A 72,089-nucleotide genomic window follows, 5' to 3' on the forward strand; every position below is an offset into this window, starting at 1 on the left:
AGGCAGAGAGAGATAGAGAGAAGCAGAGAGAGATAGAGAGAAGCAGAGAGACACAGAGAGAGAGAGAAAGACGCAGAGAGAAAGAGACTGAGATAGACAGAGAGACAGAGAGAGAGACAGAGAGATAGAGAGAGATAGAGAGAGAGACAGAGAGAGGCAGAGAGAGATAGAGAGAGTGAGACAGAGAGAGAGAGTGAAACGGAGAGAGAGGCAGAGAGATAGAGAGAGACAGAGAGAGGCAGAGAGAGAGAGAGTGAGACAGAGAGAGAGGCAGAGAGACAGAGAGAGACAGATAGAGACAGAGAGAGGCAGATAGAGACTGAGAGAGGCAGAGAGAGATAGAGAGAGTGAGACAGAGAGAGAGAGTGAGACGGAGAGATAGGCAGAGAGACAGAGAGAGGCAGAGAGAGAGAGAGAGTGAGACAGAGAGAGAGGCAGAGAGACGGAGAGAGACAGAGAGGCAGAGAGACAGAGAGAGACAGATGGAGACAGACAGAGGCAGAGAGAGATAGAGAGAGTGAGACAGAGAGAGAGTGAGACAGAGAGAGAGGCAGAGAGTCAGAGAGAGGAAGAGAGAGGCAGAGAGAGAGAGAGAGACAGAGAGAGTGAGACAGAGAGAGAGTGAGACAGAGAGAGCGGCAGAGAGTCAGAGAAAGACAGAGAGAGGCAGGAGACTCAAAGAGAGCGACAAAGAGAGGCAGAGAGAGATAGAGAGATGCAGAGAGACAGAGACAGAGATAGACAGAGAGAGAGAGAGACAGAGAGAGAGAGAGAAACAGAGAGAGATACAGAGAGACAGAGAGAGAGAAACAGAGAGAGAGAGAGAGACAGAGAGACAGAGAGAGACAGAGAGACGCAGAGAGAGAGACAGAGAGACGCAGAGAGAGAGACAAAGGCAGAGAGAGGCAGAGAGACAGAGAGAGAGACAGAAAGAGAGACATGGAGAGAGAGACAGAGAGAGAGACAGAAAGAGACAGATAGAGAGAGAGAGAGACAGTGCAACAATAGAGAGAGAAAGTGAGACAGAGAGAGTGAGGCAGGGAGAGAGAGAGAGAGAGTGAGGGAGAGAGGGAGCTGGAGGGAGAGAGATAGAGAGACGGAGACTGAGATAGGGAGAGGAAGAGGCAGAGAGAGAGAGACAGAGAGACGCAATGAGAGAGACAGAGAGAGAGACAGATAGAGAGAGAGACACAGTGCAACAATATAGAGAGAAAGTGAGACAGAGAGAGTGAGGCAGGGAGAGAGAGAGAGAGAGTGAGGGAGAGAGGGAGCAGGAGGGAGAGAGATAGAGAGACGGAGACTGAGATAGGGAGAGGAAGAGGCAGAGAGAGAGAGACAGAGAGACGCAATGAGAGAGACAGAGAGAGAGAGAGAGAGAGACAGAGAGACTCAGAGAGACGCAGAGAGAGACTGAGGCAGAGACAGAGGGAGACAGAGAGAGGCAGAGAGAGGAATGGGGAGAAGCAGAGAGACACAGAGAGAGAGAGAAAGACGCAGAGAGAAAGAGACTGAGATAGACAGAGAGAGAGACAGAGAGATAGAGAGAGATAGAGAGAGAGACAGAGAGAGGCAGAGAGAGATAGAGAGAGTGAGACAGAGAGAGAGAGTGAGATGGAGAGAGAGGCAGAGAGATAGAGAGAGACAGAGAGAGGCAGAGAGAGAGAGTGAGACAGAGAGAGAGGCAGAGAGACAGAGAGAGACAAAGAGAGGCAGAGAGAGAGAGTGAGACAGAGAGAGAGGCAGAGAGACAGAGAGAGACAGATAGAGACAGAGAGAGGCAGAGAGAGATAGAGAGAGTGAGACAGAGAGAGAGAGTGAGACAGAGAGAGAGTGAGACAGAGAGAGAGAGACAGAGAGAGAGGCAGAGAGTCAGAGAGAGGCAGAGAAAGGCAGGAGACTCAAAGAGAGCGACAAAGAGAGGCAGAGAGAGATAGAGAGATGCAGAGAGACGGAGATAGACAGAGAGAGAGAGAGACAGAGAGAGAGAAACAGAGAGAGAGAGTGAGACAGAGAGAGAGGCAGAGAGACAGAAAGACAGAGAGAGAGACAGAGAGAGAGAGAGATAGAGAGAGAGAGAGACAGAGAGAGAGACAGAAAGAGAGACATGGAGAGAGAGACAGAGAGAGCGACAGAAAGAGACAGATAGAGAGAGAGACACAGTGCAACAATAGAGAGAGAAAGTGAGACTGAGAGAGTGAGGCAGGGAGAGGGAGAGAGTGAGAGAGAGAGAGAGGGAGCAGGAGGGAGAGAGATAGAGAGACGGAGACTGAGATAGGGAGAAGGAGATGCAGAGAGAGAGACAGAGAGAGAGAGACAGAGAGAGAGAGGCAGAGAGACGCAGAGAGACAGAGAGATGCAATGAAAGAGACAGAGAGAGGCAGAGAGAGAGAGAGAGAGAGAGACAGAGAGAGACAGAGAGACTCAGAGAGACGCAGAGAGAGACTGAGGCAGAGACAGAGGGAGACAGAGAGAGAGAGAAAGACGCAGAGAGAAAGAGACTGAGATAGACAGAGAAAGACAGAGAGAGAGACAGAGAGATAGAGAGAAATAGAGAGAGAGACAGAGAGAGGCAGAGAGAGATAGAGAGAGTGAGACAGAGAGAGAGAGTGAGACGGAGAGAGAGGCAGAGAGATAGAGAGAGACAGAGAGAGGCAGAGAGAGAGAGTGAGACAGAGAGACAGAGAGATACAGAGAGAGGTAGAGAGAGATAGGCAGAGAGAGACAGAGACAGTGAGAGACAGAGACAGAGAGAGAGACACACACACAGAGAGAGTGAGAGACAGAGAGAGAGACAGAGAAAGAGAGAGCGAGACAGAGCGAGAGCGAGACAGAGAGAGAGACAGAGAGAGAGAGGGAAAGAGAGACAGAGAGAGAGAGACAGAGAGCGAGAGTGAGAGAGAGACAGAGAGAGAAAGAGAGACAGAGAGAGAAAGAGAGAGAGAGACAGAAAGAGAGAGAGAGTGAGACAGAGAGAGAGGCAGAGAGAGTTGGAGAGAGGCAGAGAGAGACAGAGAGATGCAAAGAGACGCAGAGAGAGATGCAGAGAGAGACAGAAAGAGAGAGAGTGAGACAGAGAGAGAGGCAGAGAGACAGAGAGAGACAGAGAGAGAGGGTGAGACAGATGGAGGGGCAGAGAGACAGAGAGAGAGAGGCAGAGAGATGCAGAGAGAGAGATACAGAGAGGGAGGGAGACAGAGAGAGAGGCAGGAGATGCAAACAGATAGACAGAGAGAGGCAGAGAGAGGTAGAGAGACGCAGAGAGACACAGAGAGAGAGATGCAGAGAGAGAGAGAGATAGAGGGAGAGACAGACAGAGAGAGAGTTACAGAGAGAGAGAGAGACAGAGGGAGAGACAGACAGAGAGAGAGAAAGATAGAGAGAGAGAGAGAGACAGAGAGAGAGAGACAGAGAGAGGCAGAGAGAGGCAGAGAGAGATAGAGAGAGTGAGACAGAGAGAGAGAGTGAGACAGAGAGAGAGGCAGAGAGACAGAGAGAGACAGAGAGAGGCAGAGAGAGAGTGAGACAGACAGAGAGGCAGAGAGACAGAGAGAGACAGATAGAGACAGAGAGAGGCAGAGAGAGATAGAGAAAGTGAGACAGAGAGAGAGAGTGAGACAGAGAGAGAGAGCGAGACAGAGAGAGAGACAGAGAGACAGAGAGAGAGGCAGAGAGTCAGAGAGAGGCAGAGAGAGGCAGGAGACTCAAAGAGAGCGACAAAGAGAGGCAGAGTGAGATAGAGAGATGCAGAGAGACAGAGACAGAGATAGACAGAGAGAGAGAGAGAGACAGAGAGAGAGAAACAGAGAGAGAGAGTGAGACAGAGAGAAAGGCAGAGGGACAGAGAGACAGAGAGAGCGACAGACAGAGAGAGAGAGAGATAGAGAGAGAGTGAGACAGCGAGAGAGACAGAAAGAGAGACATGGAGAGAGAGACAGAGAGAGCGACAGAAAGAGACAGATAGAGAGAGAGACACAGTGCAACAATAGAGAGAGAAAGTGAGACTGAGAGAGTGAGGCAGGGAGAGAGAGAGAGTGAGGGAGAGAGGGAGCAGGAGGGAGAGAGATAGAGAGACGGAGACTGAGATAGGGAGAGGGAGATGCAGAGAGAGAGACCAAGAGAGGCAGAGGGAGAGAGGCAGACACAGAGAGAGAGGCAGAGAGACACAGAGAGAGACGCAGAGAGAGACAGAAAGAGAGAGTGAGACAGAGAGAGAGGGTGAGACAGATAGAGGGGCAGAGAGACAGAGAGAGAGAGGCAGAGAGACGCAAAGAGAGAGACAGAGGCAGAGAGAGACAGAGAGAGGTAGAGAGACGCAGAGAGACAGAGGGAGAGAGACACAGAGAGAGAGAGACAGAGAAAGAGAGAGCGAGACAGAGAGAGAGCGAGACATAGAAAGAGAGAAAGACAGAGAAAGAGAGAGAGAGACAGAGAGACAGAGAGAGAGAGACAGAGAGAGAGAGAGGCAGAGAGCGATAGAGCGACAGAGAGAGAGAGACAGAGAGAGAGAGTGAGGCAGAGAGCGATAGCGAGACAGAGAGAGAGAGACAGAGAGAGAGAGTGAGACAGAGAGAGATGCAGAGAGTCAGAGAGAGACAGAGAGAGGCAGGAGACTCAAAGAGAGAGACAGAGAGAGGCAGAGAGAGACAGAGAGAGGCAGAGAGAGATAGGGAGACGCAGAGAGACACAGAGAGAGAGAGATGCAGAGAGACAGAGACAGAGATAGACAGAGAAAGAGAGAGATAGAGAAACATAGAGAGTGAGACAGAGAGAGAGAGAGAGGCAGAGAGACAGAGAGAGGCAGAGGGACGCAGAGAGAGAGACAGAGAGAGGCAGAGACAGACAGAGAGACAGTGAGAGAGAGAGACAGAAAGAGAGGCAGTGAGACAGAGAGAGACAGAGAGAGGCAGAGAGAGGGTGAGACAGAGAGAGAGGCAGAGAGACAGAGAGAGACAGAGAGAGGCAGAGAGAGAGAGAGTGGGACAGAGTGAGAGGCAGAGAGACGCCGAGAGAGAGAGACAGAGGCAGAGAGATACAGAGAGACAGTGTGAGAGAACCAAAGAGAGAGAGTGAGACAAAGAGAGAAGCAGAGAGACAGAGTGAGACTGAGAGACGCAGAGAGAGAGACAGTGAGAGGCAGAAAGAGGCAGAGAGACAGAGAGATACAGAGAGAGGTAGAGAGAGATAGAGAGATGCAGAGAGACGCAGAGAGAGATAGACAGAGAGAGACAGAGACAGTGAGAGACAGAGACAGAGAGAGAGTGAGACAGATAAAGTCAGAGAAAGAGAGTGAGAGACAGAGAGAGAGAGGGAGAGACAGAGACAGAGAGTGAGAGTGAGAGAGAGACAGAGAGAGAGAGAGACAGAGATAGAGACAGAGAGAGAAAGAGAGGGAGAGACAGAAAGAGAGAGAGAGAGAGACAGAGAAAGGGAGACAGAGAGTGAACTCGAAGGGGTTTGGGATCATGTGAATTGTGCACAGTGGGAGTGAACGGGAAGGGGTTTGGGATTGGGTTTGTGTACAGTGGGAATGAACGGGAAGGGGTTTGGGTCCATTGGGATTGTGTACAGTGGGAGTGAACGGGAAGGGGTTTGGGTCCATTGGGATTGTGTACGGTGGGAGTGAACGGGAAGGGATTTGGGATTGGGATTGTGTACAGTGGGAGTGAACGGGAAGGGGTTTGGGTCCATCGGAATTGTGTAAAGTGGGAGTGAACGGGAAGGGATTTGGGATTGGGATTGTGTACAGTGGGAGTGAACGGGAAGGGGTTTGGGTTCATCGGAATTGTGTAAAGTGGGAGTGAACGGGAAGGGATTTGGGATTGGGATTGTGCACAGTGGGAGTGAACGGGAAGGGGTTTGGGTCCATTGGGATTGTGTACAGTGGGAGTGAACAGGAAGGGGTTTGGGTCCATTGGGATTGTGTACAGTGGGAGTGAACGGGAAGGGGTTTGGGATTGGGATTGTGTACAGTGGGAGTGAACGGGAAGGGGTTTGGGTTGGATGGGTTCGATCTCTATCTGATGATTTAACTGGCTGACAGTGTCGGGTGGTGTCACATGTCCATTTTCTCTTCACTCCCTGTAGGTTCAGATGGAGGGAATGGACTCACTCGAATGTTCAGCCGAAATGGTCAGTCTGTAGTTCCCTGATTGTATATATATAAGATACACTGGTGTTCTGCCTGTCACCATTTTGAATCTCTGTACGCTCTCTGGACCCACTGTATCCTTGTTCTAAGATGATGACAGGGATGATGAGAGCTCTAAGTGTATTCTAATCATGGATTAATAGCACAGATTCACATTTCATCAGTTCCCACAAATAGAAACCAACGTCAAGGGCTGGTTTAGATTCATTTCTGTCACTGCAGAGCATTTTCATACAGGGAAAGGTTTGATCCCTGTACCTGTCCTGGGAGTGTTTGATGGGACAGTGTAGAGGGAGCTTTAATCTGTATCTAACCCCGTGCTGTACCTGTCCTGGGAGTGTTTGATGGGGACGGTGTAGAGGGAGCTTTACTCTGTATCTAACCCCGTGCTGTACCTGTCCTGGGAGTGTTTGATGGGGACGGTGTAGAGGGAGCTTTACTCTGTACCTAAACCCGTGCTGTACCTGTCCTGGGAGTGTTTGATGGGGACGGTGTAGAGGGAGCTTTACTCTGTATCTAACCCCGTGCTGTACCTGTCCTGGGAGTGTTTGATGGGGACGGTGTAGAGGGAGCTTTACTCTGTATCTAACCCCGTGCTGTACCTGTCCTGGGAGTGTTTGATGGGGACAGTGTAGAGGGAGCTTTACTCTGTATCTAACCCCGTGCTGTACCTGTCCTGGGAGTGTTTGATGGGGACAGTGTAGAGGGAGCTTTACTCTATATCTAACCCCGTGCTGTACCTGTCCTGGGAGTGTTTGATGGGGACGGTGTAGAGGGAGCTTTACTCTGTATCTAACCCCGTGCTGTACCTGTCCTGGGAGTGTTTGATGGGGACGGTGTAGAGGGAGCTTTACTCTGTACCTAAACCCGTGCTGTACCTGTCCTGGGAGTGTTTGATGGGGACTGTGTAGAGGGAGCTTTACTCTGTATCTAACCCCGTGCTGTACCTGTCCTGGGAGTGTTTGATGGGGACAGTGTAGAGGGAGCTTTACTCTGTATCTAACCCCGTGCTGTACCTGTCCTGGGAGTGTTTGATGGGGATGGTGTAGAGGGAGATTTACTCTGTATCTAACCCCGTGCTGTACCTGTCCTGGGAGTGTTTGATGGGGACGGTGTAGAGGGAGCTTTACTCTGTATCTAAACCCGTGCTGTACCTGTCCTGGGAGTGTTTGATGGGGACAGTGTAGAGGGAGCTTTACTCTGTATCTAACCCCGGGCTGTACCTGTCCTGGGAGTGTTTGATGGGGACAGTGTAGAGGGAGCTTTACTCTGTATCTAACCCCGTGCTGTACCTGTCCTGGGGAGTGTTTGATGGGGAGGGTGTGAAGTTGAGCGTGTCCCTCTGATCAGCCTCCCTTGCCTTTGCAGCGTGCGATGACCCGACCTCAGCCCCGCTCTGTGCCGACGCCGACATTACCCTGAACCGTACGACCTGTGAGGAGTTGGACTGCTGCTTCTCGGAGAACCGCTGCTTTCGCAAGTCCAATATTCGTAAGTCGTGGCGTCCGCCAGCGCTGTGCCCCCCTCCTAACCCTGGGATGCCCCCTCTCTCTGCCGCTCCTGGCTCTGGGCGCACCCCTCCTTTGGGGATTTACCCCTGCCCCGAAGCGGGTGGGGATCTGCCCTAGTGCCCGGGGCTTTAGCCGGACTGAGAGGACTAGAATATAAAAGCAGGGATGTGCTGCTGAGGCTTTATAAGGCTCTGGTCAGACCACATTTAGAATATTGTGAGGAATTTTGGGCCCCGTATCTCAGGAAAGATGTGCTGGCCCTGGAGAGGGTCCAGAGGAGGTTCACGAGAACGATCCCAGGAATGAAAGGCTTAACATATGAGGAACGTTTGAGGACTCTGGGTCTATACTCGATGGAGTTTAGAAGGATGAGGGGGGGATCTGATTGAAACTTACAGAATACTGAAAGGCCTGGATGGAGTGGATGTGGGGAAGATGTTTCCATTAGTAGGAGAGACTCGGACCCGAGGGCACAGCCTCAGAGTAAAGGGAAGACCTTTTAGAACAGAGATGAGGAGAAACTTCTTTAGCCAGAGGGTGGTGAATCTATGGAATTCATTGCCACAGAAGGCTGTGGAGGCCAGGTCATTGAGTGTATTTAAGACCGAGATAGATAGGTTCTTGATTGGTAAGTGGATCAAAGGTTATGGGGAGAAGGCGGGAGAATGGGGTTGAGAAACTTATCAGCCATGATTGAATGGCGGAGCAGACTCGATGGGCCGAAGGGCCTAATTTCCGCTCCTATGTCTGATGGTCTTATGGACTGTACCAGCAGTGCCACGGCCAGATTTAGCCCCCTCTCTGAACGAGGGGTGGGGGGACTCTCGGGCCTACACCTGAGCGCCCTGAAGTGTCGCTAGGCCGATACCGGGGCGATCGGGAGGTCGGGTGGGGGTCTGTCCCCCGTGAGAGGGACAGAGCGGGACTGGGGGCCCATTTTCTCCGGAGTTTCGAGGAACGAGAGGCGATGTCGCCGGATCGGGTTCGGAGAGCTGGGGGGTGTGTGGGGGGCGTTGGTCAGGCTTTGAGGGGCTGTTACCCCACCCCCCCCCACCCACCCCTCACCCCCAGCAGGAGAGTCTAGAACGAAGTGGGGATGGGGGCGGGTGGTGGTGGGTGAGAGGGTCACAGTCCCGGGGATAAGGGCTCGGCTATTTCGGACTGAGACAAGGAGAGATTTCTCCGCTTGGGAATCTCTGGGACTCTCCCTCAGGGAGCTGGGGACGCTAAGCCAGCGAGTCTACTGGAGACACGTGTGCTTATCCGGCTTCCCCTCCCCATCCACCGATCGTAGCTGTGCTATTACCCCTCCCTGTGGGGGAAGGGGGCGAGTCCCACGTTCCCCCCACTCTCTGGGTAAAGAGGTTTCTCCTGAATTCACTCCTCTCCGATTGGATTTATCGGTCACTCTCTCATATTGACGCCCTCTCTCTCCCCCCACCGCCCCCAGTTCCACTCTCGCCCCCACTGCAAGAGGGGAACATCTTCTCTACGTCGACCCGATCGAAACCCCTTTCCTCATCTTAAAGATCTCGATCACCCCCTCAGCCTTCTCTTCTCCAGAGAAAAGAGCCCCGGCCTGTTCAGCCTTTCCCGATAGTTATAACCTCTCGGTTCCGATATCGTACCTCGTGAATATTTACGGCACCTTCTCCAGTGTCTCCATTTCCTTTTTATAATACGGAGACCGGAACTGTGCACGGTGCTCCAAGAGTGGTCTAACCGAGGGATATGGAGACCGGAACTCTGCACGGTGCTCCGAGTGTGGTCTAACCAAGGGGATGCGGAGACTGGAACTGTGCACGGTGCTCCGAGTGTGGTCTAACCGAGGGGATACGGAGACCGAAACTGTGCACGGTGCTCCAAGTGTGGTCTAACCGAGGGGGATACGGAGACCGGAACTGTGCACGGTGCTCCCAGTGTGGTCTAACCGAGGGGGATACGGAGACCGGAACTGTGCACGGTGCTCCCAGTGTGGTCTAACCGAGGGGGATACGGAGACCGGAACTGTGCACGGTGCTCCCAGTGTGGTCTAACCGAGGGGATACGGAGACCGAAACTGTGCACGGTGCTCCGAGTGTGGTCTAACCGAGGGGGATACGGAGACCGGAACTGTGCACGGTGCTCCCAGTGTGGTCTAACTGAGGGGGATACGGAGACCGGAACTGTGCACGGTGCTCCCAGTGTGGTCTAACCGAGGGGGATACGGAGACCGGAACTGTGCACGGTGCTCCGAGTGTGGTCTAACCGAGGGGGATACGGAGACCGGAACTGTGCACGGTGCTCCCAGTGTGGTCTAACCGAGGGGATACGGAGACCGGAACTGTGCACGGTGCTCCGAGTGCGGTCTAACCGAGGGGATACGGAGACCGGAACTGTGCACGGTGCTCCGAGTGTGGTCTAACCGAGGGGGGATACGGAGACCGGAACTGTGCATGGTGCTCCCAGTGTGGTCTAACCAAGGGGATACGGAGACCGGAACTGTGCACGGTGCTCCCAGTGTGGTCTAACCGAGGGATTGATGATGACCTCTCTGTTTATCAATGCCATTGCAATTAAAATGAGTCCCAGTGTTTGTTTAAATGTTTAATGCACTTATTCAGCTGTGTCCTGACTGTGTGTCTCTGTCACTCCTGGATCGCTCCCCATCTCGCTCATTCTGATTATTGCCAGATTATGTAATATTGTAAATCTTGTGCCTTGTATGGCCCATCTCAGACTAATCAGCATTTCCATGTTCTGCTCTCGTTCCGGTTGCTGTTCTGTAGAGGTCAGGGAGCAGGTCGGATATCTCATCCTGGGAGCCGTCGTTGTCACATTGATTCTCATCGTCATCCTTCTCCTGTGGTATGTACCCTGTACGCTAACAGAGAGAGAGGGGGAGAGAGAGAGAGAGAGAGAGAGCAAGGAAACGCAGGGGGATAGATAGAGAGGTAGAGAGCATTAGGGAGCATATGCTGTACTGAGGGTGTGGCGGAGATTGAGAGAGAAGGTGGGGGACAGAGAGAGAGTTAGAGGGAGAGAGAGACAGAGAGTGAGAGAGATAGATAGAGAGAGACATGAAAGAGATGGGGAGAGAGAGAGACGACAGACAGAGAGATGGGCGAGAGAGAGGGAGAGAGAGAGAGAAAGAAAGAGAGAGAGAACGAGAGAGAGAGACTGAAATAGACAGAGAGAGAGAGAGATAGAAAGAGAGAGAGAGACAGAGAGAGAGACACGACAGAAAGAGAGATGGGGAGAGAGAGAGAGATAGAGAGAGAGAGGCAGAGGGACAAAAGAGAGAGAGAGAGAGACAGAGAGACAGCCAGACAGAGATGGAGACAGAAAGAGAGAGAGATAGAGAGAGACAGAGAGAGAGACAGAGAGAGAGAAAGAAAGTGAGAGACAAAGAGAGAGAGAGAGAGAGACAGACAGACAGACAGAGTGTGACAGAGAGAGCGACAGAGTGAGAGACAGAGGGAGACAGAGAGAGAGACAGAGTGAGGGACAGAGAGAGAGAGACAGGGTGAGAGACAGAGAGAGGGACAGAGAGAGGGACAGAGAGAGAGAAAGAAAGTAAGAGACAAAGAGAGAGAGAGAGAGGGACAGAGAGAGTCAGAGAGAGAGTCAGAGAGAGAGACAGAGAGAGAGACAGAGAGAGTCAGAGAGAGAGACAAAGAGAGAGAGAGAGACAGACAGACAGACAGACAGAGTGTGACAGAGAGAGCGACAGAGTGAGAGACAGAGAGAGACAGAGACAGAGTGAGGGACAGAGAGAGAGAGACAGGGTGAGAGACAGAGTGAGACAGAGAGAGAGACAGAGTGAGGGACAGAGAGAGAGAGACAGGGTGAGAGACAGAGACAGAGTGAGAGACAGAGAAAGACAGAGAGACAGAGAGACAGAGAGAGAGACAGAGTGAGAGACAGAGTGAGACAGAGAGAGAGACAGAGAGAGAGACAGAGAGAGTCAGAGAGAGTGACAGAGAGAGACAGAGTGAGAGGCAGAGTGAGAGACAGAGAGAGAGACAGAGAGTGAGGCAGAGTGAGAGACAGAGAGAGAGACAGAGAGAGAGACAGAGTGAGGGGCAGAGAGAGAGACAGAGAGAGACAGAGTGAGAGACAGAGAGAGAGAGAGACAGAGAGAGAGACAGAGAGAGACAGAGTGAGAGACAGAGAGAGAGACAGTGAGAGAGAGAGAGAGACAGAGAGTGAGACAGAGAGAGAGACAGAGTGAGGGACAGAGTGAGAGTCAGAGAGAGAGAGAGAGAGACAGAGAGAGAGAGAGAGAGAGACAGAGAGAGAGACAGAGAGAGAGAGAGAGACAGGGACAGAGAGAGAGACAGAGAGAGAGACAGATAGAGAGAGAGACAGAGAGAGAGACAGAGAGAGGGACAGAGAGAGAGACAGAGACAGAGAGAGAGAGACAGAGAGAGTGACAGGGAGAGAGAGACAGAGAGAGAGACAGAGAGAGAGAGAGAGAGTGAGGGAGTGTTGTGTCGTGTGGGTCTGGGATTGTTGTGCGATGTGTCTGAGTTGGTTCTATAGACGGAGCCGATCAGCAGACATTTCTCAACTGGAAACATTTTGTTTATTCACAAAGTTGCTCAGCAGCAACTAACCCTGTGCTCACACCTCCAACTCTATCCCGACACCACTGACTCCCAACTGCTGAGGGAGCCCGCGCTGCTCTCCTATTGGTTACACAGCATCATGTGATCATCCAGGCTAACATTCTCCTTAAAGGGACATTACACATGAGATAAAACCCTAATTCCCACATCCCTCCCCCTCGACCCAGAAATACATTTTATATTTACAAACGCAATTTTCTCCAGAGAGCAAATTATTTCCAGCGGGAAGTAATTCCCAAATTCAGTCTTCCTGGGGGTTTCCTGGTGTGTGAGGAATGTCTCAGCCCCACAGCCTCAGATACTTCGTCAGGGACCTCCCTTTCTGGAGGTGGTTGAACATCAGCCGCTTTGGTAGCACCAACACCTGACACACCTGACACGCCCGACTCACCCCACACACCCCACACACCCCACACACCCCACACACCCAACACACCCCACACACCCCACACACACACCCCACACACGCCCCACACACACACCCCACACAAACCCCACACACCCCACACACACCCCACACACACACCCCACACACCCCACACACCCCACACACCCCACACACGCCCCACACACACCCCACACACCCCACACACCCCACACACCCAACACACCCCACACACCCCACACACCCCACACACGCCCCACACACACACCCCACACAAACCCCACACACCCCACACACACCCCACACACACACCCCACACACCCCACACACACGCCCCACACCCCACACACCCCACACACCACACACACCACACACACCACACACACCCCACACACATCCCACACACCCCACACACCCAACACACCCCACACACCCCACACCCCACACACGCCCCACACACACACCCCACACACCCCACACACACCCCACACACACACCCCACACACCCCACACACACCCCACACACACCCCACACACACACCCCACGCACCCCACACACACGCCCGACTCACCCCACACACCCCACACACACCCCACACACATCCCACACACACCCCACACACACACCCCACACACCCCACACACACGCCCCACACCCCACACACACCGCACACACCCCACACACGCTCCACACCCCACACACCCCACACACCCCACACACCCCACACACACCCCACACACACCCCACACACCCCACACACACCCCACACACACCCCACACGCCCCAAACGCCCCACACACGCCCCACACATGCCCCACACGCCCCACACGCCCCACACGCCCCACACACCCCACACACACTCCACACACCCCACACACGCTCCACACCCCACACACCCCACACACCCCACACACACCCCACACACACCCCACACACACCCCACACACACCCCACACACACCCCACACACACTCCACACACCCCACACACACCCCACACACACCCCACACACACCCCACACACACCCCACACGCCCCACACACACCCCACACCCCACACACCCCCCACACCCCACACACCCCACACCCCACACACATGCCCCACACACCCCACACACCCCACACACCCCACACACAACCCACACACACCCCACACACACTCCACACACACCCCACACCCCACACACGCCCCACACGCCCCACACGCCCCACACACCCCACACACCCCACACCCCACACACACCCCACACACCCCACACACCCCACACCCCACACACACCCCACACACCCCACACACCCCACACACACCCCACACACCACACACCCCACACACACCCCACACACACCCCACACACCCCACACACCCCACACCCCACACACCCCACACACACCCCACACACACCCCACACACACCCCACACACCCCACACACACCCCACACCCCACACGCCCCACACGCCCCACACACACCCCACACACCCCACACACACCCCACACCCCACACACCCCACACACACCCCACACCCCACACGCCCCACACGCCCCACACGCCCCACACGCCCCACACACCCCACACACTCCACACACACCCCACACCCCACACCCCACACACCCCACACACACCCCACACACACCCCACACCCCACACCCCCGACAAGCCCCACACGCCTGTACTGGGTTGAGGTCTCTCAACAGGAAACCTCGACCCGGTCATGAACGCTGGTGGATTCAATTCTTGGTGGATAGTTTCTCTCAGGACAGGATCCACGTGTCTCCGTATGACTCAGCTTTCCACCCCCATGTGGTAAGATAGAGGTCCAGTCACCGCACTCATTTCGCCCGGTAACCGTTTTGGTCCTTCCCCGAAGTTTATCCCCTATACCGGCTCTCCCACGGTCAATTCCCTCTCGCGTCTGTGCCAAGTCGTGGTCAGTTTTCTGGCTTCCCTGTCTCCTTTCCACCCTCCCCCCCTAAATTCGGCGTTATTAGGCTCAACCTCATCCTGAGTCGACGTTTCTACAGTAACTCCGCGGGTGTGGTTGTGTGAGGGGTGGCCCTGTAATGAAAAAGAGACCGTGCTAGCTTGGTTGCCAAGGGATCTCCAGTTAGCTTTTCCGATTCCATGTCTTGGATCGTTTGAACCTCCCTCTCGGCCGGCCGGTTTGAGGGAGGGCGGGTTACGGTGCAGTTTTCACATGAGCGATACCGTTGAGGCTGATAAAACGCTGAAACTCAGCGCTTGATAAACACCGCGCCATTATCGGACGCGGTAATCCCGGCTAGTCCGTGAACGGCAAAACTCTGGCGGGGTTTCTCCATTGCTACAGCGGGCGCTACACCCGACGTTGGTGGCTTCACCTCACACGCGTCCGTCCATTTCGAATGGGCACCGACAGTGAGCGGGAACATTGTCCCCAGGATAGGTCCAGCGTAGTCAACGTGTAACCGCACCCGGGGTCTACCCCGAGCCACTCCCATGGGTGTAACGGAGCTGTAGCTGGCAACTTTTTGCAGTTGCTGACATTGCACAGAGTGTGTTACTAAACTCTCTATTTCACCATCCATCCCAGGCCACCATAGATAGCTGCGTGCTATGGTCTTCATTCAGGGAAACTCCTGGGTGGGCACCATGCAGTACAATTGAAAGTGGCTCCCTTTCCTTTGGAGGATCTATCACTCGTGCTCCCCGCAATAAGATGCCCGTCCTGGGCTGGTTATTTCCTGTTGAAGTACGGGTTCCATTTAATCAGATACGGGCTCCTTGGGACCAACCGTGTGGCACTCGTCCTCGTACCTGAGGTAGGACTGAGTCCCGACTTGTCCAGTCTCCGGTCTGTCTGAGCGCCAACCGGTGAGGAACCTGAGAAATTTAACTGCGAAACAAGTGGAACTGGGACCCGGCTCATCATTTTCTTAGAAAGGCAAAGGACTCAGGGGCATTGGTGTTTGCGATTTGACCAACCAGGCCTGTGTGTGAAAGTCTACGCGTCCGCTGCCGGGGTTAAAGTCTTACTTGTGTCCCTGTGTCCTCTCTCTACTGGCCTTTCTCTTTCTAGCGCTGACTTTCACCTCGGCCCATCTCACCCACCCTCATTATTGGCCCAGGCTGATCTCAGGTCCAAGCCCAGCTCGAGTGAGCTCGGTGGTTGGGTTTCCCCAAAAATTCCCACCCTCCGTCCGCTCCTTGGAAAATTCAGCGACTCTCGTCTCCAAAGGCTCTTTGGCTTTGCCTCGCTGGTTTCCCCGGCTCTCCCGTCTCTTTCCTGGGTTTGTCCGCTGGCTCCTGGGAAATCGGGCCTTGATGTGTCTTTACTCAAAATCGCAGAATCTCACGGCATAGAAGAGGCCCTTCGGCCCATCGAGTCTGCACCTGTGAGAAACACCTGACCTACCTCCCTAATCCCATTGACCAGCACTTGGCCCCATAGCCTTGAATGTTGATGAGGTGCCAAGTGCTCATCCAGGTACTTTTTAAAGGATGTGAGGCTAACCTGCCTCCACCACCCTCCCAGGCAGCGCATTCCAGACCCTCACCACCCTCTGGGTCAAAAAAGTTTTTCCTCACATCCCCCCACCTAAACCTCCTGCCCCTCACCTTGAACTTATGTCCCCCTCGTGACTGACCCTTCAACTAAAGGGGAACAGCTGCTCCCTATCCACCCTGTCCATGCCCCTCATAATGTTGTACACCTCGATCAGGTCGCCCCTCAGTCTTCTCTGCTCCAACGAAAACAACCCAAGTCTATCCGACCTCTCTTCATAACTTAAACGTTTCATCCCAGGCAACATCCTGGTGAATCTCCTCTGCACCCCCTCCAGTGCAATCACATCCTTCCTATAATGTGGCGACCAGAACTGCACACAGTACTCCAGCTGTGGCCTCACCAAGGTTCTATACAACTCCAACATGACCTCCCTACTTTGGTAATCTATGCCTCGATTGATAAAGGCAAGTGTCCCCTGTGCCTTTTTCACCACCCCACTAAGACGCCCCTCTTTCTTCAATCTGTTCGGAGAGGGGCTGAATTCTCCCCTGTTTCTCTTCCCCAGAGGTGCAACCTCTGGCCTGAGGGTCACCTTGTCCCGCGTGAATGTCTTTCGACAGGTTCCCCTCTCTCTCCCTGCGAAGATTGCTCACCTCGTCCCCGAACTCTTGTCACTGAGCAGTCTCTCTTCCAGTTCCTCCTGCCGTCCATCCAGGCTTTGACTTGAGGTAACCTCTGCTTCTCCTCAGGTTGTTGAGTCCTGACACACTCCTTTCCTGAAAACAGGAACGCTTCCAGCTTCCTTTTTGGAATCTCGCTGGCCAATCCAGGCTGGTTTCCCTGAGCCAGTTTCGCTCTGGTAGTCTTGAGGTCCTCTTCCCCTCAATACCAACCACCAGGTAGCTTTGCCGATTGACTTCCGTAATGGACAGTCACTCCGCTTATTGCCTCTGACTTGGATGTCTATGTTTTCAGTTTGGCATCAGTTCATTGTCATTCTTTTAACATTATTCATTCACAGGATGTGGCCGGGCCCAGCATTTACTGCCCGTCCCTAATTGCCCCCTGAGAAGGTGGTGGTGAGCCGCCATCTTGAACCGCTGCAGTCCGTGTGGGGTAGGTACACCCACAGTTCACCATAATTCAGATATCTGTAGGTATGTTCCCTCTCAATTGCTGTAGTGGGAGCTCCTGTGTCCACTTCCATTTTAACAGGGCTGCCATTTACATTCACCATGACAAATATCGGTTCTGTCTTTCCAACCTTCAAACTAAACGACGAATAAATATCTGAATTGGTTGCTTCAGGTTCTCCGACCTTGTCGATCTCACTGGGACCTGTCTTTTGTTTGAAAGTTGCCTGAATCTTTCCTTGATCTGTCTCACCATGTTCAATGACAATAAAAACATTCGATTTATTTTTCCATCGTTAAAAGGCAGCTTGTTTCCACTTCTATTGAAATTGTTCCTTTGTTTTCGCTGCAAAGTCATTTCTTTTTATTTGTCCGCTAGCGCCGGGGGAGGGGGAGGGTCTGTTTCCCGCCTCTTGGCAGAGCCTTGCATCTTCGCCCCCTTTTTGGCTGGGGTTTCCCGCCCGATATGGTGGACGGCGCCATTTTGCCAGCTTCTGAATCCCTGACCGCGCTGTCCATGGCCGGTGCGATCTCTAACCCCTTCCTGAAATCCCAACTCTCTTCCAAATCATCTCCTCACTCACACCGCACGCTAACCGATCTCTGAGCACGTCGTTTAGAGATGTACCAAGCTCACAATGTTCCTCTTCCTGCTTCGAACTTGCCACATAACAGGGAACTCTCTCCCTCGCTGGGCTCTATTTCTTGAGTTAAACTTGAACCTTTGCGTCGTTACCGAGGTCTTTGGCTGGTGATGACCCTTCACGAGGTCCACCAATTCATCCAAATTTTTTCCAATCTGGGGCACTGGGTGCCGTCAAACTTCGAATCAAGCCGTTGGCTTTATTCCCATATGTAGGTAAGAGAATCGCTCACCTCTTCTCTTCCCCCCGTAATCTCATTTGCTTGGAAAATGTAATGAGGCCAGTCATCTGTGGCTGGGCCGAAATGGTCAATTGTTCTGAATTGCGGCAATTTGAGAGGGAATTACTTTGTCGATTTGAATGGAACTTTTACTCACCATCACTATGCGAAGTATAGCCCGATTTTGTTTCACTTGATTTCTTCTGTTATATTTGTTTTATCCTCGTCGCCAGTTTGTTGCATTCAATCCTGTCTTATCCTCGTCGCCAGTTTGTTGCGTTCAATCCTGTTTTATCCTCATCGCCAGTTTGTTGTGTTCAATCCTGTTTTATCCTCATCGCCAGTTTGTTGTGTTCAATCCCGTTTTATCCTCGTCGTCAGTTTGATGCGTTCAATCTTGTCTTATCCTCGTTGCCAGTTTGATGCGTTCAATCCTGTTTTATCCTCATCGCCAGTTTGTTGCGTTCAATCCCGTCTTATCCTCATCGCCAGTTTGTTGTGTTCAATCCTGTTTTATCCTCATCGCCAGTTTGTTGTGTTCAATCCTGTTTTATCCTCATCGCCAGTTTGTTGTGTTCAATCCCGTTTTATCCTCATCGCCAGTTTGTTGTGTTCAATCCTGTTTTATCCTCATCGCCAGTTTGTTGTGTTCAATCCCGTTTTATCCTCATCGCCAGTTTGTTGTGTTCAATCCTGTTTTATCCTCGTCGCCAGTTTGTTGTGTTCAATCCTGTTTTATCCTCATCGCCAGTTTGTTGTGTTCAATCCTGTTTTATCCTCGTCGCCAGTTTGTTGTGTTCAATCCTGTTTTATCCTCGTCGCCAGTTTGTTGTGTTCAATCCCGTTTTATCCTCATCGCCAGTTTGTTGTGTTCAATCCTGTTTTATCCTCGTCGCCAGTTTGTTGTGTTCAATCCTGTTTTATCCTCGTCGCCAGTTTGTTGTGTTCAATCCCGTTTTATCCTCATCGCCAGTTTGTTGTGAGTGGTGGCCGAGTCTGTACTAGTGCTAGAGTTGATCAGCAGACAGTGCTTTGGTGGAAACATTTTGTTCATTTACAAAGATATTCAGCATCAACTACACGTGTGCTTCCAACTCCAACTCTATCTCCACATTACTGATGACTAGCTACTGAGGTAGCCTGTGCCACTCTCCTATTGGGTACTAAAGGATGTGATTGTCCTTACAATCATTCTTCTTCAGGGTATATTACACACTAAATAATCCATAATTACCATGGAGAGAGAGAGAGGAAGAGAGAGAGAGAGAGCAGAAGAGACAGGGAGGGAGGCAGAGAGAGACAGAAAGAGAGACAGATGGGGAGAGGAAGAAACAGAAAAATAGAATGACAGAAAGACGTAGAGAGGGAGATGAATAGACAGAGAAAGAAACAGAGAGAGATTGAGAGAGACGGGGAGAGAGAGAGGCAGAGAAAAAGAGATTCTGAAAGATAGGCAAAGAGAGATAGAGAGAAAGAGACAGAGATAGAGAGAGACAGCGAGTGAGAGAGAGAAATGAAGAGAGAGACGGAGAGAGACAGAGGTAGAGAGAGAGACAGAGGAAAAGAGAAAGGATCAAGCAGAGAGAGTGAAAGAGAGATGGAGGGAAAGAGAGAGACAGAAAGATAGAGAGACAGAGAGAGAGAGAGCGTGGCATAGTGAGAGTGAGAGAGAAAAAGAGAGAGACAGAGAGAAAGAGCGGGAGAGAGAGAGAGAGGGATATATATATAGAGAGAGGGAGAGAGAGAGAGAAAGAGAGACAGAGAGAGAGACAGAGCCAGAGAGGCACAGAGACAGAGAGAGACAGATAGAGAGAGGGATAGAGAGAGAGACAGGGAGAGAAAGGGAGAGAGGGAGAGAGAGAGAGAGACAGAGACAGAGAGAGAGAGAGAGACAGAGAGAGAGAGACCGAGAGAGACAGAGAGACAGAGAGAAAGAGAGAGAGACAGAGACAGAGAGAGAGAGAGACAGACAGAGAGAGAGAGACAGAGAGAGAGAGACAGAGAGAGAGAGACAGAGAGAGAGAGAGAGAGAGAGAGAGAGACAGAGAGAGAGAGAGAGAGAGAGAGACAGAGAGAGAGACAGAGAGAGAGACAGAGAGAGAGAGAGAGAGAGAGAGACAGAGAGAGAGAGACAGAGAGAGAGAGAGAGAGAGACAGAGAGAGAGTCAGAGAGAGAGAGAGAGAGAGAGACAGAGAGAGAGAGAGAGAGACAGAGAGAGAGTCAGAGAGAGAGAGAGAGAGAGAGAGAGCAGAGAGAGAGAGAGAGAGAGAGACAGAGAGAGAGAGAGAGAGAGAGAGACAGAGAGAGACAGAGAGAGAGAGAGACAGAGAGAGAGTCAGAGAGAGGTTAATCTAAACAGGGACTGAGATATGAAGTGTAGTGACTGTGTTTTCTGATCCCCAGGCTGCGCAGGCGTGATCGGAGACGAGCTGGGGAATACAACAAGAAGGAAGTGAATCAGATGATGAGGCATTTAATGAAAGAAAGGCAAGGGAGTGATGTAAGTGTGAAGAAGACGCTCTTCAAACAAAACACGGAGGGAGAGGGTCGGCTGAAAAACCCCCAGAGTCACAAACCATTCACAGTGTTGGTCAGGGCGGTACTGAGGGAGTGCTGCACTGTCGGAGGGAGATGTATATACTCTAGGATTTGAGCTCCATAATCCAGGCCCACACTCCCCCCGGGTGCCAGTACTGAGGGAGTGCTGCACTGTCGGAGGGAGATGTATATACTCTAGGATTTGAGCTCCATAATCCAGGCCCACACTCCCCCCGGTGCCAGTACTGAGGGAGTGCTGGAGTGACTGGGAGGAGCTGGGCCCTCGATTCCCTTTGAGTGGAGAATTTTAAGGGTGAGATGGAATCGAGGTGTTCAAAATCAGGAAGGGTTTGCGATGGAGTGAGTGATAACAGAGCTGAGAGGTTATAACCATCGGGGAAAGCCTGAACAGACTGGGGCTCTTTTCTCTAGTAAAGAGAAGGCTGAGGGGGGGAGGGGGGAGACCGGATCGAAATCTTTAAGATTATGAAAGGGTTTCCGATCGGGTCGATGTAGAGAAGATGTTCCCTCTTGCGAGGGTGAGAGCAGAACTGGGGTTGAGGGGGACCATCGATGTGAGACAGTTACCGATAAATCTAATCAGAGGGGCCTGTTGGGAGGAATTCAGGAGAAACCTCCTTGCCCAGAGAGTGGGTGGGGGGATTGTGGAAGTCACTCCCATGGGGAGGGGCTCGAGGGGAATAGCAGAGACACGTTCGTGGTGCAGCTGGGATGGGGCTGGGGTGGGTGGGGGTGGCATTTGGATCGACATGTCAGGGGGAAAGGAACAAATCCTGCCTCGTTGATGCGAACTGGTGTTGGATGAGCACAGAGAACGATCCCAGCTTCTTCCGCCCAGCGCAACCCCAGTAGGAGCCTCGCGCTGTATGCAAAACAGCGGGGAACTTGGGGAACCCGTGGTTGCCCGTTGCTTCCTCTGCAGCGATGCCGCGAGCTGCCAACCAATCAGCCAGGGGACCTCCCCCCACCCCCAACCCCTCCACCCCGAGTCCCCTGCAGCATAAATTGCGAGCGTCTGAAGTACTGAAAGGCCAAAAGCATTGGCAATGTGCCTCCCATCCTTTGGTCTCCAGGGGATGGGTCCCTGCGTATGAATGTTTGTCGCTTCTCGCACGCCGAGATGAGCCACACGACGAGCTGGGCTGACTACCTTCAATCGGTTGTTTTGTGCAGCTATTATCGGCGAACTCAGTGTTGTTGTGCAATTGCTCCTCAGCTGCCGAATCACATTGAACGGCCGGCATTTTGAATGGGGATTTTCCACCAGGGCAAGTCCGAACGCAGCCTACCCGAGCCCAGCAGCCGGGCTGTTTGATTCGGTTGGCCGATCGCTGGCACTCACGGCTCGCACACCCCTCGCCAAGGGAGTGCGGCAAAGCCCCCTGCCAACATCGCCGCTCCTTCCGCCGAATTCCCCTCTTTGCGAGCAAGCGGATACCACCTCCTCGATGGTCACTCTCCTCACGTCCGCTCTCAATTGCAGATTATGCCTCACAAACGATGACGAACCTGGATGGAGGAAGAAACCCCCAACCCCCGATCGGCCCCTCCCTCAGGTCACGAACACCACGGGGGCCAAGACCGACTTGATCAAGATATTTATGTTCTTTGGTTAATTTAATAAAAAAATGTGTCTTTTTTTGCGAGTCTCTCCGTTTCTGACCTTAACACACCTCCCGAAAAAGGTGGGGGGAGCACTTCAATAATTCTCAACAGATCCACTGACCATCCCTTCCAAAGGTGGGGGTGAGCTGCCTTCTCGAACCGCTGCAGTCCCCGTGGGGTAGGTACACCCACGGCGCTGTTAGGGAGAGAGTTCCAGGATTTTGTCCGTGTGGTGTAGGTACACACACGGTGCTGTTAGGGAGGGAGTTCCAGGATTTTGTCCCGTGTGGTGTAGGTACACCCACGGCGCTGTTAGGGAGGCAGTTCCAGGATTTTGTCCATGTGGTGTAGGTACACCCACGGCGCTGTTAGGGAGGGAGTTCCAGGATTTTGTCCGTGTGGTGTAGGTACACCCATGGCACTGGTAGGGAGGGAGTTCCAGGATTTTGACCCAGTGACAGTGAAGGAACGGCCGATATATTTCCAAGTCAGGATGGTGAGCGGCTTGCAGGGGAATTCCCAGGTGTCTGCTGCCCTTGTCCCTAGCTGAATAAAATTGCGCGCTGCTCATACTGTGCATGGTGCTCCGAGTGTGGTCAAACCGAGGGATACGGAGACCAGAACTGTGCACGGTGTTCCCAATGTGGTCTAATTGAGGGATAGGGAGACCGGAACTGTGTACAGTGCTCCCAGTGTGGTCTAACTGAGGGATACGGAGACTGGAACTGTGCACGGTGCTCCCAGTGTGGTCTAACTGAGGGATAGGGAGTCCGGAACTGTGTACAATGCTCCGAGTGTGGTCTAAATGAGGGTTATGGAGACCAGAACTGTGCATGGTTCTCCGAGTTTGGTCTAACCGAGGGATATGGAGACCGGAACTGTGCACGGTGCTCTGAGTGTGGTCTAACCGAGGGATACAGAGACCGGAACTGTGCACAGTGCTCCGAGTGTGGTCTAACCGAGGGATACGGAGACCGGAACAGTGCACGGTGCTCTGAGTGTGCTCCAACCGAGGGATACGGAGACCAGAACAGCGCACGGTGCTCCCAGTGTGGTCCAACCGAGGGATACCGAGACCGGAACTGTGCACGGTGCTCCGAGTGTGGTCTAACCGAGGGATACAGAGACCGGAACTGTGCACGGTGCTCCGAGTGTGGTCTAACCTAGGGATACAGAGACCAGAACTGTGCACGGTGCTCCGAGTGTGGTCTAACTGAGGGATACGGAGACCAGAACTGTGCACGGTGCTCCGAGTGTGGTCTAACCGAGGGGATACGGAGACCGGAACTGTGCGCGGTGCTCCCAGTGTGGTCTAACCGAGGGGATACAGAGACCGGAACTGTGCACGGTGCTCCGAGTGTGGTCCAACCGAGGGGATACGGAGACCGGAACTGTGCATGGTGCTCCCAGTGTGGTCTAACCGAGGGGATACGGAGACCGGAACTGTGCACGGTGCTCCGAGTGTGGTCCAACCGAGGGGGATACGGAGACCAGAACTGTGCACTTTATTAATATTTAGAATGACCCCAATCACCCTTCTGGTGAGTTGTTTATTCAGGGATAAATATTGGACCCCAGTCACCAGGGAGAACTCATGACTTCCTACTTCCCTTAGAATAGCGGCTGTGTCATCGTCCAGAACCACCTGAGAGGGCTGAAGGAAAACAGTTTAATGCCTCTTCCTGAAAGACATCTCCCTCCGACAGTGCAGCACTCCCTCAGTACTGACCCTCCGACAGTGCAGCACTCCCTCAGTACTGACCCTCCGACAGTGCAGCACTCCCTCAGTACTGACCCTCCGACAGTGCAGCACTCCCTCAGTACTGACCCTCCGACAGTGCAGCACTCCCTCAGTACTGACCCTCCGACAGTGCAGCACTCCCTCAGTACTGACCCTCCGACAGTGCAGCACTCCCTCAGTACTGACCCTCCGACAGTGCAGCACTCCCTCAGTACTGGCACCGGGGGGAGTGTTGGCCTGGATTATGGAGCTGAGTCCGAGAGTTTGGGCCTGTTGGTGGTGAAGGTTTGTGTTGGCTGGGGGGGGGCTACATTGTGATCTCACTGGGCTGATGCCGCCTGTGAGGGGGGTCCAGCTCTTTGTGACCACATCGAGGCTCGGGAGGCAGAGAGAGAGTGGGGGGAGGCAGGTGCCTTGGCTGCCCAGGCAGTCACCCCCTGGAGCAGGAGAGGATGGGTCGCTCTCGGAAGGAGCTGGTTAATGGAGCCCGGGTGTCCGTCTGCTTTGTGCTGTACAACGTCTTTGGTAAGATGCCCCGGTCCCAGGGCGATGTGAGGGTATCTCTCGCCACTGCTGCCCCTTGCTATCTCCAGCCCCTCCCTCCTGCATGACCTCCCCCACCGGGTCATCAACTCAATGCGAGTTCCACACTCCATGTCAGAGCCTTGAGCTCCATAATCCAGGCCAACACTCCCCCCGGTGCCACTGCTGAGGGAGTGCTCCACTGTCGGAGGGAGATGTATATACTCTAGGATTTGAGCTCCATAATCCAGGCCGACACTCCCCCCGGTGCCAGTACTGAGGGAGTGCTGCACTGTCGGAGGGAGATGTATATACTCTAGGATTTGAGCTCCATAATCCAGGCCAACACTCCCCCCGGTGCCAGTACTGAGGGAGTGCTGCACTGTTGAAGGTGCAATCAGTCAGTAGATACAGTTATACTGAGGGCTGCGCCTACCCTCTCGGATGGGTGTAAAGGATCCCACGGACGCTAATGGAAGACTAGTCAGGGCCGTGTCTCTCCCTGGTGCCCTTAGGCCCAAATATTAATGCATCTACCAGCATCACTGAAACAAACAGATGATCTGGGTCATGATCACATTGTTGGTCATGGGATCTTGCTGTGCCAAGACTGGCTGCCGTGGTTCTAACATCACGGCTTTAAAAGGAAGAATTAAAATCATTTTTATTGAAGCCAATTGGCTGTGCAATGAATCAATTAAACATCACCTTAAACATTCACTCCCTCCACCACCGACGCACAGTAGCAGCAGTGTGTATACCATCTACAAGATGCACTGCAGCAACTCACCAAGGCTCCTTCGACAGCACCTTCCAAACCCACGACCACTACCATCTAGAAGGACAAGGGCAGCAGACACATAGGAATACCACCACCTGGAAGTTCCCCTCCAAGCCACTCACCATCCTGACTTGGAAATATATCGGCCGTTCCTTCACTGTCACTGGGTCAAAATCCTGGAGCTCCCTCCCTAACAGCACTGTGGGTGTACCTACACCACACGGGACAAAATCCTGGAACTCCCTCCCTAACAGCGCCGTGGGTGTACCTACACCACACGGACAAAATCCTGGAACTCCCTCCCTAACAGCGCCGTGGGTGTACCTACACCACACGGACAAAATCCTGGAACTCCCTCCCTAACAGCGCCGTGGGTGCACCTACACCACATGGACAAAATCCTGGAACTCCCTCCCAAACAGCACTGTGGGTGTACCTACACCACACGGACAAAATCCTGGAACTCCCTCCCTAACAGTGCCGTGGGTGTACCTACACCACACAGACAAAATCCTGGAACTCCCTCCCTAACAGCGCCGTGAGTGTACCTACACCACACGGACAAAATCCTGGAACTCCCTCCCTAACAGAACTCCAGGTGTACTTACACCGCACTGACTGCAGCGGTTCAAGAAGGCGGCTCACTCCCACCTTCTCAAGGGGCAATTAGGGATGGGCAATAAATGCCCAGCGAGAGACACTCACATCCCATGAATGGATAATATTACGGTGGGAGTGAATGGGAAGGGGTTTGGGTCCATTGGGATTGTGTACAGTGGGAGTGAACGGGAAGGGGTTTGGGATTGGGATTGTGTACAGTGGTAGTGAACGGGAAGGGGTTTGGGATTGGGATTGTGTACATTGGGAGTGAACGGGAAGGGGTTTGGGTCCATTGGGATTGTGTACAGTGGGAGTGAACAGGAAGGGGTTTGGGTCCATTGGGATTGTGTACAGTGGGAGTGAACGGGAAGGGGTTTGGGTCCATTGGGATTGTGTACAGTGGGAGTGAACAGGAAGGGGTTTGGGTCCTTTGGGATTGTGTACAGTGGGAGTGAATGGGAAGGGGTTTAGGTCCATTAGGATTGTGTACAGTGGGAGTGAACAGGAAGGGGTTTGGGATTGGGATTGTATACAGTGGGAGTGAACGGGAAGGGGTTTGGGTCCATTGGGATTGTGTACAGTGGGAGTGAACGGGAAGGGGTTTGGGTCCATTGGGATTATGGTTTGGGTCCATTGGGATTGTGTACAGTGGGTGTGAATCGGAAGGGTTTTGGGATTGGGATTGTGTACAGTGGGAGTGAACGGGAAGGGGTTTGGGTCCATTGGGATTGTGAACAGTGGGAGTGAATCGGAAGAGTTTTGGGATTGGGATTGTGTACAGTGGGAGTGAACGGGAAGGGGTTCTGGTCCATCGGGATTGTGTACAGTGGGAGTGAATGGGAAGGGGTTTGGGCCCATTGGGATTGTGGACAGTGGGATTGAACAGGATGGGGTTTGGGCCCATTGGAATTGTGGACAGTGGGATTGAACGGGAAGGGGTTTGGGTCATTGGCATTGTGTACTGTGGGAGTGAACGGGAAGAGATTTGGGTCCATTGGGATTGTGTACAGTGGGAGTGAATGGGAAGAGATTTGGGTCCATTGGGATTGTGTACAGTGGGATTGAACGGGAAGGGGTTTGGGCCCCTTGCGATTGTGGACAGTGGGATTGAACGGGAAGGGGTTTGGGTCATTGGGATTGTGGACAGTGGGAGTGAACGGGAAGGGGTTTGGGTCCATTTTGATTGTGTACAGTGGGAGTGAACGGGAAGAGATTTGGGTCCATTGGGATTGTGTACAGTGGGAGTCAACAGGAAGGTGTTTGGGTCCATTCTGATTGTGTACAATGGGAGTGAATGGGAAGGGGTTTGGGTCCATTGGGATTGTGTACAGTGGGAGTGAACGGGAAGGGGTTTGGGTCCATTGGGATTGTGTACAGTGGGAGTGAACGGGAAGGGGTTTGGGTCCATTGTGATTGTGTACAGTGGGAGTGAGCGGGAAGGGGTTTGGGTCCAATGGGATTGTGTACAGTGGGAGTGAACGGGAAGGGGTTTGGGTCCATTGGAATTGTGTACAGTGGGAGTGAACAGGAAGGGGTTTGGAATTGGGATTGTGGACAGTGGGAGTGAACGGGAAGGGTTTTGGGTCCATTGGGATAGTGTACAGTGGGAGTGAACGGGAAGAGATTTGGGTCCATTGCGATTGTGTACAGTGGGAGTGAACGGGAAGAGGTTTGGGTCCATTGGGATTGTGGATAGTGGGAATGAACGGGAAGGGGTTTGGTTCCATGGGGATTGTGTACAGTGGGAGTGAACGGGAAGGGGTTTGGGATTGGGATTGTGTACAGTGGGAGTGAACGGGATGGGGTTTGGGTCCATTGGGATTGTGTACAGTGGGAGTGAACGGGCAGGTGTTTGGGATTGGGATTGTGTACAGTGGGAGTGAACGGGAAGGGGTTTGGGTCCATTGGGATTATTTATATCGACATCCGGTTGGTGTGATTTACTCTCTTGTGGTGAAGCCTCCGCAATGTTTACTCTACTGTCTTGGCTGGATCACATTGTCTAAATTTTCACTTCTCTGATTGGTTCAAAGGTGCGGCTGTTGGATTACATTTCTTCCTGCCTTTGAGTAAGTATCCATGGCAACTGGGAAATTTCCCACCATCGGGTCAGGTCCCAATGGAAAACCTCGATGCTACCCTTCCAACAGAACTGAAGGATTTTCTCAATTCCTCCACTAAGCTCTCTCCATCCAACACTCCCAGTACAGGTACAGCACAGGGTTAGATACAGAGTAAAGCTCCCTCTACACTGTCCCCATCAAACACTCCCAGGACAGGTACAGCACGGGGTTAGATACAGAGTAAAGCTCCCTCTACACTGTCCCCATCAAACACTCCCAGGACAGGTACAGCACGGGGTTAGATACAGAGTAAAGCTCCCTCTACACTGTCCCCGTCAAACACTCCCAGGACAGGTACAGCACGGGGTTAGATACAGAGTAAAGCTCCCTCTACACTGTCCCCATCAAACACTCACAGGACAGGTACAGCACGGGGTTAGATACAAAACACTGTCAGAGCACTGTGTACAGTTCCGGTCTCCCTGTCCCTCGGTTAGACCACACTCGGAGGACCGTTCACAGTTCTGGTCTCCGTATCCCTCAGTTAGACCACACTCGGAGCACCGTGCACAGTTCCGGTCTCTGTATCCCTCGGTTAGACCACACTGGGAGCACCGTACACAGTTCCGGTCTCCGTATCCCTCGGTTAGACCGCACTCGGAGCACCGTGCGCAGTTCCGGTCTCCGTATCCCTCGGTTAGACCGCACTCGGAGCACCGTGCGCAGTTCCGGTCTCCGTATTATAAAATTTAATTCGAGACACTGGAGAAGGTGCCGTGAATGATATCAGTATTATATTAAGGATGATATCACAACCGAGAGGTTATAACTATCAGGAAAGGCTGAACAGGCCGGGGCTCTTTTCTCTGGAAAAGAGACGTCTGAGGCGGGGGTGACCCGATCGAGATGTTTAAGATGAGGAAAGGAATTTCGATCAGGTCGATGTAGAGAAGATGTTCCCCTCTTGAGAGGGCGAGAGCAGAACTGGGCCATGGGTGGAGGTCATCGATTTGAGAGAGTGACTGATAAATCAGAAAGGAGGTGGGAATGGGCTGGAGGGCCATTCAGGAGAGAACTCTTTCCCCAGAGAGTGGAGGGAATGTGGAACTTGCTCCCACATCGATGGGATGGAGGGGAATATCAGAGATACGTTTGAGGCAGGGGACAAGTTTGGGGTAGCTGGTTAAACACACGGGCAAGAGAAGGACAGATGGACATGGGGCCAGGGGTGAGGTTGAACGTGGGTTGGGAGGATGCTCATGGAGCAGATGCGCTGAATGGCCTAGACCTGCCCTTTGAACAATGAATAACTCTAGAGGTTTGTGTTTGTCACTTTACATTCTCAACCTCCTGGCTCACTCCCTCACCATCTCTGTAACCTCCTCCTGCCTCTACAATTCTCATCCTCCTGTTCAAATCCCTCCCTCACCCCCTCCCTCTCTATCTCTGTAACCTCCTCCAGCCCCTACAATTCTCATCCTCCTGTTCAAATCCCTCCCTCACCCCCTCCCTCTCTATCTCTGTAACCTCCTCCAGCCCCTACAATTCTCATCCTCCTGTTCAAATCCCTCCCTCACCTCCCTCCCTCCCTATCTCTGTAACCTCCTCCAGCCTCTACAATTCTCATCCTCCTGTTCAAATCCCTCCCTCACCCCCTCCCTCCCTATCTCTGTAACCTCCTCCAGCCCCTACAATTCCCATCCTCCTGTTCAAATCCCTCCCTCACCCCCTCCCTCCCTATCTCTGTAACCTCCTCCAGCCTCTACAATTCCCATCCTCCTGTTCAAATCCCTCCCTCACCCCCTCCCTCCCTATCTCTGTAACCTCCTCCAGCCCCTACAATTCTCCGACTACTTTCCTAATCCTTCCCTCACCCCCTCCCTCCCTATCTCTGTAACCTCCTCCGTCCCCAAAACTCCTCATCCTCCAGTCCAAATCCCTCCCTCACCCCCTCCCTAGGGGCCGGGGTTGGGGTTTCAACAGGAAGATGAGAATTGTCGGGGCTGGAGGAGGTTACAGAGATAGGGAGGGAGGGGGTGAGGGAGGGATTTGAACAGGAGGATGAGAATTGTAGGGGCTGGAGGAGATTACAGGGATAGGGAGGGAGGGGGTGAGGGAGGGATTTGAACAGGAGGATGAGAATTGTAGGGGCTGGAGGAGATTACAGAGATAGGGAGGGAGGGGGTGAGGGTGGGATTTGAACTGGAGGATGAGGATTTTCAGGGCTGGAAGAGGTTACAGAGATAGGGAGGGGTGAGGGAGGGATTTGAACTGGAGGATGAGGATTTTCGGGGGCCGGAGGATGTGATGGAGACGGTGGGAGACGGTTGAGGTGACCACTCTGGCCCGGGAGGAGAGCCGGCTGCCCATTCCTGCGCGTGCGAGCGTTCCCAGCCTCCCGCCCGCATTGTCTGCCATTGCCCCTATCTCTTCCAGAGTGTGGTAACCCCAGCGACTCCAACCCGTGCGGGGCCGGGCGCAGCGGCAACGACGAGTCTTCCTGCAGTGAACAGAACTGCTGCTTCGCCAACCTGACATGCTTCAAGAAAACGCCAGACTGTGAGTACATCGTGGCCCTTGCCCACCCGACGCCAACAAGGGGGGGTGGGGTGGGGAGGGCGAGGAAGTGCAGCGTAGTCCACGCATCTCAGCTTCCATGTGGACGCGGGACTGGTGGGAGGTGGCACGTGGTGGGGGAGGGTCAAGTTTCGACCCCTCCCTCTGCCTCATCTGCCCGGCAACGAGTGCGCGGGTGGCAAATAGGGCCTCCTACGGGCCAGCGAGGGGCCAAGGCCTCCGGGGCAAGCCGTCGCTGGTGCAGTTTGGCGGGCTTTTCAACTAAGGTGGCGGTGCGCTGGGGACCGCGGGTGCTGGGGACGGGGGACTGTTGGGGGACATGCCTGAATAGGGTTCCGCACCATTGACTGGGCTCTATGTCTGTTTTTTCCCACCCCCACCCTGGCCCACAGATAACAAGATGGCGATGAATTATGGGATTATGTCATTCATGATCCTAACGTTTATTGGAGCCTGCGTTGGATGTCTCATCTACTTCAGGTAGGGCATCACCACACCCTTTCCCCCAAAGTGAGGGAGGGCTGAGTGGTTCACGGTGGTAGACGCATAAGCTCTAGGATTTGAGCTCCATAATCCAGGCCGACACTCCCCCCGGTGCCAGTACTGAGGGAGTGCTGCACGGTCGGAGGGAGATGTATATACTCTAGGATTTGAGCTCCATAATCCAGGCCGACACTCCACCCGGTGCCAGTACTGAGGGAGTGCTGCACTGTCGGAGGTGGATGCATTAAAAAGGACATGGCCTTGGATGAATAACTTGAAATAGGGTAAAGCTCCCGCTGCACTGTCAGCTCGGACACTTGCTGTGTAATTTGGTCCAGTGTTAACGAGCGCCGAGGCTGTATTATCAGGTAGAAATTTTGGGAATCGCTCTCTCTGCAGAAGGCGTGCTAAGGATGAGAAGAACGCGAGACACGAGGAGAATCAGAAACGAAAGATGGATCGGATAATGGGCAAAGCGATGGACGACCACAGTCAACGAACGCAGGTTTGTACACAGTTTAGCAATGCTTTGAAATCCAACTGAGACTAACACAGCAGAACCACATGCACAGAAACACCAAAATATCCTGGAATAAACCCAAAAACACAGCAGTCCCACTGATAGGCAGATGGGCTGCGATTCTCTATAATATACACAGGGGCTGCTTTTCTCTATAATATACACAGGGGCTGCTATTCTCTATAATACACACAGGGACTGCTATTCTCTATAATATACACAGGGGCTGTTATTCTCTATAATACACACAGGGACTGCTATTCTCTATAATATACACAGGGGATGCTATTCTCTATACCATACACAGGGGCTGCTATTCTTTATAATATACACAGGGACTGCTATTCTCTATAATATACAAAAGGGCTGTTATTCTTTATAATATACACAGGGACTGCTATTCTCTATAATATACACAGGGGCTGCTATTCTCTATAATATACACAGGGACTGTTATTCTCTACAATATACACAGGGACTGGTATTCTCTGCAATATACACAGGGGCTGCTATTCTCTATAATATACACAGGGGCTGCTATTCTCTATAATATACACAGGGGCTGCTATTCTCTACAATATACACAGGGATTGCTATTCTCTACAATATACACAGGGACGGCTATTCTCTATAATATAGACAGGGACTGCTATTCCCTATAATATACACAGGGACTGCTATTCTCTATAATATACACAGGGACTGCTATTCTCTATAATATACACAGGGGCTGCTATTCTCTATAATATACACTGGGACTGTTATTCTCTATAATAAACACAGGGACTGCTATTCTCTATAATATAGACAGGGACTGCTATTCTCTATAATATACAAAGGGGCTGTTATTCTTTATAATATACACAGGGACTGCTATTCTCTATAATATACACAGGGACTGCTATTCTCTATAATATACAAAGGGGCTGTTATTCTTTATAATATACACAGGGACTGCTATTCTCTATAATATACAAAGGGGCTGTTATTCTTTATAATATACACAGGGGCTGCTATTCTCTATAATATACACAGGGGCTGCTATTCTCCATAATATACACAGGGACTGTTATTCTCTACAATATACACAGGGACTGCTATTCTCTGCAATATACACAGGGGCTGCTATTCTCTATAATATACACAGGGGCTGCTATTCTCTATAATATACACAGGGGCTGCTATTCTCTATAATATACACAGGGGCTGCTATTCTCTACAATATACACAGGGATTGCTATTCTCTACAATATACAGAGGGACGGCTATTCTCTATAATACAGACAGGGACTGCTATTCTCTATAATATACACCGGGACTGCTATTCTCTATAATATACACAGGGACTGCTATTCTCTATAATATACACAGGGGCTGCTATTCTCTATAATATATACAGGGACTGTTATTCTCTATAATATACACTGGGACTGCTATTCTCTATAATATACACGGGGGCTGCTATTCTCTACAATATACACAGGGGCTGCTATTCTCAATAATATACACAGGGACTGCTATTCTCTATAATATACACAGGGGCTGCTATTCTCTATAATATACACAGGGGCTGCTATTCTCTATAATATACACAGGGACTGTTATTCTCTATAATATACACAGGGACTGCTATTCTCTGCAATATACACAGGGGCTGCTATTCTCTATAATATACACAGGGGCTGCTATTCTCTATAATATACACAGGGGCTGCTATTCTCTATAATATACAAAGGGGCTGCTATTCTATACAATATACACAGGGATTGCTATTCTCTACAATATACACAGGGGCGGCTATTCTCTATAATATACACAGGGACTGCTATTCTCTATAATATACACAGGGGCTGCTATTCTCTATAATATACACAGGGGCTGCGATTCTCTATAATACACACAGGGACTGCTATTCTCTATAATATACACAGGGGCTGCTATTCTCTATAATACACACAGGGACTGCTATTCTCTATAATATACACAGGGGCTGCTATTCTCTATAATATACACAGGGGCTGCTATTCACTATAATACACACAGGGACTGCTATTCTCTATAATATACACAGGGGCTGCTATTCTCTATAATATACACAGGGGCTGCTATTCTCTATAATATACACTGGGACTGCTATTCTCTATAATATACACCGGGGCTGCTATTCTCTACAATATACACAAGGACTACTATTCTCTATAATATACACAGGGACTGTTATTCTCTATAATATACACTGGGACTGCTATTCTCTATAATATAGACAGGGACTGCTATTCTCTGTAATATACATTGGGACTGCTATTCTCTATAATATACCCAGGGGCTGCTATTCTCTATAATATACACTGGGACTGCTATTCTCTATAATATACACAGGGACTGCTATTCTCTATAATATACAAAGGGGCTGTTATTCTTTATAATATACACAGGGACTGCTATTCTCTATAATATACCAAGGGGCTGTTATTCTTTATAATATACACAGGGACTGCTATTCTCTATAATATACACAGGGGCTGCTATTCTCTATAATACACACAGGGAATGCTATTCCTTATAATATACACAGGGACTGTTATTCTCTACAATACACACAGGGAGTGCTATTCTCTATAATACACACAGGGACTGCTAGTCCCTATAATAGACAAAGGGACTGCTATTCTCTGTAATATACACAGGGACTGTTATTCTCTATAATATACACAGGGAATGCTATTCCTTATAATACACACAGGGACTGTTATTCTCTACAATATAGACAGGGACTACTATTCTCTATAATACACACAGGGACTGCTAGTCCCTATAATAGACAAAGGAAATGCTATTCTCTACAATATACACAGGGACTGTTACTCTAGATAATATACCCAGGGGCTGCTATTCTCTATAAAATACACAGGGACTGTTATTCTCATAATATACAAATGGGCTCTTTTTCTGTATAATATACACAGGGACTGCAATTCTCTATAAAACACAAAGGGGCTGCTATTCTCTACAATATACACAGGGGCTACTATTCTCTAAATATAATCATGGATTGCTATTCTCTATAATGTACATAGGGACTGCTATTCACTGTAATCTACACAGGGACAGCTATTCTCTGTAATATACATAGGGGCTGCTATTCTCTGTAATATACACAGGGACTGCTATTCTCTATAATATACACAGGGACTGCTATTCTGTAATATACAAAGGGGCTGCTAGTCTCTATAATATACACAGGGACTGCTATTCTCTATAATATACACAGGGACTGCTATTCTCCATAATATACATAGGGGCTGCTATTCTCTATAATATACACAGGGACTGCTATTCTCTATAATATACACAGGGACTGCTATTCTCTATAATATACACTGGGACTGCAATTCTCTATAATATACACAGGGACTGCTATTCTCTATAATATACATTGGGACTGGTATTCTCTATAATATACACAGGGGCTGCTATTCTCTATAATATACACTGGGACTGCTATTCTCTATAATATACACAGGGGATGCTATTCTCTATACCATACACAGGGGCTGCTATTCTCTATAATATACACAGGGGCTGCTATTCTCAATAATATACATAGGGGCTGCTATTCTCTATAATGCACACAGGGAGTGCTATTCTCTACAATATACACAGGGATTGATATTCTCTACAATATACACAGGGGCTGCTATTCTCTATAATATACACACGGGCTGCTATTCTCTATAATACACACAGGGACTGCTATTCACTACAATATACACAGGGACTGCTATTCTCTATAATATACACAGGGGCTTCTATTCTCAATAATATACACAGGGGCTGCTATTCTCTATAATACACACAGGGACTGCTATTCACTACAATATACACAGGGACTGCTATTCTCTATAATATACACAGGGACTGCTATTCTCTATAATATACACTGGGACTGCTATTCTCTATAATATACACAGGGGCTGCTATTCTCTATAATATACACAGGGACTGCTATTCTCTATAATATACACAGGGACTGCTATTCTCTATAATATACACTGGGACTGCTATTCTCTATAATATAGACTGGGACTGCTATTCTCTATAATATACATTGGGACTGCTATTCTCTATAATATCCACAGGGGCTGCTATTCTCTATAATAGACAATGGGACTACTATTCTCTATAATATGCACAGGGACTGCTATTCTCTATAATATACAAAGGGGCTGTTATTCTTTATAATATACACAGGGACTGCTATTCTCTATAATATACAAAGGGGCTGTTATTCTTTATAATATACACAGGGACTGCTATTCTCTATAATATACACAGGGGCTGCTATTCTCTATAATATACACTGGGACTGCTATACTCTATAATATACACAGGGACTGCTTTTCGCTATAATATACACAGGGGCTGTTATTCTTTATTAAATACACAGGGACTGCTATTCTCTATAATATACACAGGGACTGTTATTCTCTATAATATACACAGGGAATGCTATTCCTTATAATATACACAGGGACTGTTATTCTCTATAATATACACTGGGACTGCTATTCTCCATAATATACAAAGGGGCTGCTATTCTCTATAATATACACTGGGACTGCTATTCTCTATAATATACACAGGGGCTGCTATTCTCTATAATATACACAGGGACTGATATTCTCTATAATATACACGGGGGCTGCTATTCTCTATAATATACACTGGGACTTCTATTCTCTATAATATACACAGGGGATGCTATTCTCTATACCATACACAGGGGCTGCTATTCTCTATAATATACACAGGGACTGCTATTCTCTATAATATACAAAGGGGCTGTTATTCTTTATAATATTCACAGGGACTGCTATTCTCTATAATATACAAAGGGGCTGTTATTCTCTATAATATACACAGGGACTGTTATTCTTTGTAATATACACAGGGACTGCTATTCTCTATAATATACACAGGGCTGCTATTCTCTATAATATACACAGGGACTGCTATTCTATATAATATACAAAGGGGCTGTTATTCTTTATAATATACACAGGCACTGCTATTCTCTATAATATACACAGGGCTGCTATTCTCTATAATATACACAGGGACTGCTATTCTATATAATATACAAATGGGCTCCTTTTCTCTACAATATACACAGGGGCCGCTATTCTCTAAATATGATCATGGATTGCTATTCCCTATAATGTACACAGGGACTGCTATTCACTATAGTATACACAGGGGCTGCTATTCTCTATAATATGCACAGGGACTGCTATTCTCTGTAATATACACAGGGACTGCTATTCTCTATAATATACACAGGGACTGCTATTCTGTAATATACAAAGGGGCTGCTAATCTCTTTAATATACACAGGTGCTATTCTCTATAATATACAGAGGGGCTGATATTCTCTATAATATACACAGGGACTGCTATTCACTGTGATATACATAGGGGGCTGCTATTCGCTATAATATAATCAGGGACTACTATTCCCTATAATATACACAGGGACTGCTATTCTCTATAATATACACAGGGACTGCTATTCTCTATAATATGCACAGGGACTGCTATGCTCTGTGATATACACAGGGGGCTGCTATTCTCTATAATATAGTCAGGGACTACTATTCCCTATAATATGCACAGGGACTGCTATTCTCTATAATATACACAGGGACTGCTATTCTCTATAATATACACAGGGACTGCTATTCTCTGTAGTATACACAGGGGCTGCTATTCTCTATAATATGCACAGGGTTTGCTATTCTCTATAATATACACTGGGACTGCTATTCTCTATAATATACACAGGGACTGCTATTCTCTGTAATATACACAGGGAATGCTATTCCTTATAATATACACAGGGACTGTTATTCTCTACAATACACACAGGGAGTGCTATTCTCTATAATACACACAGGGACTGCTAGTCCCTATAATAGACAAAGGGTTTGCTATTCTCTGTAATATACACAGGGACTGTTATTCTCTATAATATACACAGGGAATGCTATCCCTTATAATATACACAGGGACTGTTATTCTCTACAATATATACAGGGAGTGCTATTCACTATAATATACGCCGGGGCTGCTATTCTCTATAATATACATAGGGGCTGCTATGCTCTATAATATACACAGAGGCTGCTATTCTCTACAATATACACAGGGATTGCTATTCTCTACAATATACACAGGGACTGCTATTCTCTAGAATATACACAGGGACTGCTATTCTCTATAATATAAACAGGGACTGCTATTCTCAATAATATACATAGGGGCTGCTATTCTCTATAATACACACAGGGAGTGCTATTCTCTACAATATACACAGGGATTGATATTCTCTACAATATACAAAGGGGCTGCTATTCTCTATAATATACACACGGGCTGCTATTCTCTATAATACACACAGGGACTGCTATTCACTACAATATACACAGGGACTGCTATTCTCTATAATATACACAGGGGCTGCTATTCTCTATAATATACACAGGGGCTGCTATTCTCTATAATACACACAGGGACTGCTATTCACTACAATATACACAGGGACTGCTATTCTCTATAATATACACAGGGGCTGCTATACTCTATAATATACAAAGGGGCTGCTATTCTCTATAATATACACAGGGGCTGCTATTCTCTATAATACACACAGGGACTGCTATTCTCTATAATATACACAGGGGCTGCTATTCTCTATAATACACACAGGGACTGCTATTCTCTATAATATACACAGGGGCTGCTATTCTCTATAATATACACAGGGGCTGCTATTCTCTATAATACACACAGGGACTGCTATTCTCTATAATATACACAGGGGCTGCTAGTCTCTATATATACACAGGGGCTGCTATTCTCTATAATATACACTGGGACTGCTATTCTCTATAACATACACCGGGGCTGCTATTCTCTACAATATACATAAGGACTACTATTCTCTATAATATACACAGGGACTGCTATTCTCTATAATATACACTGGGACTGCTATTCTCTATAATATAGACAGGGACTGCTATTCTCTATAATATACATTGGAACTGCTATTCTCTATAATATACAAAGGGGCTGTTATACTTTATAATATACACAGGGACTGCTATTCTCTATAATATACAAAGGTGCTGTTATTCTTTATAATATACACAGGGACTGCTAATCTCTATAATATACACAGGGGCTGCTATTCTCTATAATATACACTGGGACTGCTATACTCTATAATATACACAGGGACCGCTTTTCGCTATAATATACACAGGGGCTGTTATTCATTATTATATACACAGGGACTGCTATTCTCTATAATATACAAAGGGGCTGTTATTCTCTATAATATACACAGGGACTGTTATTCTTTATAATATACACAGGGACTGCTATTCTCTATAATATACACAGGGCTGCTATTCCCTATAATATACACAGGGACTGCTATTCCATATAATATACAAAGGGGCTGTTATTCTTTATAATATACACAGGCACTGCTATTCTCTATAATATACACAGGGCTGCTATTCTCTATAATATACACAGGGACTGCTATTCTATATAATATACAAATGGGCTCCTTTTCTCTACAATATACACAGGGGCTGCTATTCTCTAAATATGATCATGGATTGCTATTCCCTATAATGTACACAGGGACTGCTATTCACTATAGTATACACAGGGGCTGCTATTCTCTATAATATACACAGGTCTGCTATTCTCTATAATATACACAGGGACTGCTATTCTCTATAATATACACAGGGACTGCTATTCTGTAATATACAAAGGGGCTGCTAATCTCTTTAATATACACAGGTGCTATTCTCTATAATATACAGAGGGGCTGATATTCTCTATAATATACACAGGGACTGCTATTCACTGTGATATACATAGGGGGCTGCTATTCGCTATAATATAATCAGGGACTACTATTCCCTATAATATACACAGGGACTGCTATTCTCTATAATATACACAGGGACTGCTATTCTCTATAATATGCACAGGGACTGCTATGCTCTGTGATATACACAGGGGGCTGCTATTCTCTATAATATAGTCAGGGACTACTATTCCCTATAATATGCACAGGGACTGCTATTCTCTATAATATACACAGGGACTGCTATTCTCTATAATATACACAGGAACTGCTATTCTCTGTAGTATACACAGGGGCTGCTATTCTCTATTATATGCACAGGGTTTGCTATTCTCTATAATATACACTGGGACTGCTATTCTCTATAATATACACAGGGACTGCTATTCTCTGTAATATACACAGGGGCTGCTATTCTCTATAATATACACAGGGACTGTAATTGTCTGCGATATACACAGGGGCTGCTATTCTGTATACTATACACAGGGGCTGCTATTCTCTATAATACACACAGGGACTGCTAGTCCCTCTACTAGACAAAGGGACTGCTATTCTCTACAATATACACAGGAACTTTTATTGTCTATAATATACACAGGGACTTTTAGTCACTACAATATACACAGGGACTGCTATTCTCTATAATACACACAGGGACTGCTTGTCCCTATAATAGACAAAGGAAATGCTATTCTCTATAATATACACAGGAACTTTTATTCTCTATAATATACACAGGGACTGTTATTCTCTACAATATGCACAGGGAATGCTATACTCTATAATATACACAGGAACTGTTATTCTCTACAATATACACAGGGACTGTTACTCTAGATAATATATACAGGGGCTGCTATTCTCTATAATATAGAAAGGGACTGTTATTCTCATAATATACAAAGGGGCTCCTTTTCTGTATAATATACACAGGGACTGAAATTCTCTATAAAATACAAAGGAGCTGCTATTCTCTACAATATACACAGGGACTCTATTCTGTAATATACACTGGGACTGATATTCTCTGCAATATACACAGGGACTGCTATTCTCTATAATATCCACAGGGACTTCTATTCTATGTAATATACACAGAGACTGCTATTCTATATAATATCCACAGGGACTGCTATTCTGTAATATACACAGGGGCTTCTATTCTCTATAATATACACAGGGACTGCTATTCTCTATAATATACACAGGGACTGCTATTCTCTATCATATACACAGGGGCTGCTATTCTCTGTAATATACACAGGGGCTGCTATTCTCTATAATATACACAGGGACTGCTAATCTCTATAATATACACAGAGACTGCTATTCTCTATAATATCCACAGGGACTGCTATTCTCTATAACATATACAGGGGCTGCTATTCTCTATAAAATAAACAGGGACTGCTATTCCCTATAATATACACAGTGTCTGCTATTCTCTATACAATACACAGGGGCTGCTATTCTCTATAATATAATCAGGGACTGCTATTCTCTGTAATATACACAGGGACTGCTATTCTCTATAATATACACAGAGACTGCTATTTCCTATAATATACACAGGGAGTGATATTCTCTGTAATATACACAGAGACTGCTATTCTCTATAATATACACAGGGGCTGCAATTCTCTATAATATACACAGGGACTGCTATTCTCTATACAATACACAGGGGCTGCTATTCTCTATAATATAATCAGGGACTGCTATTCTCTAATATACACAGGGACTGCTATTCTCTATAATATACACAGAGACTGCTATTTCCTATAATATACACAGGGAGTGATATTCTCTGTAATATACACAGAGACTACTATTCTCTATAATATACACAGGGGCTGCTATACTCTATAATATACACAGGGACTGCTATTCTCTATAATATACTCAGGGACTGCTATTCTCTATAATATACACAGGGGCTTCTATTCCCTATCATATACACCGGGACTGCTATTCTCTATAATATACAGAGGGGCTTTAATTCTCTTTAATATACACAGGGTCTGCTATTCTTAACAATATACACAGCTACATTATCAGTTCCCTTTGTAGATTATAGAGAATAACAGTCCCTGTGTATATTATAGAGAATAGCAGCCCCTGTGTATATTATAGAGAATCGCAGTCCCTATAATATACACAGGGACTGCTATTCTCTGTAATATACCCAGGGGCAGCTTTTCTCTATAATACACATAGGGACTGCTATTCTCTATAATATACACAGGGGCTGCTATTCTCTATAATATACACAGGGACTGCTATTCTCTATAATATACACAGGGACTGCTATTCTCTATCATATACACAGGGACTGCTATTCTCTATAATATACAGAGGGGCTGCTATTCTCTATAATATACACAGGGACTGCTATTCTCCATAATATACACAGTGGCTGCTATTCTCTATAATATACAGAGGGGCTGCTATTCTCTTTAATATACACAGGGGCTGCTTGTCCCTATAATAGACAAAGGAAATGCTATTCTCTATAATATACACAGGAACTGTTATTCTCTATAATATACACAGGGACTGTTATTCTCTACAATATGCACAGGGAATGCTATACTCTATAATATACACAGGAACTGTTATTCTCTACAATATACACAGGGACTGTTACTCCAGATAATATATACAGGGGCTGCTATTCTCTATAATATAGACAGGGACTGTTATTCTCATAATATACAAAGGGGCTCCTTTTCTGTATAATATACACAGGGACTGAAATTCTCTATAAAATACAAAAGAGCTGCTATTCTCTACAATATACACAGGGACTGCTATTCTGTAATATACACAGGGACTGATATTCTCTGTAATATACACAGGGACTGCTATTCTCTATAATATCCACAGGGACTTCTATTCTATGTAATATACACAGAGACTGCTATTCTCTATAATATCCACAGGGACTGCTATTCTGTAATATACACAGGGGCTTCTATTCTCTATAATATACACAGGGACTGCTATTCTCTATAATATACACAGGGACTGCTATTCTCTATAATATACACAGGGGCTGCTATTCTCTGTAATATACACAGGGGCTGCTATTCTCTATAATATACACAGGGACTGCTAATCTCTATAATATACACAGAGACTGCTATTCTCTATAATATCCACAGGGACTGCTATTCTCTATAACATATACAGGGGCTGCTATTCTCTATAAAATAAACAGGGACTGCTATTCCCTATAATATACACAGTGTCTGCTATTCTCTATACAATACACAGGGGCTGCTATTCTCTATAATATAATCAGGGACTGCTATTCTCTGTAATATACACAGGGACTGCTATTCTCTATAATATACACAGAGACTGCTATTTCCTATAATATACACAGGGAGTGATACTCTCTGTAATATACACAGAGACTGCTATTCTCTATAATATACACAGGGGCTGCTATTCTCTATAATATACACAGGGACTGCTATTCTCTACAATATACTCAGGGACTGCTATTCTCTATAATATACACAGGGGCTTCTATTCCCTATCATATACACCGGGACTGCTATTCTCTATAATATACAGAGGGGCTGTAATTCTCTTTAATATACACAGGGTCTGCTATTCTTAACAATATACACAGCTACATTATCAGTTCCCTTTGTAGATTATTGAGAATAACAGTCCCTGTGTATATTATAGAGAATAGCAGCCCCTGTGTATATTATAGAGAATCGCAGTCCCTATAATATACACAGGGACTGCTATTCTCTGTAATATACCCAGGGGCAGCTATTCTCTATAATACACATAGGGACTGCTATTCTCTATAATATACACAGGGGCTGCTATTCTCTATAATATACACAGGGACTGCTATTCTCTATAATATACACAGGGACTGCTATTCTCTATCATATACACAGGGACTGCTATTCTCTATAATATACAGAGAGGCTGCTATTCTCTATAATATACACAGGGACTGCTATTCTCTATAATATACACAGGGGCTGCTATTCTCTATAATATACACAGGGGCTGCTATTCTCTACAATATACACAGGGGCTGCTATTCTCTATAATATACACAGGGACTGCTATTCTCTATAATATACACAGGGACTGCTATTCTCTATAATATATACAGGGGCTGCTATTCTCTATAATATACACAGGGACTGCTAATCTCTATAATATACACAGAGACTGCTATTCTCTATAATATCCACAGGGACTGCTATTCTCTATAACATATACAGGGGCTGCTATTCTCTATAAAATAAACAGGGACTGCTATTCCCTATAATATACACAGTGTCTGCTATTCTCTATACAATACACAGGGGCTGCTATTCTCTATAATATAATCAGGGACTGCTATTCTCTGTAATATACACAGGGACTGCTATTCTCTATAATATACACAGAGACTGCTATTTCCTATAATATACACAGGGAGTGATATTCTCTGTAATATACACAGAGACTGCTATTCTCTATAATATACACAGGGGCTGCAATTCTCTATAATATACACAGGGACTGCTATTCTCTATACAATACACAGGGGCTGCTATTCTCTATAATATAATCAGGGACTGCTATTCTCTAATATACACAGGGACTGCTATTCTCTATAATATACACAGAGACTGCTATTTCCTATAATATACACAGGGAGTGATATTCTCTGTAATATACACAGAGACTACTATTCTCTATAATATACACAGGGGCTGCTATTCTCTATAATATACACAGGGACTGCTATTCTCTATAATATACTCAGGGACTGCTATTCTCTATAATATACACAGGGGCTTCTATTCCCTATCATATACACCGGGACTGCTATTCTCTATAATATACAGAGGGGCTTTAATTCTCTTTAATATACACAGGGTCTGCTATTCTTAACAATATACACAGCTACATTATCAGTTCCCTTTGTAGATTATAGAGAATAACAGTCCCTGTGTATATTATAGAGAATAGCAGCCCCTGTGTATATTATAGAGAATCGCAGTCCCTATAATATACACAGGGACTGCTATTCTCTGTAATATACCCAGGGGCAGCTTTTCTCTATAATACACATAGGGACTGCTATTCTCTATAATATACACAGGGGCTGCTATTCTCTATAATATACACAGGGACTGCTATTCTTTATAATATACACAGGGACTGCTATTCTCTATCATATACACAGGGACTGCTATTCTCTATAATATACAGAGGGGCTGCTATTCTCTATAATATACACAGGGACTGCTATTCTCCATAATATACACAGTGGCTGCTATTCTCTATAATATACAGAGGGGCTGCTATTCTCTTTAATATACACAGGGGCTGCTTGTCCCTATAATAGACAAAGGAAATGCTATTCTCTATAATATACACAGGAACTGTTATTCTCTATAATATACACAGGGACTGTTATTCTCTACAATATGCACAGGGAATGCTATACTCTATAATATACACAGGAACTGTTATTCTCTACAATATACACAGGGACTGTTACTCTAGATAATATATACAGGGGCTGCTATTCTCTATAATATAGACAGGGACTGTTATTCTCATAATATACAAAGGGGCTCCTTTTCTGTATAATATACACAGGGACTGAAATTCTCTATAAAATACAAAGGAGCTGCTATTCTCTACAATATACACAGGGACTGCTATTCTGTAATATACACAGGGACTGATATTCTCTGTAATATACACAGGGACTGCTATTCTCTATAATATCCACAGGGACTTCTATTCTATGTAATATACACAGAGACTGCTATTCTCTATAATATCCACAGGGACTGCTATTCTGTAATATACACAGGGGCTTCTATTCTCTATAATATACACAGGGACTGCTATTCTCTATAATATACACAGGGACTGCTATTCTCTATAATATACACAGGGGCTGCTATTCTCTGTAATATACACAGGGGCTGCTATTCCCTATAATATACACAGGGACTGCTAATCTCTATAATATACACAGAGACTGCTATTCTCTATAATATACACAGGGACTGCTATTCTCTATAACATATACAGGGGCTGCTATTCTCTATAAAATAAACAGGGACTGCTATTCCCTATAATATACACAGTGTCTGCTATTCTCTATACAATACACAGGGGCTGCTATTCTCTATAATATAATCAGGGACTGCTATTCTCTGTAATATACACAGGGACTGCTATTCTCTATAATATACACAGAGACTGCTATTTCCTATAATATACACAGGGAGTGATACTCTCTGTAATATACACAGAGACTGCTATTCTCTATAATATACACAGGGGCTGCTATTCTCTATAATATACACAGGGACTGCTATTCTCTACAATATACTCAGGGACTGCTATTCTCTATAATATACACAGGGGCTTCTATTCCCTATCATATACACCGGGACTGCTATTCTCTATAATATACAGAGGGGCTGTAATTCTCTTTAATATACACAGGGTCTGCTATTCTTAACAATATACACAGCTACATTATCAGTTCCCTTTGTAGATTATTGAGAATAACAGTCCCTGTGTATATTATAGAGAATAGCAGCCCCTGTGTATATTATAGAGAATCGCAGTCCCTATAATATACACAGGGACTGCTATTCTCTGTAATATACCCAGGGGCAGCTATTCTCTATAATACACATAGGGACTGCTATTCTCTATAATATACACAGGGGCTGCTATTCTCTATAATATACACAGGGACTGCTATTCTCTATAATATACACAGGGACTGCTATTCTCTATCATATACACAGGGACTGCTATTCTCTATAATATACAGAGAGGCTGCTATTCTCTATAATATACACAGGGACTGCTATTCTCTATAATATACACAGGGGCTGCTATTCTCTATAATATACACAGGGGCTGCTATTCTCTACAATATACACAGGGGCTGCTATTCTCTATAATATACACAGGGACTGCTATTCTCTATAATATACACAGGGACTGCTATTCTCTATAATATATACAGGGGCTGCTATTCTCTATAATATACACAGGGACTGCTATTCTCCATAATATACACAGGGGCTGCTATTCTCTATAATATACACAGGGACTGCTATTCTCTATAATATACACAGGGACTGCTATTCTCTATAATATACACAGGGGCTGCTATTCTCTATAATATATACAGAGGCTGCTATTCTCTATAATATACACAGGGACTGCTATTCTCTATAATATACTCAGGGACTGCTATTCTCTATAATATACACAGGGGCTTCTATTCCCTATCATATACACCGGGACTGCTATTCTCTATAATATACAGAGGGGCTGTAATTGTTTTTAATATACACAGGGTCTGCTATTCTTAACAATATACACAGCTACATTATCAGTTCCCTTTGTAGATTATTGAGAATAACAGTCCCTGTGTATATTATAGAGAATAGCAGCCCCTGTGTATATTATAGAGAATCGCAGTCCCTATAATATACACAGGGACTGCTATTCTCTGTAATATACCCAGGGGCAGCTATTCTCTATAATACACATAGGGACTGCTATTCTCTATAATATACACAGGGGCTGCTATTCTCTATAATATACACAGGGACTGCTATTCTCTATAATATACACAGGGACTGCTATTCTCTATCATATACACAGGGACTGCTATTCTCTATAATATACAGAGAGGCTGCTATTCTCTATAATATACACAGGGACTGCTATTCTCCATAATATACACAGTGGCTGCTATTCTCTATAATATCCACAGGGACTGCTATTCTGTAATATACACAGGGGCTTCTATTCTCTATAATATACACAGGGACTGCTATTCTCTATAATATACACAGGGACTGCTATTCTCTATAATATACACAGGGGCTGCTATTCTCTGTAATATACACAGGGGCTGCTATTCTCTATAATATACAAAGGGACTGCTAATCTCTATAATATACACAGAGACTGCTATTCTCTATAATATCCACAGGGACTGCTATTCTCTATAACATATACAGGGGCTGCTATTCTCTATAAAATAAACAGGGACTGCTATTCCCTATAATATACACAGTGTCTGCTATTCTCTATACAATACACAGGGGCTGCTATTCTCTATAATATAATCAGGGACTGCTATTCTCTGTAATATACACAGGGACTGCTATTCTCTATAATATACACAGAGACTGCTATTTCCTATAATATACACAGGGAGTGATACTCTCTGTAATATACACAGAGACTGCTATTCTCTATAATATACACAGGGGCTGCTATTCTCTATAATATACACAGGGACTGCTATTCTCTACAATATACGCAGGGACTGCTATTCTCTATAATATACACAGGGGCTTCTATTCCCTATCATATACACCGGGACTGCTATTCTCTATAATATACAGAGGGGCTGTAATTCTCTTTAATATACACAGGGTCTGCTATTCTTAACAATATACACAGCTACATTATCAGTTCCCTTTGTAGATTATTGAGAATAACAGTCCCTGTGTATATTATAGAGAATAGCAGCCCCTGTGTATATTATAGAGAATCGCAGTCCCTATAATATACACAGGGACTGCTATTCTCTGTAATATACCAAGGGGCAGCTATTCTCTATAATACACATAGGGACTGCTATTCTCTATAATATACACAGGGGCTGCTATTCTCTATAATATACACAGGGACTGCTATTCTCTATAATATACACAGGGACTGCTATTCTCTATCATATACACAGGGACTGCTATTCTCTATAAGATACAGAGAGGCTGCTATTCTCTATAATATACACAGGGACTGCTATTCTCTATAATATACACAGGGGCTGCTATTCTCTATAATATACACAGGGGCTGCTATTCTCTACAATATACACAGGGGCTGCTATTCTCTATAATATACACAGGGACTGCTATTCTCTATAATATACACAGGGACTGCTATTCTCTATAATATATACAGGGGCTGCTATTCTCTATAATATACACAGGGACTGCTATTCTCCATAATATACACAGGGGCTGCTATTCTCTATAATATACACAGGGACTGCTATTCTCTATAATATACACAGGGACTGCTATTCTCTATAATATACACAGGGGCTGCTATTCTCTATAATATATACAGGGGCTGCTATTCTCTATAATATACACAGGGACTGCTATTCTCTATAATATACTCAGGGACTGCTATTCTCTATAATATACACAGGGGCTTCTATTCCCTATCATATACACCGGGACTGCTATTCTCTATAATATACAGAGGGGCTGTAATTCTTTTTAATATACACAGGGTCTGCTATTCTTAACAATATACACAGCTACATTATCAGTTCCCTTTGTAGATTATTGAGAATAACAGTCCCTGTGTATATTATAGAGAATAGCAGCCCCTGTGTATATTATAGAGAATCGCAGTCCCTATAATATACACAGGGACTGCTATTCTCTGTAATATACCCAGGGGCAGCTATTCTCTATAATACACATAGGGACTGCTATTCTCTATAATATACACAGGGGCTGCTATTCTCTATAATATACACAGGGACTGCTATTCTCTATAATATACACAGGGACTGCTATTCTCTATCATATACACAGGGACTGCTATTCTCTATAATATACAGAGAGGCTGCTATTCTCTATAATATACACAGGTACTGCTATTCTCCATAATATACACAGTGGCTGCTATTCTCTATAATATACAGAGGGGCTGCTATTCTCTTTAATATACACAGGGGCTGCTATTCTCTATTAAATACACAGGGACTGCTATTCTCTATAATATACACAGGGACTGCTATTCTCTATAATAAAAACAGGGGCTGCTATTCTCTATAATATACACAGGGACTGCTATTCTCCATAATATACACAGGGGCTGCTATTCTCTATAATATACACAGGGACTGCTATTCTCTATAATATACACAGGGACTGCTATTCTCTATAATATACACAGGGGCTGCTATTCTCTATAATATACACAGGGACTGCTATTTCCTATAATATACACAGGGAGTGATATTCTCTGTAATATACACAGAGACTGCTATTCTCTATAATATACACAGGGGCTGCTATTCTGTATAATATACATGGGGACTGTTATTCCCTTTAATATACACAGGGACTGCTATTCTCTATAATATACACAGGGACTGCTATTCTCTATAATATACTCAGGGACTGCTATTCTCTATAATATACATAGGGTATTCTATTCCCTATCATATACACCGGGACTGCTATTCTCTATAATATACAGAGGGGCTGTAATTCTCTTTAATATACACAGGGTCCGCTATTCTTAACAATATACACAGCTACATTATCAGTTCCCTTTGTAGATTATAGAGAATAACAGTCCCTGTGTATATTATAGAGAATAGCAGCCCCTGTGTATATTATAGAGAATCGCAGTCCCTATAATATACACAGGGACTGTTATTCTCTGTAATATACCCGGGGCAGCTATTCTCTATAATACACATAGGGACTGCTATTCTCTATAATATACACAGGGTCTGCTATTCTCTATAATATACACAGGGGCTGCTATTCTCTATAATATACACAGGGGCTGCTATTCTCTATAATATACACAGGGACTGCTATTCTCTATAATATGCACAGGGACTGCTATGCTCTGTGATATACACAGGGGGCTGCTATTCTCTATAATATAGTCAGGGACTACTATTCCCTATAATATGCACAGGGACTGCTATTCTCTATAATATACACAGGGACTGCTATTCTCTATAATATACACAGGAACTGCTATTCTCTGTAGTATACACAGGGGCTGCTATTCTCTATAATATGCACAGGGTTTGCTATTCTCTATAATATACACTGGGACTGCTATTCTCTATAATATACACAGGGACTGCTATTCTCTGTAATATACACAGGGGCTGCTATTCTCTATAATATACACAGGGACTGTAATTGTCTGCGATATACACAGGGGCTGCTATTCTGTATACTATACACAGGGGCTGCTATTCTCTATAATACACACAGGGACTGCTAGTCCCTCTACTAGACAAAGGGACTGCTATTCTCTACAATATACACAGGAACTTTTATTGTCTATAATATACACAGGGACTTTTAGTCACTACAATATACACAGGGACTGCTATTCTCTATAATACACACAGGGACTGCTTGTTCCTATAATAGACAAAGGAAATGCTATTCTCTATAATATACACAGGAACTTTTATTCTCTATAATATACACAGGGACTGTTATTCTCTACAATATGCACAGGGAATGCTATACTCTATAATATACACAGGAACTGTTATTCTCTACAATATACACAGGGACTGTTACTCTAGATAATATATACAGGGGCTGCTATTCTCTATAATATAGAAAGGGACTGTTATTCTCATAATATACAAAGGGGCTCCTTTTCTGTATAATATACACAGGGACTGAAATTCTCTATAAAATACAAAGGAGCTGCTATTCTCTACAATATACACAGGGACTCTATTCTGTAATATACACAGGGACTGATATTCTCTGCAATATACACAGGGACTGCTATTCTCTATAATATCCACAGGGACTTCTATTCTATGTAATATACACAGAGACTGCTATTCTATATAATATCCACAGGGACTGCTATTCTGTAATATACACAGGGGCTTCTATTCTCTATAATATACACAGGGACTGCTATTCTCTATAATATACACAGGGACTGCTATTCTCTATCATATACACAGGGGCTGCTATTCTCTGTAATATACACAGGGGCTGCTATTCTCTATAATACACACAGGGACTGCTATTCTCTATAATATACACAGTGTCTGCTATTCTCTATACAATACACAGGGGCTGCTATTCTCTATAATATAATCAGGGACTGCTATTCTCTGTAATATACACAGGGACTGCTATTCTCTATAATATACACAGAGACTGCTATTTCCTATAATATACACAGGGAGTGATATTCTCTGTAATATACACAGAGACTGCTATTCTCTATAATATACACAGGGGCTGCAATTCTCTATAATATACACAGGGACTGCTATTCTCTATACAATACACAGGGGCTGCTATTCTCTATAATATAATCAGGGACTGCTATTCTCTAATATACACAGGGACTGCTATTCTCTATAATATACACAGAGACTGCTATTTCCTATAATATACACAGCGAGTGATATTCTCTGTAATATACACAGAGACTACTATTCTCTATAATATACACAGGGGCTGCTATTCTCTATAATATACACAGGGACTGCTATTCTCTATAATATACTCAGGGACTGCTATTCTCTATAATATACACAGGGGCTTCTATTCCCTATCATATACACCGTGACTGCTATTCTCTATAATATACAGAGGGGCTTTAATTCTCTTTAATATACACAGGGTCTGCTATTCTTAACAATATACACAGCTACATTATCAGTTCCCTTTGTAGATTATAGAGAATAACAGTCCCTGTGTATATTATAGAGAATAGCAGCCCCTGTGTATATTATAGAGAATCGCAGTCCCTATAATATACACAGGGACTGCTATTCTCTGTAATATACCCAGGGGCAGCTTTTCTCTATAATACACATAGGGACTGCTATTCTCTATAATATACACAGGGGCTGCTATTCTCTATAATATACACAGGGACTGCTATTCTCTATAATATACACAGGGACTGCTATTCTCTATCATATACACAGGGACTGCTATTCTCTATAATATACAGAGGGGCTGCTATTCTCTATAATATACACAGGGACTGCTATTCTCCATAATATACACAGTGGCTGCTATTCTCTATAATATACAGAGGGGCTGCTATTCTCTTTAATATACACAGGGGCTGCTTGTCCCTATAATAGACAAAGGAAATGCTATTCTCTATAATATACACAGGAACTGTTATTCTCTATAATATACACAGGGACTGTTATTCTCTACAATATGCACAGGGAATGCTATACTCTATAATATACACAGGAACTGTTATTCTCTACAATATACACAGGGACTGTTACTCTAGATAATATATACAGGGGCTGCTATTCTCTATAATATAGACAGGGACTGTTATTCTCATAATATACAAAGGGGCTCCTTTTCTGTATAATATACACAGGGACTGAAATTCTCTATAAAATACAAAAGAGCTGCTATTCTCTACAATATACACAGGGACTGCTATTCTGTAATATACACAGGGACTGATATTCTCTGTAATATACACAGGGACTGCTATTCTCTATAATATCCACAGGGACTTCTATTCTATGTAATATACACAGAGACTGCTATTCTCTATAATATCCACAGGGACTGCTATTCTGTAATATACACAGGGGCTTCTATTCTCTATAATATACACAGGACTGCTATTCTCTATAATATACACAGGGACTGCTATTCTCTGTAATATACACAGGGGCTGCTATTCTCTATAATATACACAGGGACTGCTAATCTCTATAATATACACAGAGACTGCTATTCTCTGTAATATCCACAGGGACTGCTATTCTCTATAACATATACAGGGGCTGCTATTCTCTATAAAATAAACAGGGACTGCTATTCCCTATAATATACACAGTGTCTGCTATTCTCTATACAATACACAGGGGCTGCTATTCTCTATAATATAATCAGGGACTGCTATTCTCTGTAATATACACAGGGACTGCTATTCTCTATAATATACACAGAGACTGCTATTTCCTATAATATACACAGGGAGTGATACTCTCTGTAATATACACAGAGACTGCTATTCTCTATAATATACACAGGGACTGCTATTCTCTACAATATACTCAGGGACTGCTATTCTCTATAATATACACAGGGGCTTCTATTCCCTATCATATACACCGGGACTGCTATTCTCTATAATATACAGAGGGGCTGTAATTCTCTTTAATATACACAGGGTCTGCTATTCTTAACAATATACACAGCTACATTATCAGTTCCCTTTGTAGATTATTGAGAATAACAGTCCCTGTGTATATTATAGAGAATAGCAGCCCCTGTGTATATTATAGAGAATCGCAGTCCCTATAATATACACAGGGACTGCTATTCTCTGTAATATACCCAGGGGCAGCTATTCTCTATAATACACATAGGGACTGCTATTCTCTATAATATACACAGGGGCTGCTATTCTCTATAATATACACAGGGACTGCTATTCTCTATAATATACACAGGGACTGCTATTCTCTATCATATACACAGGGACTGCTATTCTCTATAATATACAGAGAGGCTGCTATTCTCTATAATATACACAGGGACTGCTATTCTCTATAATATACACAGGGGCTGCTATTCTCTATAATATACACAGGGGCTGCTATTCTCTACAATATACACAGGGGCTGCTATTCTCTATAATATACACAGGGACTGCTATTCTCTATAATATACACAGGGACTGCTATTCTCTATAATATATACAGGGGCTGCTATTCTCTATAATATACACAGGGGCTGCTATTCTCTATAATATACACAGGGACTGCTATTCTCTATAATATACACAGGGACTGCTATTCTCTATAATATACACAGGGGCTGCTATTCTCTATAATATATACAGGGGCTGCTATTCTCTATAATATACACAGGGACTGCTATTCTCTATAATATACGCAGGGACTGCTATTCTCTATAATATACACAGGGGCTTCTATTCCCTATCATATACACCGGGACTGCTATTCTCTATAATATACAGAGGGGCTTTAATTCTCTTTAATATACACAGGGTCTGCTATTCTTAACAATATACACAGCTACATTATCAGTTCCCTTTGTAGATTATTGAGAATAACAGTCCCTGTGTATATTATAGAGAATAGCAGCCCCTGTGTATATTATAGAGAATCGCAGTCCCTATAATATACACAGGGACTGCAATTCTCTGTAATATACCCAGGGGCAGCTATTCTCTATAATACACATAGGGACTGCTATTCTCTATAATATACACAGGGGCTGCTATTCTCTATAATATACACAGGGACTGCAATTCTCTATCATATACACAGGGACTGCTATTCTCTATAATATACAGAGAGGCTGCTATTCTCTATAATATACACAGGGACTGCTATTCTCCATAATATACACAGTGGCTGCTATTCTCTATAATATACAGAGGGGCTGCTATTCTCTTTACTATACACAGGGGCTGCTATTCTCTATTAAATACACAGGGACTGCTATTCTCTATAATATACACAGGGACTGCTATTCTCTATAATATATACAGGGACTGCTATTCTCCATAATATACACAGGGGCTGCTATTCTCTATAATATACACAGGGACTGCTATTCTCTATAATATACACAGGGACTGCTATTCTCTATAATATACACAGGGGCTGCTATTCTCTATAATATACACAGGGACTGCTATTTCCTATAATATACACAGGGAGTGATATTCTCTGTAATATACACAGAGACTGCTATTCTCTATAATATACACAGGGGCTGCTATTCTGTATAATATACATGGGGACTGTTATTCCCTTTAATATACACAGGGACTGCTATTCTCTATAATATACACAGGGACTGCTATTCTCTATAATATACTCAGGGACTGCTATTCTCTATAATATACATAGGGTATTCTATTCCCTATCATATACACCGGGACTGCTATTCTCTATAATATACAGAGGGGCTGTAATTCTCTTTAATATACACAGGGTCCGCTATTCTTAACAATATACACAGCTACATTATCAGTTCCCTTTGTAGATTATAGAGAATAACAGTCCCTGTGTATATTATAGAGAATAGCAGCCCCTGTGTATATTATAGAGAATCGCAGTCCCTATAATATACACAGGGACTGTTATTCTCTGTAATATACCCGGGGCAGCTATTCTCTATAATACACATAGGGACTGCTATTCTCTATAATATACACAGGGTCTGCTATTCTCTATAATATACACAGGGGCTGCTATTCTCTATAATATACACAGGGGCTGCTATTCTCTATAATATACACAGGGACTGCTATTTCCTATAATATACACAGGGAGTGATATTCTCTGTAATATACACAGAGACTGCTATTCTCTATAATATACACAGGGGCTGCTATTCTCTATAATATACACAGGGACTGTTATTCTGTTTAATATACACAGGGACTGCTATTCTCTATAATATACACAGGGACTGCTATTCTCTATAATATACTCAGTGACTGCTATTCTCTATAATATACACAGGGGCTTCTATTCCCTATCATATACACCGGGACTGCTATTCTCTATAATATACAGAGGAGCTGTAATTCTCTTTAATATACACATGGTCTGCTATTCTTAACAATATACACAGCTACATTATCAGTTCCCTTTGTAGATTATAGAGAATAACAGACCCTGTGTATATTATAGAGGATAGCAGTCCCTGTGTATATTATAGAGAATCGCAGTCCCTATAATATACACAGGGACTGCTATTCTCTGTAATATACCCAGGGGCAGCTATTCTCTATAATACACATAGGGACTGCTATTCTCTATAATATACACAGGGGCTGCTATTCTCTATAATATACACAGGGACTGCTATTCTCTATAATATACACAGGGACTGCTATTCTCTATCATATACACAGGGACTGCTATTCTCTATAATATACAGAGGAGCTGCTATTCTCTATAATATACACAGGGACTGCTATTCTCTTTAATATACACAGTGGCTGCTATTCTCTATAATATACAGGGGGCTGCTATTCTCTTTAATATACACAGGGGCTGCTATTCTCTATAATATACACAGGGACTGCTATTCTCTATAATATACACAGGGGCTGCTATTCTCTATAATATACACAAGGGCTGCTATTCTCTATAATATACACAGGGACTGCTATTCTCCATAATATACACAGGGGCTGCTATTCTCTATAATATACACAGGGACCGCTATTCTCTATAATATACACAGGGACTGCTATTCTCTATAATATAAACAGGGGCTGCTATTCTCTATAATATACACAGGGACTGCTATTTCCTATAATATACACAGGGAGTGATATTCTCTGTAATATACACAGAGACTGCTATTCTCTATAATATACACAGGGGCTGCTATTCTCTATAATATACTCAGGGACTGCTATTCTCTATAATATACAGAGGGGCTGTAATTCTCTTTAATATACACAGGGTCTGCTATTCTTAACAATATACACAGCTACATTATCAGTTCCCTTTGTAGATTATAGAGAATAACAGTCCCTGTGTATATTATAGAGAATAGCAGCCCCTGTGTATATTATAGAGAATCGCAGTCCCTATAATATACACAGGGACTGCTATTCTCTGTAATATACCCAGGGGCAGCTATTCTCTATAATACACATAGGGACTGCTATTCTCTATAATATACACAGGGGCTGCTATTCTCTATAATATACACAGGGACTGCTATTCTCTATAATATACACAGGGGCTGCTATTCTCTATAATAGACACAGGGACTGTTATTCTCTTTAATATACACAGGGACTGCTATTCTCTATAATATACACAGGGACTGCTATTCTCTATAATATACTCAGGGACTGCTATTCTCTATAATATACACAGGGGCTTCTATTCCCTATCATATACACCGGGACTGCTATTCTCTATAATATACAGAGGGGCTGTAATTCTCTTTAATATACACAGGGTCTGCTATTCTTAACAATATACACAGCTACATTATCAGTTCCCTTTGTAGATTATAGAGAATAACAGTCCCTGTGTATATTATAGAGAATAGCAGCCCCTGTGTATATTATAGAGAATCGCAGTCCCTATAATATACACAGGGACTGCTATTCTCTGTAATATACCCAGGGGCAGCTATTCTCTATAATACACATAGGGACTGCTATTCTTTATAATATACACAGGGGCTGCTATTCTCTATAATATACACAGGGACTGCTATTCTCTATAATATACACAGGGACTGCTATTCTCTATAATATACACAGGGGCTGCTATTCTCTATAATATACACAGGGGCTGCTATTCTCTACAATATACACAGGGGCTGCTATTCTCTATAATATACACAGGGACTGCTATTCTCTATAATATACACAGGGACTGCTATTCTCTATAATATATACAGGGGCTGCTATTCTCTATAATATACACAGGGGCTGCTATTCTCTATAATATACACAGGGACTGCTATTCTCTATAATATACACAGGGACTGCTATTCTCTATAATATACACAGGGGCTGCTATTCTCTATAATATACACAGGGACTGCTATTCTCTATAATATACACAGGGACTGCTATTCTCTATCATATACACAGGGACTGCTATTCTCTATAATATACAGAGAGGCTGCTATTCTCTATAATATACACAGGGACTGCTATTCTCTATAATATACACAGGGGCTGCTATTCTCTATAATATACACAGGGGCTGCTATTCTCTACAATATACACAGGGGCTGCTATTCTCTATAATATACACAGGGACTGCTATTCTCTATAATATACACAGGGACTGCTATTCTCTATAATATATACAGGGGCTGCTATTCTCTATAATATACACAGGGGCTGCTATTCTCTATAATATACACAGGGACTGCTATTCTCTATAATATACACAGGGACTGCTATTCTCTATAATATACACAGGGGCTGCTATTCTCTATAATATATACAGGGGCTGCTATTCTCTATAATATACACAGGGACTGCTATTCTCTATAATATACAGAGGGGCTGTAATTCTCTTTAATATACACAGGGTCCGCTATTCTTAACAATATACACAGCTACATTATCAGTTCCCTTTGTAGATTATAGAGAATAACAGTCCCTGTGTATATTATAGAGAATAGCAGCCCCTGTGTATATTATAGAGAATCGCAGTCCCTATAATATACACAGGGACTGTTATTCTCTGTAATATACCCGGGGCAGCTATTCTCTATAATACACATAGGGACTGCTATTCTCTATAATATACACAGGGTCTGCTATTCTCTATAATATACACAGGGGCTGCTATTCTCTATAATATACACAGGGGCTGCTATTCTCTATAATATACACAGGGACTGCTATTTCCTATAATATACACAGGGAGTGATATTCTCTGTAATATACACAGAGACTGCTATTCTCTATAATATACACAGGGGCTGCTATTCTCTATAATATACACAGGGACTGTTATTCTGTTTAATATACACAGGGACTGCTATTCTCTATAATATACACAGGGACTGCTATTCTCTATAATATACTCAGTGACTGCTATTCTCTATAATATACACAGGGGCTTCTATTCCCTATCATATACACCGGGACTGCTATTCTCTATAATATACAGAGGAGCTGTAATTCTCTTTAATATACACATGGTCTGCTATTCTTAACAATATACACAGCTACATTATCAGTTCCCTTTGTAGATAATAGAGAATAACAGACCCTGTGTATATTATAGAGGATAGCAGTCCCTGTGTATATTATAGAGAATCGCAGTCCCTATAATATACACAGGGACTGCTATTCTCTGTAATATACCCAGGGGCAGCTATTCTCTATAATACACATAGGGACTGCTATTCTCTATAATATACACAGGGGCTGCTATTCTCTATAATATACACAGGGACTGCTATTCTCTATAATATACACAGGGACTGCTATTCTCTATCATATACACAGGGACTGCTATTCTCTATAATATACAGAGGAGCTGCTATTCTCTATAATATACACAGGGACTGCTATTCTCTTTAATATACACAGTGGCTGCTATTCTCTATAATATACAGGGGGCTGCTATTCTCTTTAATATACACAGGGGCTGCTATTCTCTATAATATACACAGGGACTGCTATTCTCTATAATATACACAGGGGCTGCTATTCTCTATAATATACACAAGGGCTGCTATTCTCTATAATATACACAGGGACTGCTATTCTCCATAATATACACAGGGGCTGCTATTCTCTATAATATACACAGGGACCGCTATTCTCTATAATATACACAGGGACTGCTATTCTCTATAATATAAACAGGGGCTGCTATTCTCTATAATATACACAGGGACTGCTATTTCCTATAATATACACAGGGAGTGATATTCTCTGTAATATACACAGAGACTGCTATTCTCTATAATATACACAGGGGCTGCTATTCTCTATAATATACTCAGGGACTGCTATTCTCTATAATATACAGAGGGGCTGTAATTCTCTTTAATATACACAGGGTCTGCTATTCTTAACAATATACACAGCTACATTATCAGTTCCCTTTGTAGATTATAGAGAATAACAGTCCCTGTGTATATTATAGAGAATAGCAGCCCCTGTGTATATTATAGAGAATCGCAGTCCCTATAATATACACAGGGACTGCTATTCTCTGTAATATACCCAGGGGCAGCTATTCTCTATAATACACATAGGGACTGCTATTCTCTATAATATACACAGGGGCTGCTATTCTCTATAATATACACAGGGACTGCTATTCTCTATAATATACACAGGGGCTGCTATTCTCTATAATAGACACAGGGACTGTTATTCTCTTTAATATACACAGGGACTGCTATTCTCTATAATATACACAGGGACTGCTATTCTCTATAATATACTCAGGGACTGCTATTCTCTATAATATACACAGGGGCTTCTATTCCCTATCATATACACCGGGACTGCTATTCTCTATAATATACAGAGGGGCTGTAATTCTCTTTAATATACACAGGGTCTGCTATTCTTAACAATATACACAGCTACATTATCAGTTCCCTTTGTAGATTATAGAGAATAACAGTCCCTGTGTATATTATAGAGAATAGCAGCCCCTGTGTATATTATAGAGAATCGCAGTCCCTATAATATACACAGGGACTGCTATTCTCTGTAATATACCCAGGGGCAGCTATTCTCTATAATACACATAGGGACTGCTATTCTTTATAATATACACAGGGGCTGCTATTCTCTATAATATACACAGGGACTGCTATTCTCTATAATATACACAGGGACTGCTATTCTCTATAATATACACAGGGGCTGCTATTCTCTATAATATACACAGGGGCTGCTATTCTCTACAATATACACAGGGGCTGCTATTCTCTATAATATACACAGGGACTGCTATTCTCTATAATATACACAGGGACTGCTATTCTCTATAATATATACAGGGGCTGCTATTCTCTATAATATACACAGGGGCTGCTATTCTCTATAATATACACAGGGACTGCTATTCTCTATAATATACACAGGGACTGCTATTCTCTATAATATACACAGGGGCTGCTATTCTCTATAATATACACAGGGACTGCTATTCTCTATAATATACACAGGGACTGCTATTCTCTATCATATACACAGGGACTGCTATTCTCTATAATATACAGAGAGGCTGCTATTCTCTATAATATACACAGGGACTGCTATTCTCTATAATATACACAGGGGCTGCTATTCTCTATAATATACACAGGGGCTGCTATTCTCTACAATATACACAGGGGCTGCTATTCTCTATAATATACACAGGGACTGCTATTCTCTATAATATACACAGGGACTGCTATTCTCTATAATATATACAGGGGCTGCTATTCTCTATAATATACACAGGGGCTGCTATTCTCTATAATATACACAGGGACTGCTATTCTCTATAATATACACAGGGACTGCTATTCTCTATAATATACACAGGGGCTGCTATTCTCTATAATATATACAGGGGCTGCTATTCTCTATAATATACACAGGGACTGCTATTCTCTATAATATACGCAGGGACTGCTATTCTCTATAATATACACAGGGGCTTCTATTCCCTATCATATACACCGGGACTGCTATTCTCTATAATATACAGAGGGGCTTTAATTCTCTTTAATATACACAGGGTCTGCTATTCTTAACAATATACACAGCTACATTATCAGTTCCCTTTGTAGATTATTGAGAATAACAGTCCCTGTGTATATTATAGAGAATAGCAGCCCCTGTGTATATTATAGAGAATCGCAGTCCCTATAATATACACAGGGACTGCTATTCTCTGTAATATACCCAGGGGCAGCTATTCTCTATAATACACATAGGGACTGCTATTCTCTATAATATACACAGGGGCTGCTATTCTCTATAATATACACAGGGACTGCTATTCTCTATCATATACACAGGGACTGCTATTCTCTATAATATACAGAGAGGCTGCTATTCTCTATAATATACACAGGGACTGCTATTCTCCATAATATACACAGTGGCTGCTATTCTCTATAATATACAGAGGGGCTGCTATTCTCTTTACTATACACAGGGGCTGCTATTCTCTATTAAATACACAGGGACTGCTATTCTCTATAATATACACAGGGACTGCTATTCTCTATAATATATACAGGGGCTGCTATTCTCTATAATATACACAGGGACTGCTATTCTCCATAATATACACAGGGGCTGCTATTGTCTATAATATACACAGGGACTGCTATTCTCTATAATATACACAGGGACTGCTATTCTCTATAATATACACAGGGGCTGCTATTCTCTATAATATACACAGGGACTGCTATTTCCTATAATATACACAGGGAGTGATATTCTCTGTAATATACACAGAGACTGCTATTCTCTATAATATACACAGGGGCTGCTATTCTGTATAATATACATGGGGACTGTTATTCCCTTTAATATACACAGGGACTGCTATTCTCTATAATATACACAGGGACTGCTATTCTCTATAATATACTCAGGGACTGCTATTCTCTATAATATACATAGGGTATTCTATTCCCTATCATATACACCGGGACTGCTATTCTCTATAATATACAGAGGGGCTGTAATTCTCTTTAATATACACAGGGTCCGCTATTCTTAACAATATACACAGCTACATTATCAGTTCCCTTTGTAGATTATAGAGAATAACAGTCCCTGTGTATATTATAGAGAATAGCAGCCCCTGTGTATATTATAGAGAATCGCAGTCCCTATAATATACACAGGGACTGTTATTCTCTGTAATATACCCGGGGCAGCTATTCTCTATAATACACATAGGGACTGCTATTCTCTATAATATACACAGGGTCTGCTATTCTCTATAATATACACAGGGGCTGCTATTCTCTATAATATACACAGGGGCTGCTATTCTCTATAATATACACAGGGACTGCTATTTCCTATAATATACACAGGGAGTGATATTCTCTGTAATATACACAGAGACTGCTATTCTCTATAATATACACAGGGGCTGCTATTCTCTATAATATACACAGGGACTGTTATTCTGTTTAATATACACAGGGACTGCTATTCTCTATAATATACACAGGGACTGCTATTCTCTATAATATACTCAGTGACTGCTATTCTCTATAATATACACAGGGGCTTCTATTCCCTATCATATACACCGGGACTGCTATTCTCTATAATATACAGAGGAGCTGTAATTCTCTTTAATATACACATGGTCTGCTATTCTTAACAATATACACAGCTACATTATCAGTTCCCTTTGTAGATTATAGAGAATAACAGACCCTGTGTATATTATAGAGGATAGCAGTCCCTGTGTATATTATAGAGAATCGCAGTCCCTATAATATACACAGGGACTGCTATTCTCTGTAATATACCCAGGGGCAGCTATTCTCTATAATACACATAGGGACTGCTATTCTCTATAATATACACAGGGGCTGCTATTCTCTATAATATACACAGGGACTGCTATTCTCTATAATATACACAGGGACTGCTATTCTCTATCATATACACAGGGACTGCTATTCTCTATAATATACAGAGGAGCTGCTATTCTCTATAATATACACAGGGACTGCTATTCTCTTTAATATACACAGTGGCTGCTATTCTCTATAATATACAGGGGGCTGCTATTCTCTTTAATATACACAGGGGCTGCTATTCTCTATAATATACACAGGGACTGCTATTCTCTATAATATACACAGGGGCTGCTATTCTCTATAATATACACAAGGGCTGCTATTCTCTATAATATACACAGGGACTGCTATTCTCCATAATATACACAGGGGCTGCTATTCTCTATAATATACACAGGGACCGCTATTCTCTATAATATACACAGGGACTGCTATTCTCTATAATATAAACAGGGGCTGCTATTCTCTATAATATACACAGGGACTGCTATTTCCTATAATATACACAGGGAGTGATATTCTCTGTAATATACACAGAGACTGCTATTCTCTATAATATACACAGGGGCTGCTATTCTCTATAATATACTCAGGGACTGCTATTCTCTATAATATACAGAGGGGCTGTAATTCTCTTTAATATACACAGGGTCTGCTATTCTTAACAATATACACAGCTACATTATCAGTTCCCTTTGTAGATTATAGAGAATAACAGTCCCTGTGTATATTATAGAGAATAGCAGCCCCTGTGTATATTATAGAGAATCGCAGTCCCTATAATATACACAGGGACTGCTATTCTCTGTAATATACCCAGGGGCAGCTATTCTCTATAATACACATAGGGACTGCTATTCTCTATAATATACACAGGGGCTGCTATTCTCTATAATATACACAGGGACTGCTATTCTCTATAATATACACAGGGGCTGCTATTCTCTATAATAGACACAGGGACTGTTATTCTCTTTAATATACACAGGGACTGCTATTCTCTATAATATACACAGGGACTGCTATTCTCTATAATATACTCAGGGACTGCTATTCTCTATAATATACACAGGGGCTTCTATTCCCTATCATATACACCGGGACTGCTATTCTCTATAATATACAGAGGGGCTGTAATTCTCTTTAATATACACAGGGTCTGCTATTCTTAACAATATACACAGCTACATTATCAGTTCCCTTTGTAGATTATAGAGAATAACAGTCCCTGTGTATATTATAGAGAATAGCAGCCCCTGTGTATATTATAGAGAATCGCAGTCCCTATAATATACACAGGGACTGCTATTCTCTGTAATATACCCAGGGGCAGCTATTCTCTATAATACACATAGGGACTGCTATTCTTTATAATATACACAGGGGCTGCTATTCTCTATAATATACACAGGGACTGCTATTCTCTATAATATACACAGGGACTGCTATTCTCTATCACATACACAGGGACTGCTATTCTCTATAATATACAGGGGGGCTGCTATTCTCTATAATATACACAGGGACTGCTATTCTCCATAATATACACAGTGGCTGCTATTCTCTATAATATACAGAGGGGCTGCTATTCTCTATAATATACACAGGGGCTGCTATTCTCTATAATATACACAGGGACTGCTATTCTCTATAATATACACAGGGACTGCTATTCTCTATAATATACACAGGGGCTGCTATTCTCTATAATATATACAGGGACTGCTATTCTCCATAATATACACAGGGGCTGCTATTCTCTATAATACACACAGGGACTGCTATTCTCTATAATATACACAGGGACTGCTATTCTCTATAATATACACAGGGGCTGCTATTCTCTATAATATACACAGGGGCTGCTATTCTCTATAATATACAGAGGGACTGTTATTCTCTATAATATACACAGGGACTGCTATTCTCTATAATATACACAGGGGCTGTTATTCTCTATAATATACACAGGGACTGCTATTCTCTATAATATACACAGGGACTGCTATTCTCTATAATATACTCAGGGACTGCTATTCTCTATAATATACAGAGGGACTGTTATTCTCTATAATATACACAGGGACTGTTATTCTTTATTATATACACTGGCACTGTTATTCTCTTTACTACACACAGGGTCTGCTATACTCTATAATATACACAGGGTCTGCTATTCTCTATAATATACACAGGGTCTGCTATTCTCTATAATATACACAGGGACTGCTATTCTCTATAATATACAGAGGGACTGTTATTCTCTATAATATACACAGGGACTGTTATTCTTTATAATATACACTGGCATTGTTATTCTCTTTACTACACACAGGGTCTGCTATACTCTATAATATACACAGGGTCTGCTATTCTCTATAATATACACAGGGTCTGCTATTCTCTATAATATACACAGGGTCTGCTATTCTCTATAATATACACAGCTATATTATCAGTTCCCTCACCCTATAAGTGCGCCTGCTTTTCTCTGGTCCCTGCAGAGGCTTGTTCCTGGGGCTTTGGCATGCTTAACCATCGCTGACAGTCGCTCTGTCTGATTCTCTCTCACCCTCTCTCTTCACAGAGATGAACACCGTCTCAGCCATTCAGACGTCCCCTCAGTCCATCATCTCGTGTGCCTGGAAGGATTCACGGAGATTTGCTGAATTTTATCTCTCTCAATTTCCTGTGTATATGTTTGCTTTAATAAAGGAGCAAGTTGTTATTGAGTTGCAGTGTGTTAAGATCACTGCACACCAGCCTCTCATGGGACTGTGCGCTGCCCCAGGAGTCTGGTCTTTCCGATTCCTTCACAGGATGTGGGCCTTGCTGGCTGGGTCAGAATTTATTGCCCATCCCCAAATGCCCCTTGAGAAGGTGTTGGTGAGCTGCCTTCTTGAGCCGCTGCAGTCCCTGTGGTGTAGGTACACCCACGGCACTGTTAGGGAGGGAGTTCGGGGATTTTGTCCATGTGGTGTAGGTACACCCACGGCACTGTTAGGGAGGGAGTTCGGGGATTTTGTCCGTGTGGTGTAGGTACACCCACGGCGCTGTTAGGGAGGGAGTTCCAGGATTTTGTCCGTGTGGTGTAGGTACACCCACGGCGCTGTTAGGGAGGGAGTTCCAGGATTTTGTCCGTGTGGTGTAGGTACACCCACGGCGCTGTTAGGGAGGGAGTTCCAGGATTTTGCTCCTGTGGTGTAGGTACACCCACGGCGCTGTTAGGGAGGGAGTTCCAGGATTTTGTCCGTGTGGTGTAGGTACACCCACAGCGCTGTTAGGGAGGGAGTTCCGGGATTTTGTCCTGGAATCCTGGAACTCCCTCCCTAACTGCACTGTGGGTGTACCAAAACCACACGGACAAAATCCTGGAACTCCCTCCCTAACTGCACTGTGGGTGTACCAAAACCACACGGACAAAATCCTGGAACTCCCTCCCTAACAGTGCCATGGGTGTACCTACACCACACGGACAAAATCCTGGAACTCCCCCCCTAACAGCACCGTGGGTGTACCTACACCACAGGGACAAAATCCTGGAACTCCCTCCCTAACAGCGCCGTGGGTGTACCTACACCACACGGACAAATCCTGGAACTCCCTCCCTAACAGCGCCATGGGTGTACCTACACCACAGGGACTGCAGCGGTTCAAGAAGGCAGCTCACCCCCACCTTCTCAAGGGGCAATTAGGGATGGGCAATAAATGCTGGGCCCGGCCAGAGACGACCACATCCCCGTGAATGAATAAAAAAAAGACAGATGTGAGGAAGTGATCAACGGACGCAGAGACTGAGAGAGAGGGAGACAGAGACGGGGAGAGAGAGAGAGAGTCAGAGACGGAGAGAGACAGGGGGCGAGAGACAGAGAGAGGGAGGCAGATACAGAAAAACAGAGCGAAAGAGAGACAGAGAGAGTGAGTGATAGACAAGGTATGGAGAAAGAAAGACAAAGAGAGAGAGAAAAACAGAGAGAGAAAAACAGAGAGATAGAGAGACAGATAAAAAGAGATAGACAGAGAGAGCCAGAGAGACAGAGACAGACAGAGGGAGAGAGAGAGACAGAGAGAGAGAGAGATAGAGAGAGAGTGAGACAGAGGGAGAGACAGAGAGAGAGAGTGAGACAGAGAGAGAGAGAGACAGAGAGAGACAGAGAGAGAGAGAGATAGAGAGAGAGATAGACAAGTGATAGAGAAAGAAAGACAGAGAGAGAGACAGAGAGAGAGTGAGACAGAGGGAGAGACAGACAGAGAGAGAAAGAGAGTGAGACAGAGAGAGAGTGAGATAGAGATAAAGATAGAGAGAGAGGGACAGAGACAGAGAGAGAGGGAGAGAAAGAGAGAGACAGAGAGAGAGATTTGGTCTTGATTCAAACTCAAATCCCATTCACTCAGAGCCTCAGCAGGATAACCCACCAGGGCATCGCTTTGACATCTCACAGGGCTGGAGATTCCCTGGCCATTGTGATGTCACAGAGCGACAGGGATTCCCTGGCCATTGTGATGTCACAGAGGGACAGGGATTCCCTGGCCATTGTGATGTCACAGAGGGACAGGGATTCCCTGGCCATTGTGATGTCACAGAGGGACAGGGATTCCCTGGCCATTGTGATGTCACAGAGGGACAGGGATTCCCTGGCCATTGTGATGTCACAGAGGGACAGGGATTCCCTGGCCATTGTGATGTCACAGAGGGACAGGGATTCCCTGGCCATTGTGATGTCACAGAGGAGGTGGTGGAGGAGGAAGGTGGGAGGTCGGGGGGGTAGGGAGGGGGAGGGAGGTGGGGGAAGGGGGAGAGTGGGAGGCTACGAAAGCTAGGTATTGGCTAAATTTATATTCCGTGAAGTCAGAGGAAACCCCAGGGTTAGTCTAGGGACGGAGGGACCGATCGTCGAGGGATCCATACATGAGCCGGAGATGGGCTTGGGCCCAGGGCTGACAATCTCTGTGCTCCTGATGCTCTGCTATTTCGATCACACAGGTGAGTGGGACAGGTACTAACTTAAATAACACTGCACTCCATCACAGTGACTCACCAACAGAGACACATCCCAAAACCGCACCCAGACACAGAGACTCACCAACAGAGACACATCCCAATACCCAACACCACACCCAGACACAGAGACTCAACAACAGAGACACATCTCAACACCCAACACCACACCCAGACACAGTGACTCACCAACAGAGACACATCCCAAAACCGCACCCAGACACAGAGACTCAACAACAGAGACACATCTCAACACCACACCCAGACACAGAGACTCACCAACAGAGACACATCCCAACACCCAACACCACACCCAGACACAGAGACTCAACAACAGAGACACATCTCAACACCCAACACCACACCCAGACACAGTGACTCACCAACAGAGACACATCCCAAAACCGCACCCAGACACAGAGACTCAACAACAGAGACACATCTCAACACCACACCCAGACACAGAGACTCACCAACAGAGACACATCCCAACACCCAACACCACACCCAGACACAGAGACTCAACAACAGAGACACATCTCAACACCCAACACCACACCCAGACACAGTGACTCACCAACAGAGACACATCCCAAAACCGCACCCAGACACAGAGACTCACCAACAGAGACACATCTCAACACCACACCCAGACGCAGAGACTCACCAACAGAGACACATCCCAAAACCGCACCCAGACACAGTGACTCACCAACAGAGACACATCTCAACACCACACTCATACACAGAGTCTCAACAACAGAGACACATCTCAACACCCAACACCGCACCCAGACACAGAGACTCACCAACAGAGACACACCCCAACACCCAACACCACACCTAGACACAGACTCAACAACAGAGACACATCCCAACACCCAACACCACACCCAGACACAGAGACACACCAACAGAGACACAACCCAACACCCAACACCACACCTAGACACAGAGACTGAACAACAGAGACACATCCCAACACCCAACACCACACCCAGACACACAGACTCACCAACAGAGACACAACCCAACACCCAACACCACACCCAGACACAGAGACTGAACAACAGAGACACATCCCAACACCACACCCAGACACAGAGACTCAACAACAGAGACACATCCCAACACCACACCCAGACACAGAGACTCAACAACAGAGACACATCTCAACACCCAACACCACACCCAGACACAGTGACTCACCAACAGAGACACATCCCAAAACCGCACCCAGACACAGAGACTCACCAACAGAGACACAACCCAACACCACACTCATAGACAGAGACTCAACAACACAGACACATCCCAACAGCCAACACCACACCCAGACAGAGACTGACCAACAGAGACACATCCCAATGCCCAACACCCAGACACACAGACTCAACAACAGAGACACATCCCAAAACCCAACACCACACCCAGACACAGAGACTCAACAACAGAGCCCCAACCCAACACCGCACCCAGACACAGAGACTCAACAACAGAGCCCCAACCCAACACCGCACCCAGACACAGAGACTCAACAACAGAGCCCCAACCCAACAGCGCACCCAGACACAGTGACTCAACAACAGAGACACATCCCAAAACCACACTCCACCATAGTGACTCAACAACAGAGACACATCCCAACCCCCAACACCGCATCCAGACACAGAGACTCACCAACAGAGACACATCCCAACACCCAACACCACACCCAGACACAGAGACTCAACAACAGAGTCACAACACCCAACACCACACCCAGACACATTGACTCACCAACAGAGACACATCCCAACACCACACCCAGACACAGAGACTCAACAACAGAGACACATCCCAACACCACACCCAGACACAGAGACTCAACAACAGAGACACATCTCAACACCCAACACCACACCCAGACACAGTGACTCACCAACAGAGACACATCCCAAAACCGCACCCAGACACAGAGACTCACCAACAGAGACACAACCCAACACCACACTCATAGACAGAGACTCAACAACACAGACACATCCCAACAGCCAACACCACACCCAGACAGAGACTGACCAACAGAGACACATCCCAATGCCCAACACCCAGACACACAGACTCAACAACAGAGACACATCCCAAAACCACACTCCACCATAGTGACTCAACAACAGAGACACATCCCAACCCCCAACACCGCATCCAGACACAGAGACTCACCAACAGAGACACATCCCAACACCCAACACCACACCCAGACACAGAGACTCAACAACAGAGTCACAACACCCAACACCACACCCAGACACATTGACTCACCAACAGAGACACATCCCAAAACCACACCCAGACACAGAGACTCACCAACAGAGACACATCCCAAAACCCAACACCGCACCCAGACACAGAGACTCAACAACAGAGACACATCCTAACACCCAACACCAAACCTAGACACACAGACTCACCAACAGAGACCCAACCCAACACCACACCCAGACACAGAGACTCAACAACAGAGACCCAACCCAACACCACACCCAGACACAGAGACTCAACAACAGAGCCCCAACCCAACACCCAACATAACACCCAGACACAGAGACACGCCAACAGAGACACATCCCAACACCCAACACCGCACCCAGACACAGAGACTCACCAACAGAGACATATCACCCAACACCACACCCAGACACAGAGACTCAACAACAGAGACCCAACCCAACACCACACCCAGACACAGAGACTCAACAACAGAGCCCCAACCCAACACCCAACATAACACCCAGACACAGAGACACGCCAACAGAGACACATCCCAACACCCAACACCGCACTCAGACACAGAGACTCACCAACAGAGACATATCACCCAACACCACACCCAGACACAGAGACTCAACAACAGAGACCCAACCCAACACCACAGCCAGACACAGAGACTCAACAACAGAGACCCAACCCAACACCGCACCCAGACACACAGACTCAACAACAGAGACCCAACACCCAACACCACACCCAGACACAGAGACTCACCAACAGAGACACATCTGAACACCCAACACCACACCCAGACACAGAGACTCACCAACAGAGACACATCTGAACACCCAACACCACACCCATACACAGAGACTCAACAACAGAGACACATCACCCAACACCCAACACCCAGACACAGAGACTCGCCAACAGAGATGAAACCCAACACCACACCCAGACACAGAGACTCAACAACAGAGCCCCAACCCAACACCCAACACCACACCCAGACACAGAGACACACCAACAGAGACACATCACCCAACACCACACCCAGATACAGAGACTCAACAACAGAGACCCAACCTAACACCACACCCAGACACAGAGACTCACCAACAGAGACACATCACCCAACACCCAACACCACACTCAGACACAGAGATTCAACAACAGAGACCCAACCCAACACGCAACACCGCACCCAGACACACAGACTCAACAACAGAGACCCAACAACCAACACCACACGCAGACACAGAGACTCACCAACAGAGGCACATCTGAACACCCAACACCACACCCAGATACAGAGACTAAACAACAGAGACCCAACAACCAACACCCAACACCGCACCCAGACACACAGACTCAACAACAGAGACCCAACACCCAACACCACACCCAGACACAGA

Source organism: Cetorhinus maximus, unplaced genomic scaffold (assembly GCF_964194155.1).
Source record: "Cetorhinus maximus unplaced genomic scaffold, sCetMax3.hap1.1 HAP1_SCAFFOLD_942, whole genome shotgun sequence".
Classification (NCBI taxonomy): domain Eukaryota; kingdom Metazoa; phylum Chordata; class Chondrichthyes; order Lamniformes; family Cetorhinidae; genus Cetorhinus; species Cetorhinus maximus.